Source organism: Schistocerca cancellata, chromosome 1, assembly GCF_023864275.1.
Source record: "Schistocerca cancellata isolate TAMUIC-IGC-003103 chromosome 1, iqSchCanc2.1, whole genome shotgun sequence".
NCBI lineage: Eukaryota > Metazoa > Arthropoda > Insecta > Orthoptera > Acrididae > Schistocerca > Schistocerca cancellata.
The window spans coordinates 350,654,171-350,726,259 of record NC_064626.1 but is presented as its reverse complement, the minus strand read 5'-3'; the positions used below and the strand labels follow the sequence as shown (position 1 = coordinate 350,726,259).

Sequence of the window (72,089 nt, the reverse complement as noted above, 5' to 3'; positions counted from 1 at the left end):
TCAGTGACTATAATATTGCTGTAATCAGCAAGAGAATTTTCCTCTGTGACGAACACTACTGGAAGAGTCACAGATACATATCAGGAACATCTCATATCTAGATAAAATGACGTTGCGGTTGTTAATGGATGCAAGACTGAAGAGAATGGTTCAAATAGCTCTGAGCACTATGAGACTTAACATCTCAGGTCATCAGCCCCCTAGAACGTAGAACTACTTAAACCTAACTAACCTAAGGACATTACACACATCCATGCCCGAGGCAGGATTCGAATCTGCGACCGTAGCGCAAGACTGAAGAGAAATCAAGACACTTTCACAGGAACTGTCGACCTGGAAAATCCGTTCGACAACGTCAAATGATGCAAAATGTACAACATTCTGAGAAAAGTACGGGTAAGCTATAAGGAAAGATGCGTAATGTACAATATGTGGAAGAACCGAGAGGGAACAATTAGAGCGGAAGACCAAGAACGAAGTCCTCGGATTAAAAGGATGTAAGGAAGTGAGTCGTCTTTCGCCCTACTGTTCAATCTATACGTCGAAAAAGCAACGAGGAAAATAAAAGAAAGGTTCAAGAGTGGGATTGATATTCAAGGTGAAACTGTATCTGTGATAAGATTCACTGACGACATTGTTATCCTCAGTGAAACTGAAGAAGAATTACAGGATCTGTCGAATGGAATGAACGGTCTAATGAGTACAGGATATGGGTTGAGAGTAAATCACAGAAGACGAAGGTAATGAGAAGTAACAGAAATAATTATGCTACCTAGGTAGTAAAATAACCCATGACAGACGGACCAAAGAGGGCATAAAAAACAGACTAGCATTGGCAAAAAGGGCATTCCGGTAAATGGAAATCTACTAGTGTCAAACATAGGTCTTAGTTAGAGGAAGAAATTTCTGAGAATCTACTTTTGTAACAGAGCATTGTATGGTAGTGACACATGGACAGTGGGGAAAACAGAAACAGAAAAGAATCGAAGAATCTGAGACTTGGTGTTACAGAAGAATGTTGAAAATTAGGTGGACTGATAAGCTAAGAAACGAAGAGGAAAGGAATATATGGAAAACATTGACAAGAATAAGGGGCAGGAAGATAGGACGTGTGTTAAGATATCAGGGAATAACTGCCATGGTACTAGACGGAGCTGTAGAGGGTAAAACCTGTACGGGAAGGCAGAGACTGGAATATAATGGTTAATAATGGTTAATAATTAATATTTTGTCTTTTGTAGACACCATGTAGGAGAGATGAAATTTTTATTATTTTACCTCTGATTTACCGTCACTGCTCTGCAGCTAGTTGTGTCAATATAAATTTCTAAAGAACTAGTAGTTACTGTAAATGACGAAAGAGGGAAGTTTGTACTTTGTTGTTGAGTGGTAGCTTTTGTTATCGCAACAGCGCATCGAAGTATAGCGTTAAGTACACTGTGTCATTTGTGAGGTGACACAGCTCCTCATAAGAAGCGACTTTCTTTGAATTTTCTATGTTGCTCTTTAGATAAAACTCCTAAATTTCCTGCATGTTTATGTATTTATGAGATTTATTTCCACGTTTTAATAACTGTCTAGAGTATGTTTCGACTGTTTTTAGAATGGTAGAAACTGTCATTGCGGTGTTCGAGTGTGAGCTGAATTGGCAACCCTTCGTTCACAGCTCCGGGCTTGATTGGCTTTGGTCACGCAGCTTGATGCTGTTATCAGTTGGCATCACTGTCGTCCCATGTGACCCCCAATGAGCCGGCCAGTGTGGCCGAACGGTTCTAGGCGTTTCAGTCTGGAACCGCGCGACCGCTATGGTCGCAGGTTCGAATCCTGCCTCGGGCATGGATGTATGTGATGTCCTTAGGTTAGTTAGGTTTAAGTAGTTCTAAGTTCTAGGGGACTGATGACCTCAGATGTTAAGTCACATAGTGCTCAGAACCATTTGATCCATTTTGACCCCCAATTGGTTCACTACCGTGGTCGCACCGGGTATTGCCCTTACCGCACTTGATCCCTCACTTGTGGTCAAGTGAGAGGTCATTCCAAGATGTGGCAGGCAGCGAAAGACTTTCTGGAATGTGAGAGGGCCGACTGGAGAGCCTCCTCAGTTCGGCAAAGGAACAGGTTTGAGTTATTGTCTGTGTCTGATACACATCCTCAGCAAGATCCAGTTGCTTGCCCTGTTTCAGGGCAAGATGGAGGTTGTGCTCATCATCTGTAGCATTGTCGACAGGACTGGCTGCGGATCTTTACAGAGAGGAGTGGAGGGTCTAAATTAAAGGCTCAGACAGTTCTGCGACCGTGCAGGCTGCAGATTCCTCGACTTGCGCCGTAGGGTGATGGGTTTACAGATTCCGCTTAATCAGTCATGGATGCATTACACACATGAAGTGATTGCATGGGTAGTGAGGGCTGTGTGGAGATTTTTAGGTTAGAAGATCTTGGGAAAGTCCAGGAAGGGCTTCAGATTCGAAGGGTGCAGGATGGACACAGGAAGAGGGTAGATTTAGCAACAATCAATGCTGTAAACAGTTGTAGCTGTATTGGGAAAGAACCGGAGCTCCAAGCGCTAATAGAAAGTACTGAAGCTCAAATCGTTAAACGTACAGAAACCTGGGTAAAGCTGGAGATAAGTTCAGCCCAAATTTTTACAAAGGACATAGCCATGTTCAGAAGGGATAGATTGAATACAATGGTGGTGGTGGAGTTTTTTTTTTCGAGGTGGTTTACCTGCAGTGAGACTGATGTAGATAGTTTCTGTGAGTTAGTATGGGTAGAAGTTATACTTGACAGGTAGACTAAATTAATAATATGTTCCTTTTGCCGACCCCCCAACTCAGATGATACAATAGGTGAACATTTCAAAGAAGAGAAATACCAACCGTCAGCAGTATGTGGGCATCGAAATAGTTCAGTGATGATAGATGAGAACCTGCGCCGGCCGGGCCTCGAACCCGAATTTCCCCACTTCGAGCCCCGGTCCAGTACAGGTTTTCATTTGTCACCACTGAATTATTTCAGTGCCCTCATGCCGCTGACGTCAGTATTTCTCTTTCATCATGTGGGCTCTATACATACGGCTGTGGAATCATGAATGTGTGGTGTCTTTTCTATCGGACATGTCCAAAAGACAGACATGACACATATAATAGTACGCTGAGAGAAAACTTGAGTCGCATTTAAAATACGTACCCCACTAGTTATTGGTGACTTCAATCTGCCCTCGATATGTTGGCGAAAATACATGTTCAGAGAAGGTGTAGACATAAAACGTCATCCGAAATCGTACTCAATGCTTTATACCAAAATTATTTTGAACATTTAGTTTAGGAGCCCACTCGAAGTGTAAATAGTTGCGAAAACATACTTGACCTCTTTGTAACAAATAATACTGAGTAAATACGGAACATAATGACGGATACAGGATTAGTGACCGCAAGGTCATTGCAGCAAGACTGAATATCGTAACGTCCAAAACACCAAAAATAAACGCAAAATGTATCCATTAAAAAAAAAAAAGATAAAATTTCGCTTGACCCCTCCTAAGAGACAGTCTCCGCTCCTTCCAATCTCACTATGCAAGTATAGATCAGGCGTAGTTTATTTTCAAAGAAATAGCATAGATGGCAGTAGAAAAATATACACCAAATAAATTACTAAGAGATGGTTCTGATCCCCCATGGTACACAAAACAGGTCGGAACACTGTTGCAGAAGTAATGAAAAAAGCAGGTCAAATTTATAAGTAAAACAGTGAAAAATCCCCAAGATTTGCAGAAGCTCGAAATTCAGTGTGAGATGCTTTTGATAGTTTCTACAATGAAACTCTATCTATAAATCTGGTAGAGCACCCAAACTGTGGTCGTATGATAGTTACACAAGCAGCAAGACACAATCGATAACTTCACTGTGCGGTAGCAACGGCAATGTTACCGATGATAGTGTCACTAAAGCAGGGTTACTAAACACGGTTTTCCGAAATTCCTTCACCAAAGAAGCATAAGTATGCATTCCAGAATTCGAAGCAAGAACAACTGCCAACATGAGCAATTTAGAAGAAATCCTGGGTGTAGCGAGGCAGCGCAAATTACTTAATAAAGGTAAGACCTTCGGTCCAGGTTGTATACCAGTTAGGTTCCTTACAAAGTATGCTGATACAATAATTCCATATTTAGTAATCATATACAACCGCTCGCTAGTCGAAATATCTGTACATAAAGATTGAAATGTTGCACATGTCACATCAATACCGAAGAAAGCAAATAGTAATCCTCTTAATTACAGACGCGTATCGCTAACGTCGATTTACAGTAAGATTTTGGAACTTACACTGTGCTTAAACATTATGAATTACTTCGAAGACAACGATTCATTGAGAAATAGCCAATACAGATTCAAAAAATATCGTTTTTGTAAAACACAGATATCTCTATTCTCGCAAAATAATGATTGCTATCGACAGATAATGTCAAATTGATTGCACATTTTTAATTTTTCAGAAGGTTTTCGACACCGTTCCTCACAAGCGACTTCTAATCAAATTGTGTGGCTAGGGTGTGTCGTTTGTATTGCTACTGGATTAGTGAGTTCCTGTCAGAATGGTAACAGTTCACAGTAATTGACGGAAAGTCGGCGAGTAAAACAGAAGTAATGTCTGGCGTTTCTCAAGTAAGTGTTACAGGCTCTCTGTTGTTCCTGATCCATATAAACGATTAGGAGAAAATCTGAGCAGCCGTCTTAGGCTGTTTGCCGGTGATGTCATCATATGTTCAGAACCAATTGCAAAATGTTTTAGACATGACATTTGTATAATAAAACGTTCTCGGGTTTCAAGCCGCGGCTTGAAACCCGAGAATGTTTACTAACGGATATCGCCGCGAAAGCATTCATTCGTACAAGATATCTGTAGGGTGGGAAAGGTGGCAACTGACTCTAAATAATGGAAAGTGTGAGGTCTTTCACATTAGTACTTAAAGATATCCGTTGAATTTCGGGTACACGATAAATTACACATATCTGAGGGCTGTGAATTCAACTAAGTACTTAGGGACAACAATTACGAATAACTTAGATTAGAACGATCACGTAGACAATGTGGGGGGGGGGGGGGGGGGGTAAAGCGAATCAAAGACTGCAGTTTATTGGCATAACTCTCAGAAAAATTCAACAGGTTTACTAAACAGACTGCCTACACTATGCTTGTCCAGCCTCTTCTGGTGAATTGCTGCGCGGTGTAAGATCCGCATCAGATGGGATCGACCGAGGGCATCGAAAAATCTCAGAGTGGTAATAATTAAAAAAAAAGGCATTTTTCTTTGCGGCAGTATCTCATGAAATTTCAGTCGCCAAATTTCTCCATCGAATGTGAGAATATTTTGGTAGCGCCCACCAACATGGGGGAAATGATCTTCATAATACAGCAGGGTATATCACAGCTCGTATGGAAATATTTAAATGCTCGTTTTTCTCCCGCGCTGTTTGAGAGTGGAACGGTAGAGAAATATCTTGGAGGTCATTCGATGAACCCTCTACGAGTCCACGGGACTGGAAGAAGGCCCAGGTCATAGCAATCTATAAAAAAGGGTAGAAAATCGGATGCACATAATTACCGGCCAATTTCACTGACATCGATTTCTTGTAGAATCATGGAACATATTTTGTGTTCAGACATAGAGACCTTTCTAGACTCTGAGAAGCTCATCTGCAGAAGCCGGCCGCTGTGGCCGAGCGGTTCTACGCGCTTCAGTCCGGAACCAAGCGGCTGCTACCGTCGCAGGTTCGAATCCTGCCTCGGGCATGGATGTGTGTGATGTCCTTAGATTAGTTGGGTTTACGTAGTTATAAGTCTAGTGGACTGATGACCTCAGATGTTAAGTCCCATAGTGCTTGGAGCCATTTGAACCATCTGCAGAAACCAGTACGGTTTTAGGAAACAGCGGTCCTGCGAGACACAGGTGGCCCTCTTTGTGCACGATATACAACAGGCTCTAGATACCGGATCCCAGGTTGATGCCATATTTCGCAACTTTGCAAAGGCCTTCGACTCAGTTCCGCACTGTCGCTTGCACCAAAAAGTGCACGCTTACGGCCTATCCAATGACATATGCGGTTGGATAGAAAGTTTTCTAACAGACAGAGAGCAGTATGTCGTCCTGAATGGGATGACTTCAACAGAAACAAGCGTAACTTCAGGTGTGCCCCAGGGCAACGTAATAGGTCCGCTGCTTTTTACAATTTACATAAACGATCTGCTTGATGGTACTGACAGCGGCATTATACTGTTTGCCGATGGAAAGTAGTATCACACGAAAGTTGTGAACAAATCAATGAGGATTTGCAGAAAATACATGCGTGGTGTAATGACTGGCAGTTGTCTCTCTATATCAGTAAGTGTAACCTACGGCGTATAACAAGGCGAAAATCCCCATTAATGTACGAATACAAAACAAAGCCCAGTTTTTGGAAGCGGTCTCATCCGTCAAATATCTGGGTGTGACTATTCGAAATGATCTCAAATGGAATGATCAGATTACGGGCAAGGTGAACTCTAGATTGCGGTTTATTGGTAGAATTCTGCAGCGATGCAGTCCTTTAGCAAATGAAATTGCTTACAATACATTAGTTCGTCCAGTCTTAGAGTGTTGTTCGCCTGTGTGGGACCCTCACCAGTTGGGTCTGATTCAAGAGATTCATCATCATCAGTTATCTGCTATATTAGCAGGTCCTTTGCCTCTCCATTTTCTGCGATCCATTGCTTCCCTCTTAAGGCTGCTGTATGTTGTACCTTCCATCATGTCATCCAGTATCTTGAATCTCTTCCTTCCTCGCTTCCTTTTCCCTTCTACATAACCTTCTAAAACTGTTTTTATCAGTCCGTCATTCTTTCTTAATATATGCCCAATCCAATTTCTTTTTCTTCTCTTTATTACATCTTTTCTCTTCCACTCTTCTCAGTACCTCTTCATTTTTTGCTCTGTCCATCCAACTTATTCTTTCCATCCTCCGCCATGTCCAGATCTCAAAAGCCTCCAGCCTTTCTCTGTCTTTTTTCCTCATAGTCCGTGTTTCAGCGCCATATAGAAGAGCACTCCATACAAGACATTTTATGACACTCTTCCTGCGTTCTCTGTCCAGACCGCTGCAGAAAATTCTCCTTTTCTTATAAAACGCCTCTTTTGCCATTGCTATCCTTGTTTTAATTTCTGTGGTGCACTTCCAGTCGGTGTCTATCCTGCTTCCAAGATACTTAAAATTTTGCACCTGTTGTAGTATTTCTCCATTCAGCATAATTTTTATTTCCTTATTTCCTCCTAGTGCCAATACTTTTGTTTTATTTGTGTTAATTTTCATTCCATATTTTTTTTCCGTTAGTTGCAATGGTGTCCACCAAATCCTGTAATTCTTTTTCCCCTATGGCTAGAAGGACAATGTCATCAGCAAACTTCGAACACCCTACTCTTCTTCCTCCAATTTGTACTCCTTTGTCATCTAAAGAGCATTGGTCAATCATGTTTTCCAAGTAGAGGTTGAAAAGAGTAGGTGATAGACAGCATCCTTGTCTTACTCCTTTTCCTAGTCTGATCCAGTTTGTACTTTCTCCTCTCACTTTAATTGAAACTTTTTGATTAAGATATAATAAGTTTATAAGTCTTCTGGTTCTCCAGTCCACTCTCTTTTCCCTCATTATAGTCGCCAGCTTGTCTCAAACCACATTGTCAAATGCCTTTTCTAAATCGATGAAGCACATATATAGGTCTCTTCTTTTTTCAGTAAACCTTTCTCCCAAGATTCGTAGGAGCCCTATTTCATCTCCGGTGCCTGTATTCTGTCTAAAGCCAAACTGCACCTCGCCCGATCCACGGGGGAAAGGGGGGGGGAGGGGGAATATGAGTTTCGCGCGAATTGTGCCCACCGTCACACACTGCTTGGTGTCTAGCGGAGTATATATGTAGATGCAGATGTACACTCCTGGAAATGGAAAAAAGAACACATTGACACCGGTGTGTCAGACCCACCATACTTGCTCCGGACACTGCGAGAGGGCTGTACAAGCAATGATCACACGCACGGCACAGCGGACACACCAGGAACCGCGGTGTTGGCCGTCGAATGGCGCTAGCTGCGCAGCATTTGTGCACCGCCGCCGTCAGTGTCAGCCAGTTTGCCGTGGCATACGGAGCTCCATCGCAGTCTTTAACACTGGTAGCATGCCGCGACAGCGTGGACGGGAACCGTATGTGCAGTTGACGGACTTTGAGCGAGGGCGTATAGTGGGCATGCGGGAGGCCGGGTGGACGTACCGCCGAATTGCTCAACACGTGGGGCGTGAGGTCTCCACAGTACATCGATGTTGTCGCCAGTGGTCGGCGGAAGGTGCACGTGCCCGTCGACCTGGGACCGGACCGCAGCGACGCACGGATGCACGCCAAGACCGTAGGATCCTACGCAGTGCCGTAGGGGACCGCACCGCCACTTCCCAGCAAATTAGGGACACTGTTGCTCCTGGGGTATCGGCGAGGACCATTCGCAACCGTCTCCATGAAGCTGGGCTACGGGCCCGCACACCGTTGGGCCGTCTTCCGCTCACGCCCCAACATCGTGCAGCCCGCCTCCAGTGGTGTCGCGACAGGCGTGAATGGAGGGACGAATAGTGCCAATGATGGTCGTATGCGTGTTTGGCGCCGTGCAGTTGAGTGCCACAATCAGGACTGCATACGACCGAGGCACACAGGGCCAACACCCGGCATCATGGTGTGGGGAGCGATCTCCTACACTGGCCGTACACCACTGGTGATCGTCGAGGGGTCAGTGAATAGTGCACGGTACATCCAAACCGTCATCGAACCCATCGTTCTACCATTCCTAGACCGGCAAGGGAACTTGCTGTTCCAACAGGACAATGCACGTCCGCATGTATCCCGTGCCACCCAACGTGCTCTAGAAGGTGTAAGTCAACTACCCTGGCCAGCAAGATCTCCGGATCTGTCCCCCATTGAGCATGTTTGGGACTGGATGAAGCGTCGTCTCACGCGGTCTGCACGTCCAGCACGAACGCTGGTCCAACTGAGGCGCCAGGTGAAAATGGCATGGCAAGCCGTTCCACAGGACTACATCCGGCATCTCTACGATCGTCTCCATGGGAGAATAGCAGCCTGCATTGCTGCGAAAGGTGGATATACACTGTACTAGTGCCGACATTGTGCATGCTCTGTTGCCTGTGTCTATGTGCCTGTGGTTCTGTCAGTGTGATCATGTGATGTATCTGACCCCAGGAATGTGTCAATAAAGTTTCCCCTTCCTGGGACAATGAATTCACGGTGTTCTTATTTCAATTTCCAGGAGTGTAGATGTTGGCGTTATTGTTTAACTATTTTTGAGCACCGCAGATGTTAACTTCCAACAAATACTTCATATGCCGCAATAATCTTTCATTAAACTATGCTTTGACAAAATGGTGGCTAAATGGGGAAACTGGAGATTTCTGAAAAATCTTCTAACTCATTTGACTAATGAACGTGAATGAACCAGAACTACTCTCTAATATTATCTGCAGAGAGGAAGACAATTGAAAATCCAGAGAGTAAAAATGCAAAAGCGCTGCCTTGCTAAAAATCACAGAAGACAATTTACTTAACATTCGTCGTAAGGCAATAATATGTACCCTGATGAACTCGTATGTTAATGCAATTTGGCTCTGATCAGCGTTTTACTTAAAATTGAGACTTATTTGAGATATATATATATATATATATATATATATATATATATATATATATATATATATATATATATCTGGAACTGCTGGTCATTAGCTATGCTTTATTCCTAATGCTTCTAGCTTATTTAGTAGAACCTTATGGTCAACAGTATCTAAAGTCTCGGAAACATCTAAAATTAGGCCTATGACACATCTTTGTCAAATTGTACTAAAAAATTGTACTATAACTGACTCTGTACTTCTAGCACTTCGTAGTTCAGATTTCTGTACATTAAATGTGTATCTGTAAATTCCTGTATGGGTTAAAGTTCATCTTCGACAATGTGTCCTGAACTGTAAACAGTGTTAAACTACACCACTGACACATATCAGTCGGTTGGATATTGTTATTCATAGCAGTGCCACCTACATCGGACAGCACCCGGTGCTGTGTTTTAACTTGTCACCTTCGACCATAGATACCAGTAGACTGGCCTTGCTGTGCAGAAGCTATAGGGCTGGTGTGGCTCCAACATAAACCACGTGACTGTTGGCAAAACGTGGCGGGATTTCAAATCAGCGGTCTGCCATCCTATGTTTGTATCGTATTTTCCCCACATTTCTCAATTGACTGCCAAACGCTTCCGACGAAAATTTCTTTTTAATTTGCGAAAAATTATGCCAGAACTACAGTTGACCTGGATTTGTTCACAGTACCATTTATAAAATCTAACAAATATAGCGAACGCCACTCTGGTGGGCAGCGGGACGAAATTACTGTAAACTATCAATTAAAGTAAAATGTCGTTAACATTTTTTTAAACAGTAAGAGTGGGCTCGTGTCGAAACTTTAAACATTGGATTCGCGGCGTTATGAGCTCTAGTCACTTATAAAAGAAAATGGGATATGGGAATTATGTCTACTATAGGTACCAAAATTGTCGACTTTAGCAGCAGGTCCATTTTAGAGTATCAATTTTAGGTGCACTTCAAAGGTTCAGTTCCCACTATTTTTACAAAAGTTTAAACTATCAGTTTTTAAAAAAATGATATTTTAGATGAAAGGTGAGACTTTGAAGTTTCAGAAAATAATTTTGGATCCTAGGTTCAAAAATGACAAACTGTAAATATGAATTATAAATATACATTGTAAATAATAACTAACCTTTGCTTCGAGCAAAGGGGCGTATGTGAAGATGGCTTAAAGTTTTTCCGTTTCAGGGCCTGTATCCAAAGCTGCCTTCGGTTTTCATCCTTAGGGAACTATGAGTAGGAACGAGAAACAATTATACTTACTTCTGTAACCGAATTATCACAGATACTTTCCAAAATGTAATATGAGTGACTTTACAGGCAACACTTTCTACACTTTAATTTACTGTGATACTCTATTTCAAGCGTAAAAAACATATAAAAGTCACTTCAGCAGATTTCAATAAATGGATCTGCACTATCATAGAAACACTTACACGTGAAATGTAATGCCATTTCCCCCGACAAAACGCTGAATGCAGCCATAAGCGCAACACGAAACAACCATGTTTTGCCAACATTCACGTGACTTCAGCCCAGAGATGTTAGAGCCACGAAAATGACGTCAGGGCCAGTCTATTATATCTATGGTCGAAGCTTGTCACCCACCCCTACCGTCATCATTCCCATAAAAAGAACAAATAAATTTTTTTCTGTGCAGTAATTTTTTTGCTAAAAGTGGTTAAATAAGCAAAGTGGAGTGCTAATTAATGAAGCAGTACAAATAACCAAAGTCGTCTTAGTGATAGATGATTAACAAGGAGGTTAGAATCTCTTTCTTATAACTTTTTCTGCTAGAAATTTTGAAATTCGTCACCAAAATCGATACCTTTGACTTCACCACTTTCAATTTACAAACAGACAAACTAGCGGGTCATGCTTGACTTATAGTGACCTAAGATAACTGTTAAGAGTTTTGGGAAACTCCTCTCGCATGGTGGTACCGAAGCACACAAACTTAGTTTACGAGCATATTCAGCCACGAATTGTAAGAATCTTAAATACGCCAACTAAGAGGATCTTCTCTTGGAACTTTCTAAGCTTGCAGAAATCATCTTAGGCGTGGGCTTTTTGCAAGGACACCGTCTTCAGAAATCTCATAAGTGGCAACTTAACTTTTTACAATCGCGGGAAGTCCAGCTTCTGCGGTTTTAATCAGTTTGCTGTGTCTAAAACAGCAAAACGATCTGATACACAATTAATGGTTTTTCGACATGTACGATTTCTTGGAGAAACCTGTCGATGCTGACATTGACCTTCTCAATTGCCGATGCCTTGTCAGGAATGAAACGAGGAAAAAATGATATCTTTACAAATAGTGTCCCAGAACCTAGCAAGTCTTTGTCACCCCCCACGGAGCTACTTTCCGGTGCGAACCGCAACTTCTAGCACCTCTGCAGAGCGCTTGTTCTTCGTTGTGAAACTTAATATTAAAAACACATACGTGACAGACATTGAGAATATGAGGTATGCGTCGTTCTTGGAAAGACGACGTTTCCTTTCACGAATCTGTAAGGAATATATAACTAAATCGTACGAAAGAGAGATCAGTGTGTGTGAGATACGTGTTTAAAATGTGCTATGTTTCATAACAAACATAATTATTATAATAAATCGAACGAATTACTCTTTAACTGGCTACTGCAGAACTAGTGTTCCTTATATCAAAACATTCAGAAATAAATCCTCATTAGCTTCCAAAGTTTGGCGTCACCTCGAATACCTGTAACAAACGGAACGATCAATAGCAGAAATACGAAGCATATGAGGGAGAATACAATAGCACGAAAGACTTCACACGGAAATTGAATAATGTGTTTACAATATTATATTGCGGTAAGACTGCGTAGATTTGAAATACCAGCACGCAATTTCTTATAGAAGTAAAAGCAAACTGGAAGCGCTTCGAAGGCCCAGCGGCCGCAACACAGCCTATGAAACCCTCAACAGGACCATGAGACTGCATTATCGTACTAAGGGAGACGAATTTAATGTGTTTTAACAATCTGGAAACGTCTACTGTTAGTAAAAAAAAAATGATATACCGGTAGAGCCTAAATAACAAGCGGTAAGCATCGTCGGCTAACATCGCAGGGTCTCTGTTGCGAATCCTGATAACCATTAAAGATTTTCTTCGCAGCACAAAGCCTAGGATTTTTTTTTTTTTTTTTTTTTGATAATTCATGAAGCCAAACGAGATGCTACTAGAACCATTAAGAAAATTAAATTGTTACGCAATCCTCCAGAGTTGGGTGAAACCGCCGTGTAATAGAAAGTGGGTCAAACATTTAATTTAAAACCCTAAAAGACTTTTTCCCAGTCATCAAACGATCAACTGACATGTTCATTGCACCTGCTGAAACTTCTCACTTCAGATGGCAGATACACAAATGCGACGGAGGATGTACATTTGAATAAAGAGCTCCAGTTCAGCTCCTGAAGGCTGGCCGCCGTCTCATTCTCTGTCGTTAGCCGTCGTGCGGATACCGTGTGTTGACGCATGTGGTCAGCTCTCCCGGTCGTTTTGTCTACTTTCCAGACTGCGGAGAACTACATCTCGTTCAAAAAATTCCAAGTACCTCACTAGTTGACACCACGAGTGAACCCCGTACTAGTTCTCACCCCTTCCGCGCCCCCAAAGGAAAGTCCTTGGCAGTAATGGGAATCAAAGTTGGATCCTTTCTGTTTTTCATCATCACGTATGTGCAGCTCTCACATGACCCCTCTTCAAGGTCACCATTGAAAACTTCACTCACGAACAGTTGGTTGACTGTCCGTTTTAACGACGGATTATAAATCTGTGCGCTCAGTCCATGGTCAAATAGATAGAAGAGATTAAAATTTGATTCATACTACGCGAGGAAAATACTAAACGTTTAGAAGTAAAAGCCGCACTACAGAAATGACAATGAAGAGGAAACAAACTCACTGTCAGCCATTAACTATTGTAAAGAACCATCACAGCATTCGCCCGAAGTAACATACAAAATAGATGAATGGCAGTGCATTTGCTACCCACGCTTGAATATAAGTTCGTTGCTTACCACTGCGCCTTGGGTACGAAGGCACAATAGTCTCGACACTCGTTTAGATAACTCGTATTTGTTGGCAGCGTTAAAGACGAATAAATTTATGTAGACGTTTTAAAATGAGTTGGTAACCAGTCTCTACACACTAGGCCTCGAAGGAAGAATTCTACTTCCTGCTAGACAAAAATGTTAATACATTTTAAATTACGCCTATTAATTTTAAACAGCAGTAGACGTAAAGCCATTATTAATAACTATTACGCTGCCTCATACATATGACACCACACATATTATTTATGTAGCGACCGTTTTCATATGACTAGGATGTGTAACACCTAGCGAAAAATGTTCTCGTCTTTGTTATGAAACAAATAAGTAGGGACATCTATTTTTCCCATCTGTTTGTGGCTGTATATCTATTTCTGTCGTACAGATACAATAACAATAACTGTCATTATAACATTCTACATCCTTTTGCTGATCTTATACTACATAGCACTCGTTTCTGAAGGTGTTTTTTACGAGAAATCATTTCTTGGTATATCCTGACTTGGGTTTTGTACTGCAGAGGGGGAAAAGATAAAGTACAACGCTGTTCTGCCGAAAGAAAAGAGGATTAGATTTTGCTATGTAAATTTGTAAGGACTCGTTGTAAACCACAGACAGTACTTGCCTAACCACAACCTCACTTCTACGTTCATTCCTCCGTGTTTCTTGGGCTGTATCCGGAAGTAACGGGACCAACTGTTGAAAACTTAAAAAGACAGTGACAGAACAGGTTTTTACGTTATAAATTTTCCATACGTTACTTATCGATTGTGACTTTCGATTTAAAGAGCATCAGTTACACCAACAATTTAGTTCTGTCAAACAAAAATCTAATTCTGTCTTTATTAAAAATAAAACGCCGTAAATTTTGATTTATAAATCACATATTTCGTTATTAGATCAGCTTTTTATACTGGCAAATTCCTAATATATTACAAGTCATGCAGCAACGTACGAGGACTATCGACTGACGCGATTGCCACGCAGTATTTGTTTACACTCTTTGACACAGTAATGGCAACTTGATTAATTTTATTAGGTATCGTTCCTTTATTTATATTCTGTTTGTTTGTGTCAGTGTTACGTTTTCCGTATTTTTTCAAATAAAATGATGGAACAGGCAGTAGAAAGTATAGAGATCAAAACAGAAGAACCATCTTCGCACGATTTTACAAGGTAACTTATAAAAGACAGCTTGGTTAATTTTATTACGTACAGTCTCCTTATTTTTCTGTATTTGTATGTAACAGGTTAACATATTATGTATTTATTGATTAGCACGATGGATCAGGGCGCGGAGAATGACGAGCCCAGAACAGACGATTCGTCGCCAAAGGAATTTACGAGGTATCCAAAAAAATTCATTCGGTCTAGAAAACAAATACAAATTAATAATGTCATATGACAGTCAATGCGACATCGTGTTTCGCTGGCCTTATCCTCCACTGTGTTCGACAATTTTCAGGCATTGCGAATATTTTCACATGGTTATTAGACCTATGCTAACACCCGGTCATGAGGGTGAACTGTGTGAATGGATGAAGGAAATGGGTTTACTTCGAAGAACCTGGAGATGTACAAATGAAGACTGTAAAGGCGTAAATGGATACATGACGTGGAATAAAGCTCGTGTTGTTGACAAATATAACTGGGCGTGCCCGAACTGTTCTAAGAAGTTATCAATAAGAGAAGGGTCATTTTTTATACACATAAAATGTGAATTGAAACAGATTTTCCAAGCAATTCTATGTTGGTGTGAACAAACTCCTGTAGCCCAAGCTTCAGCTACTTTAGGTAAGTTTGCAGAGAGGTTGTTTTCGTGTAAGCCCACCTCTGTATCAGAAATATAAGTAACTGTCATATTTTGCTTTAAGAATTGTGTTCAATGCATTTCTATTAGCAGTTTATATGTACAAAGTTCATTGTACAATGATATAGCATTTATAAGCCTAATAATAAGGAAAAGCTAATGTCAAATACTTAGACGTATGAATATACACACATATGTTTAATGAAAGTGCAATTGGTTAGCTGTAACATTCTCTAACAAATCATCCCAGCTTTTCCTTGAATTGATTCTCCATCTAACGGAATCTAAGCCCAGTGTCTTCACAAATGCATTACCATATTCGGTTATACCCAACTTATGCCTATGTCCATACATACTTGTAATAAGTTACCTTGATAAAATCTGAGATTATGTGCTTTTTGACTGATCATCAGTAACAAATATACTTCCTAAGCTCCTTAGTGGTATTACAAGAAGTGAATTCATTTTTGGCATTTTTATTATGATTGTTACTTGCTCAAGGGAGTGATAAACGACCCTTTTACATTTCAACTTTGCTGAGTGTGTGTTTTCGAATCAGTGGTTAAAATACTAGATGCAGAAGACAGTTGAAGTATGAAATTTAAGAAATATTGCAATAGAAATTTCTTCCCCTAATTCTGAGTTGAGAGTGGATCCGAAATATTTGATGGTGCATCCTACTCCATTCATTGTTTAACTTCCACATTACATTTAACAAATTTAAAATATGTAATCCTTATTGAGATTCAGTATTCAAAATGTACAGTGGCATTATGATTGCCATAGTTTTGAAGTGTCATACACTTGTCATTGCATTAAGCATTTGTTTGAAATTTATCACTTTCAGCAACATCTTTACTGTTTCGAAAAATTTAGTTCACCATTGTCCATGCTCGGAGGCTTTTATCAGTGAGGTCACATGTTCTATGATATCACTAACATATAAGCCTTCCAAGCAACATAGTGATATTAACAGCACACAAGTGTTGAAAAATGAGAAACTTACACTGTTTTCTTTGAAGAAGTGCGTTCATTCTTATTTATTTCAGAGTATCAATGTTTGTGTGAGAGTGGTGTATTAATAAGATAATTTACACAATTTCTCTTCAACATAAGCACAATACACCCCTTATTTTATAATTGCATTGGTACTCTAACCTGATTAAAATTAACTGTTTGTTGACATTGAACACCTAGGAACCGAGTTCCTCCAGTCTGAGCTTGTAGTGTCATGCACGTACTGCCTGCTGTTGACAGTGGCCTAGAACAAAATGTCAACTCTCTTGGAGTGTTAACAATAGTAAGCAGCATCCAATACATTCAGAATAGGCAGTTGTTAATAGTACAAATATTGAGACCTGGCAACTGACTATTAAGATGTCACTGACCACAGCAGAAGGTGTTGCATTCTGTTTGAGCAGGCATCTGTTTGACCAAGTTTTACACAAAGGGCAGGTGGCAGCTGTTGTGGAAACACTGTAGTGGCACATGATGGCTGTGAGCTAACAATTAATTTCAATTAGACTGTAACATCTGGCTTAGTCTTGGAAATTTGGTTTTGCTAAAACACTTTAGAGAAGTGTTAGAATGTGTCATTAAAAAAGATCACCACTGCTGCTCTTCCTTGTTTCTGGCTAGTCGTGCTTTCGCCCTGCTTTTATGATAATTACATTGACAATGTATTAAACTATGTGCACTTCGTTTTTGGTAAAAAGTAATTTTGTTGAGAAGTTTTGTTAATATCCTAACCATTCTCAGTTATGTATATATATATATTTAAATATGCCTCTGATTCTTATTTCAGGTATTAAAGATCATGTAGTTAAACGAATCTACGACCGTTGCAGTGAAGTGGCAAGCAAGTATGTGGAAGACCACAACCATGCTTGGCTTCTTGGTGGTGACAATGCTGTAGTAGTTATTGATATATTCCCTGATGGTTATATGACGTCTAATCCAGCAGTAATTGATTGCGCTGGCAAAAAAAACACCAAGAAGGTCTTATGTATAGCTGACACAAGCCAAATGCCTGCTCGAATATGGGCAAGGATCTTGGAACAGGTGTGCCATTTAGCTTATGTTTCCAAACAGTATTTTACTGAGGGTTTAGTTGTTTCCAGTTGATTTAAGAGTCTTATTAGTACAGATACTATAAGTAAGTAATACTTATCTATCATGTGCTGAGCCAATTTAATCTCCACGTGGAATATTAAATGTAGTAAAGGTCACCAAACACACAGTTCATGCAAAATTCTGTCCGAATGTGGCATGTTTTACACCAAGACTGTTGAGGGAAGGTGTAAGGAATGTGATCGGCACAGCTCACTGAAACAACCAATCAGATGTTTGTGTATACTGCACATAGTATAACCATGTAAAGAGGTATGATAAGAGCAGTGACTTAGTTGAGTCCAGATTTTTGTGATCATATAAATAAGTCTTTGGGCGAGACGTTTGCATGTCACTTAACCACTTCTGCATTGTAACTGAAGTGATTGTGCCCTAATGACTAGCATAAACACTGAAAACCATACAGATTTTTCTGGTGTTGTGAACAGTGTTAATGTGATTAAATTAAAGAGGTAAGAAGTGTTGTGGATTGGCAAGAGTGCCAACCCACTATGAGAGGAAGCCGAAAAGGCACGCGCTTTAGCTCACACAGGCTGGCGTGAGGTCTGGAACAGGTCAAGGAAATGAGACTAGCAAAAAACGTACGTAGCTGCAGGAATACTTAACTTTAATCCACAATTGGTGAACATCGCTCTTGACGGTACATGTTTTACAGCATCAGTAGTAACTGGTAATGGCGCCTTGCTAGGATGTAGCAAATGACGTAGCTGAAGGCTATGCTAACTATCGTCTCGGCAAATGAGAGCATATTTTGTCAGTGAACCATCGCTAGCAAAGTCGGCTGTACAACTGGGGCGAGTGCTAGGAAGTCTCTCTAGACCTGCCATGTGGCGGCGCTCGGTCTGCAATCACTGATAGTGGCTACACGCAGGTCCGACGTATACTAACGGACCGCGGCCGATTTAAAGGCTACCACCTAGCAAGTGTGGTGTCTGGCGGTGACACCACAAGAAGTTTCTTTATTCCAGGCTACAAATCTAAAGGTCCACATTGAGTCATTAGTCAGTCCCAGCTATTTTTTGTCATTTATTGTGGATTGCTTTGCTTATATAGAACTGATACTAATGTAAGTCAAGTTTTGCATCTGTGTAATGTTTGTAGTCTTTTCTTTTGTAGCATATAATGTGCCCTCAGACCCACTTTTCTGTTTTGATGCAGTTTACACTACCTCAAGAACAATTGGTGACCACTTTCCAAGACATGATTTTTAAATTTATTTTCCAGTATTTAATTATTTTCTACCAACCTTCCATGGTAAATTTTCAGGTTAACTCCACCATTTTGTTATCAAAAGGAGTTCAGTCAATTACTAGTGCTTACATGGAAATTCAATGTTTCATGCTATCTGCTGTTAGGCACAATGTAAATGTTTTTAGAAAAGAGTTATCACCTCGTTCTTCTTAATCATATGAAGATGTATGTTTCAGAATAGCTTTGCCAATTGGAGCAAAAACTCAGCAACTCCAGGTTCAGTTCCTGTCAGTAGTTTGTCATAGTCAGTTAACATGCCTATTTACTTCATCTGTAAAAAATCCAGTGTGTACACTTATGCAGAGATGCTCAGTAAATGTAAAAAATTAAAAGTTTGCAGGACGTAGCTAAGACGAAGTACCACATGGCCATCTAGTTACTACCACATGAACTATGTTAGCAGGCACACATAACATATTTGAAAGGCATTAATGACACTTGCTGCCTTGGCAGTTATCAAGGTTTCAATTTATGCAAAAATTGAGATTCAATACTTGGTTTATTAAGATCTTGCAAACCATCCAGTCATCATTTGAAAATGCGTACAGGTGTACATTTCATTGAATGTTGACTGAATGATCTCCAGGTGTTGAAATCGGATATAAATGGATCACTAACAGTACCTCACAATCTGGCTGAAGCCTTCAGAAACACATTTACTCACAGCAAGTGATAAAAATGACCAGCTCTTTTGCAGAAATATCAAACTTAATTATGGCATCATCAACCCAGGTGGACAGGCTCACTTATTTAGGTTTTTTAGGGTTCTTCTGAATTGCTTTATACAAATATCAAATTATTCCATATATACCAAAAGCAGTTTTCTCCCCAGTTCTTCCCCCATTTGAACTGATATTTCAGTAACTTAACCTATTCGAAGGTATGTTGACTGCTACAAACCTCTGCACACTTTGAAAATATAGAAAAGGATCTTTTTCTCAAGCTATGTATTTCAAAATATTGTCATTCTCACATTAAAAAAAGAGTTGACATTGTCTTGTTGTATTCATGTAATGACCACTTTCTAGGCCAGGCAATAGTGACTTCTCCATTGGCATGATTTTCATTTGCTTTTTATGTTGTAACTGGTTATGATTCTGCAAATGAAGTTCTGGATGAGTTTTGAGCTTTTCTGTCAAAGCATGTTGTGCCTCCACTCACTGTTCTTGCTGTTGAGTCCAAACCGAATGTAGATATTTGGCAGCAGTCCTGTGTATACTATCATATCAACTGTATTTGTTGATGTAAGTGATTAAACATGAGGGAGAGACTTCATTGTGGTGTCATATACAAACAATACAACACAATTGTAGATAGGTGTTTCTGGTGTGCTGACTTTGCAGTTAGGTCCTTACATGATAACTGCAGTCTTGATGACGAATCTGTGATTTATAAATGTATATTGGCATAGTAAAAATACTGATGAAAAACAACAGATGAATTTCATTATCAAGTTTTACACAAAATTTAATTGCCTTGTTGCATTTCGCATTTTCTTTTTGAGAGAATAAAACTTGTTATGAGGGACTCCCTTACCGTTACTAAATAGCTCATAATTCTTTAAATTTTAAGAAGTCTTTCCTTTGCATGACAGGAACATCAAGGAGCAGTTGAAGAAGCTCTAATGTATGTTACACAGCAAATACGACCAGGATCAACTCTAGTGGCAAATGAAAGAGCACATGCCTGTCCATACAGTGCTATTTGCCAGTTAAAAGGCTATCCCAGTATTATAAGTGTTGAGACACTTATGGAACTAGATCTTCCAGGTACTCGGAGAGTGCAGGAGAATTTAGGTAAGTCTTAATGAACATATTTGGACTTATTTTTTCATTACTATCTTTGTTAACAAATGTGGGTTGTGCAGTCTCTAGCTAAGTAATTAAATAGTTGGATTATTAACACTAGAGGGTGAACATTAATGAAACTGACAAACTGCAGGGGCAGATTCTTGACTGGAAATGGAGGAAGAGAGGTCCTAATGAAACTGACAAACTGCAGGGGCAGATTCTTGACTGGAAATGGAGGAAGAAAGGTCCTGTGAACATGTACCTGGAAATGCATCATTGCCATGGCAGATGGTGCTGATGACCATATAACATGTGTTCCTTGTGTATTACAGGCTGTGTGATGGATACAGCATACTGTAAGCAGCAGAATGGTCTGATATTCATGTCAGGATGGCGTTTGTGTATAGCCAAGCAGAGAGGAACAGTCAAGAGGCAGCATGGCTATTCCAAAACAAATACCATCACAGACACCAACCACATCACATGATGTCTTAAGCCCTTTTTGGGCATTTTTGTGATCATGGGTTCTTTCAGACACAGGAATGTACAGGGAGGCAGTGGACTATGCATACACCAGATTTGGAGCACCAGGCTCTACAGGATATTGAGACAGGTAGAAGCTTCAGGCAAGTGGTCTGCCATATTGTGTCAGCCAAAGTACGATTAAGTGTTTGTCTGTCTGAAAGAACTTGTGATCACACATACATACAAAAAGAGCTTGAATTGTTGTTTGATGTGATTGGTGTCTGCGAGCGTATTTGTTTTGGTGTAGTTTAGTTGGCTCTCAACCGTGTCCTTCTGCTTGGTGGCACACAAATACCATCTTATACTAAAATGTAGACTTTCAAGGCCGGAAATATCATGTCCATTATAATTATTCGGGCTGTTATGCCGTGGTCGGTTGATGAATTTTGTCTCAATTCCCAACGTTTCGTCTCCGATTGCGGGAGACATCTTCAAGGGGCTCCGTAGGTCGATGAAAGGTCCAACACACCTACTGGCTCGCTACTGACTGTCGCTAAAAACCGTGTCCGCGTGCTCCCGCGCTGCGGTGTGACGTCATGTGTTTTGAAAACGACAGTGCAATTGGCTACTGTCCGTCGCTGTCGATCACCGTTGCCATCACGCAGTAGTGGACGGGTGGTACACATCTTCTTTAACACCGGCATCCATATACCGTTTAATTTCGTGCCCTCCTCCTTTCGGTTGAAATTATTTGGGTGTTTAGCGATTTTGATTGCCTCCCTGTAGAGCCTTTCGTAGTATCTGCTTGTGGCCGCTGGTACTTGCTTCTCCTCGAAACGAATATTGTGGTTCCATGGCTGGAAAGCATGCTCTGCGACAGCTGATCGTTCCGTTTCTCCTCTTCTACAGTTTCCTTTGTGCTCCTCCAAACGTTTAGAAACAGTTCTTTTAGTGGTACCCACATAAACATCACCACAGCTGCATGGGATCCTATACACTACAGCTTTTTCCAAAGGTTTGCGAGCGTCTTTGGCAGGCTTAAGGTATTCCTGTATCTTCATGGTGGGCTTGTAAATTACGGTAATATTCTGCTTCGTCAAGATCCTCCCTATTCTTTCCGTTACATTTTTAACAAACGGAAGGAAAACCTTAGATTTTGCAGTAGCCTGTACGTCAGTATGATTTCTGCGTGGCTGCCTCAACGCACGTTTTATTTTGGCGGACGAATCCGTTCTTCATTAGTGCATTGTGGAGATGTTCCATCTCAGCGTTGAGCAACTCAGGTTCACAAATATTTCTAGCTCTGTCCACTAACGTCTTGATAACACCCCGCTTCTGTTGTGGGTGGTGGTTCGAATCCCGGTGCAAATAATGGCTCGTGTGCGTGGGTTTGCGGTATACTGAGTGGCCAAACTATCATTTTCGTTTCTAAAAACAAGCACATCGAGGAAATGTATTTTTGCCGTCTACCTCCTCCTCCATTGTATACTGAATTCTCGAGCTTATACTGTTCAGATGTTCGTGGAACCGGCTTAGTTCCTCCCTACCATGTCTCCACAGCACAAACGTGTCATCCACGATCGGAACCATACATTTGGTTTTTTGCTGGCAGTACCTAAGGCCTGTTCTTCGAATTTCTCCATAAAGAAGTTTGCAATTACGGGACTTAGGGGGCTTCCCATCGCCACACCATCCGTTTGCTCATAAAACTGTTCATTCCACTTGAAGTATGTGGTCATCAAACTACACTTAAACAGTTCTGAAATATCGGTAGGAAAAATTCGATCCAGCTGTTCCAATACATCATTAAGTGGAACCATGGTAAACAGCGATACCACATCGAAGCTGACCAATATGTCCCACTCAATCTGCTGATGAAATGTGTCGAATTCTTTATATAAGAGTCCAAACGGCCCACATGTGGTTTCAACAGCGTAGTCAAAAATTTGGCTAACGAGTAGGTGGGCGAACCAATGGCACTTAGTACCGGTCTTAACGGCACATTTTCTTTATGAATTTTGGGCAATCCATAAAGCCTCTGTGGTAGTGCAACCGAATTGCAGAGACCTTTCTGTACACTTTCTTCAATGGAGGACTTTTTTATTAACCGCGACACAGTTCTGAGAACGTTGTTAGTGGGGTCCTTATTCAGCTTCCTATATGCTTGGGGATCCAGTAGATCAGTAATTTTACTCTGATATTCGGCCACATCCATAACCACCGTTGCGCTTCCTTTGTCATCTGGGAGAACCAAAATACTATCGTCGTCATTCAGGAGTTTTAAAGCTCTTCTCTCACCCACAGTTATATTACTTTTTGGTGGTTTTGCATTGGCTAACATTCTCACTGTTTCTATACAGATTTCTTCAGCTGTTACAGAATCCACACTGCGAATTCCTGCTTCTACACTGGCTATAATTTCTTCTGTGGGCACAAGATGTGGACTAACAGCAAAATTTCCTCCCTTGGCAAGCACAGATGTCTCATCGTCAGATAACGAACGTTTGGACAAATTGATAATGGTCCGGGAAACGTCCAAATGCCGATCAGTCTGATTAGGTAGCAAATTATCAAACTACTTCTTCTGTCTACTAGACGTTGTCATCATACGCTTCCCCATGGTATCATGCAGTAGTCTATTTAATTTTATCCCAGTCACTGCTGCACAGTTTATTACTGATCGTAATTTGGAGAGACATTAACTTACAGTTTGTGCTTGCCAAGTCCCGTTGGGTCTGCTGAATGCACTCTCGTAGTAAGGCCTCCTCAGTCCATTTGAAAATGCGTTGTGCCTTTCCCGAATAGAACAGTCGCTTTATCTTCAGAAACTTCGGTATAACGCCGATGGCTCTGCAACAAGACAGGAATGTGAGGGAACACAAAATCTGCACTCTCTTCTTCTGGAGTCCTTCCAGGTGTCACACTTCTCTTGACATCTCCTCTCCGTAGAGGCGTCTGATACTAAAATGTAGACTTTCACGGTCGGAATTGAGACAAAATTCATCAACCGACCACGACATAACAGCCCGGATAATTATAATGGACAAATACCATCTTGACGCGTTCTTGACATGAATACCAGACCATTCTGCTGGTTACAGTACACTGCGCCAATTTCACAGTCTGCAACACGCGTGGCATGTGGTCAGAGGAAGTTTCATTTGTCAGCACCGCCTACAGCAACAACAGTACGTTTGCAGATACATGTTCATGGGATCTATTTTTCTCCATTCCCAGTCAGGAATTCATCCCTGCAGTTTGTCAGTTTTACTGATGTTCAGCATGTATAACCACTTCTCAGTATATAATAGTTCTTTAGAACACAATCTTTTACCAGCCATGATAGACTATTAAAGTGGCTACACTCACCTAAATTGGGATAGTTTTGTTTTTGCTAACTGCAGAGTGCTAGATAACTGCACTAAATTTAGTTATTGTAGGACTGGAGGTTTGTACAAGGAAACAAACAAACAAAGAAAATACTTTAGAAGTATAGAAAGATGAAGACAAGCTATAAAGGAAAGGTTTCTTCATATTGTGCCTAAAGTTAGAAGAGAGACTATATTTTGAAATAAGACATATCAAACCACACAAGATATTTTTCAGAAGCCAATATTTTTCAGAAGCCAAACTAGTTGTGGAAAGAAGGGCAATTCGTTTCAGGGGGAGTTGGTTCCAACTATATAATTGGGAATGGACGCGGGTCATGCCATGTCAAAACACGCAATAATTCAAGGATTTGTAACCTTCTGTCTCAGAATTTCACAAAACTTTGCACATTTGCTTATAAGTATATAAGCATAAGCAAATATAGTTAACAGATATCGGTTTTGAAGCAGTAAAGTTACATAGAAAATTTTTTAAAAATATTAATGTATATTCAATTTTCGATTTTGGAAAAATACTAGGATGTGGAAAAATGTTTATATCATATTTCTCCAACCTGCTGGGAACCTGATTTTGGTCTTAAATAATACCTTAGATTGTAAGCTTTCTAATAAAATAAAAATTTTAGGGGGTGTTCCACCAGTTGACACACACATCAGAAATCAAACTGTTTTTTGCTGTGAAGGAGAAGGTCATTTTAAATAAGTTCATCCACTCACTGTCTCAGATGCAAGGGTATCAAATTAGCATATTTAAGTATAGCTCATTCCTGGCTGGCAAGTTAACTTTAAGGGTGTAAATTTATTTTCTTTCATTTGACTAATTCAGTACTTATATAAGTTATGTGTTCAGCCAGTCACCTGCTCACAGCGATAAAAAGTGTTCTTAGGCAGCAGTAGCTTGTTTGAAACCTTTATAGGCATTGAAACAATGCAACAGTTGCAGAAATTCATTGTTGAGAATAACTGGCATGCAACAGTTAGTCTGTTTGGGCTCAGTTGCTTTTTTTCTTTCTGTGAGACAGGCCATATCTGTTTGTGGTGCAGCCCTATCATTCCATTTGTATAAAATATGTTTTAAGTGAATTAGTGCTCACTTAATTGTAAAGGAAAATGTGAATTCTTGCACTGTTGGAATATTACTAAAAACACCATATCATTTAGCAACCTATGCCTTAGTAAAAACTCTACTAAAAATAGAAGAGCTAAGTGAATACCAACGAGATTTGATATTGCTGCGATCCAATATAAGTTTTCCCTCAAGATCAAGAAAGTACTACTATATGTGGACATCACAGATACTATTACTTAAAAGTTTTTGGAAGTCATCAAAGAACTTGTTGTGATCCTTTCAAAAAACACAAACAGTTAAGACATCTTTGAGACCAGGTTACTTGTCTTTGTCTACAAAATTAACTGCTAAAAGAATTTATGTAAAACCAGGCCAAAAACTGTACACAACATGTCATAAGATTTGTGAACAGAAAACTGACATCAGTGATAGAAATGAAATTTATGCAGATGACCCGGAGGTGATATATCATGAATCAGTACTAAAAAATAAAAGTATTGAGGATGCAAGTAAATCTTTACATGATTTGGGGTACTCTCCTTAAAACTTCACTCCATTCCAAATCATAGGAAGGCTTCAGTGGCAAAAAGTGGGTAGAAAAAGTGAAGCATGTTTTTGAAAGAAAATTGTGCCAGGCATTAGACTGCAGTATTGAAGTTTCTGACCATAGAGAAGAAAAAGTTGATGATGAAATTATTAAGAAAGCCAAAGATTTTGAGGGCTAGCTCCACCCTCTTGATCAAAAGAAAGCAAGGAAACTGAAAACATAAATTGGCGTTTCATCAATTCCTAAATCAAACAGGGGGAAAGTTATTGCTGATAAAGTGGTAAAGATTGTCACTAATGTCTACCATTATGCTGAATATACTTGAATGTTACGAGGAGCAAAAGACAAAGTTAGCATTCATGTGTATATGCAAAAAAGACTCACCCTTTGCCACTTAAGGGAACTATACTCTTGTTTTAAATGGAAGAATCCAAACATTAACATTGGTCTTTTGAAATTTTGTTCACTGAGATGGAAGTGATTTATTTTAGCTGAAGTGCCTGCACTCATTCAGAGAGAGAGAGAGAAAAAGAGAGAGAGAGAGAGAGAGAGAGAGTGTGTGTGTGTGTGTGTGTGTGTGTGTGTGTGTGTGTGTGGTGGTGTCCATCGAAATTAAAAACTGATTTCAGATGCAGAACACATTGAAGAAACATACAAAGAACTTATAAAATTTATTGTACGTGACTCTGAAAACTACAACTGCATGCCTAATCACTATGGTAATTGTCCCAGTGATGACTGTCAGAATTATTAAAAAAGAAATTAGCTTACAAAGATGTTGATGTTGAAATAGAGTTCAGCCAGTGGGTAAACACAGATCATTGGGCAGAATTGGTAAAGCAGTCTGCAACTGTTGGTGAATATGTGGACTTGGTGGTAACAAAATTACAGGCACTTTAAAAACACTCATTTAGATGTAAGTGTCAGTCAAAATCATTGAAAAAATTGAAAGAAAATCTAACCTCAGCAAAAGCAGTTCTGTTAATGGACTTTGCTGAAAACTTTAGTTTTGTGATTCAGAATGCAATTCAGAGTTACAACTGGACAAGAAGCAAGTGTACAATCCATCCCATGTGTGTTTATGTGGTAAATGAAGCAACTAAATTGGTAATAGTGAACCACTGCTTTATAAGTTATTATATGGAACATGATGCTGTCCAGGAAGAAATGGATAAGTGGCTGGTAGAGAATTACCCTCAAGTGAAGAAAATGCATTATTTCACTGACAGATGTGCTGCTCAGTGTAAGAATAGAAAAAGATTTAAAAATTTGTGTGAGCACAAAAATGATTTTTCTATTGACACTGAGCATTCCCTTTTTGCTGCTAGCCATGGTAAATCTGTGTGCAATGGGTTGGGAGGAACTATCAAACATATATTGAGAAGAGTTAGTGTTCAACTAATGAATGATGCACAAATAACAACTGCATCTGGTGTTTACGATTTCTGCAAAGCTAATACTGATAAATGTTTTTTTTCCCCCCTCGCTTCTTAGAGAAAGTCAGTGTAGATTTCCTATGCAAGAACCTTGAGAAGAGATTTTCGACAACCCACACAGTACCTGGTACCAGTAATTTTTACCATTACAAACCACTTTCTTGTGTTTCCTTATAGATTAGAAGAGAACTTCTTCTGAAAAGCTGTCCTTGATTATTTTTCATTCAATGAAAATGCCCCACAGTGGACACACACTTGTCCTCGACAAAATTCTTCTGTAGTAGGTGTATATGATGACAGGTGGTACTTTGCCTTTGTCGGAACTACTTTTTCTCCATGCTACTGGACAAGCAGTGTCATTCTTTTGGCCTGAGAAGGAAGACTCTTGTTTTGTGCCTTTGGAAAACATTTTATGTGCTGTTGGTGTTCCTAAATCAACATTAGGCAGACTGTATTACTTTAATGAAAAAGATATGAAATTAACAGAATATAATTGGTCACAGTGGATTAAAAACAGAGATGCTCTTAAGGAGTTTCATTGATAGTTTCAGGGATAATCACTACTGAACATGTACATTTTAAATTAACATTATTGTGTCTATAATAATTGTTGTTTAAAGATGCTAATTTGACACCCTAAATAAAGTTAACCTGTGTAATGAAAAATGTTTCAATTAAATTTATAACTTTAGGCTCTGTACTTTCATGAGGCAGCCTTATTATAGGTTGTCAGTTTACATAATCTGATTTGAATGACCTGAACAGTGATGTGACATGTTAAATGAATATCCAGTGTCTATCAAAAGTGGAGAAATATGACAGTGATGTGTTGAAAATCAGATACGTTCTGTTATTATTATTATTATTATTATTATTATTACTGTCTGAAGTAATGCAGTCAAAATAACAAACTTAAGTTGCAGCATTTACATTTGCAAAAAATTTCCATTTTTTCCCCTCTAACTATATAAAATATGTGGAGAAATTTCACATTGACTATTGCCATGCAGAAAGTAACTAGTAGAAAAAGTTTTGTGAAGCTCTGAAGCAGTGTGTGTCAGGTATGGATGATCTTACTTAGAATTGTTATTATTTTTTCATCACAACATAAAGTATTATGATTTCAGATTTATTTGTGAGTCCATTTGTAGAAAACCCATTAATAATTTTATTTTATTACAATGTGTGCTGTTTTGGGAATTATTTAAGACCGATTATGAGTTCCCACCAGGTAGCAGAAATGTGATATAAGCATTTTTCAATGTGGCTGCAGTTTTTCCAGAAATTGGAAAGTAACACATATTAAGTTTTTTTCATTGTTCCTTGTAACTTTACTGCTTAAATAATTCCATATCTGTTAAGTAAGTGCTTCTCCTAACTTATGAAAAAAATTCCAAATTAAAAGCTTCATGAACACCTGAGTTGTGGGCATTTGTGTATACAAGTACATTTTGCATTGACATTCCTGCAGAGCTCAGTTATCAGAATATCACTACATTCAAAATTCAATATAGAAAAAAGTTTGAGTGAGAGTAAAAAGATAAGCAAATGTGCAAAGTTTCATGAAAATCTGAGGTGATGGGTGACATGATCTGCGTGATTTGACGTGGAATGACCCACATTGTCACAGTTTGATAGATTCGTCTGTGCAATGATACCAGAACTATGTATGTGGATTTTTTGAACTCACATCTACATATTGTGATTGTCAGTATTGTCAAATGTTGTCTGTAATTGGGAATTTGATAAACATAATAGTGTGAACACTGGTTTCAGTTGGGCCTAAATCTAGCACAGATCCTTTTGGTGGGGTTGAGCAAAAAAGAAGTAGGTCTGCTTGCATGGGGATTGGGTCAGTAGTTTTGTATGTACATCGGGCTTTCAAGCCTAAGTAAAATGCTGTAAGTTAATGCTTGGAAAAGTCAGTAACATCAGGTCAGAATGACTTGTGATGTGGAAGAGTTGTCAGAGTGATGGCATATGACAAGAGTGTTCGATATACTGTATCATAAATTGAATAGATGATTGGAAGTAGAGTGGAATGCCCATACAAAACTGTAAATGTAACAGAGTATGTAATTTGTGACACCTCCTTAGACACGTATATGGGCATGGGGAATCTTCTGATTTTTTAATAAGTTATTGGTTTTATTAGATAATCCACTCTGAAACAAGGTTATTGATTGTATACAGAAAATTTTCAGTGTTGCATGGGAGATGGAGTGGCGGGAAGCATCCAAAGAATTATTGCATGAACAATTCTATTGGCTACCATAAGTTAGAGTATGAGGGATGTAACATTCTGCAGAAATAAATGATAGCTGTATAATTACAAACATTGCTGTTAGTTTTTGGACACAATGTGTAAACATTTTGGAGATGACTTGAATATATCACATAAAGGTTTCTAGGGAAATCAACAAAATGTAAATAAAAGTTAAATTCGGTGTATCAGTAGATAAAGCAACCACTCGCTACGTAGCAGAGGCAATGAGCAATTGATAAGCACATAAACAGGGTTGGAAACCTTAGTGAACTTCTGGAGAATGTCAGTCTGTGGAGCTAATTAGAAAACTCTCTCTCTCTCTCTCTCTCTCTCTCTCTCTCTCTCTCTCTCTGTGTGTGTGTGTGTGTGTGTGTGTGTGTGTGTGTGTGTGTGTGTGTGTGTGTGTGTGTGTGTGTGTGTTTTTAGAGGAGAGCCATCAGAGGAAGCATGTTGTTTTGTACTTAATTGTGTGAATAAATCTTATTTCTCTGCATTTATGTTGAAATCTCAGAAGTTTCATAACTTTAATAAAAATAAAAAATACAGAGCAATAGTGTTCATGGTTAATAGTAGCACTAAAGTATTATTTAATCACATATGTAGGTAGCTGCTAATGCAGCTACATTGTTTATCAGTACTCTTTCAACTAGAAGCACATTCAGTTGAAGAATAAGAATACATATTGCTGACATCTGATAGGCTATGTAATTTTGTCACTGTATTTATCTGTATTAGCTCTTTCTAAAAATAGCTGGAAAAATATGAACCAGGCTGTTAAATGATTGATTCACTCATTCTTAGTATTTTAATTATTGCTTGCAAATTATCAAGAACTGGGCATGGAATTTGTCTCCATACAACTAAAATTAACTAGATTGTTGACAGTGGTCATAGAAATTATTCATACTTGTACTTTAATGATGTCATTCACATGACACTGTTAAACTGAATTTGGTGTTGCTGTATAAATAATGTTCATTTAGTTTTTTAACTTCTTTTGTATGCTTTCTTCAGACTTTGGGAATGGATGAAAAACTGAGGGGTAAGTTATTCTTTGCATTTTCTGTTTGAAAATGCAACTGAACCATTATGTCTCTGATTTTTAAAATGCTTTTAATTTTCTGTTCAGTCTGCATGTAATTGCAGGTGTTTGCACTTTGCACACTAGCTATATAGATCTTTGACAGAGGGGCCGTTCTCTTCATGATGATAAAGACTGGGAGATAATATTTCTTCAGTTTTTGCAAATCAGTCTTTTTATTTATTTATTTATTTTTTTTTAAAAAAGGAGAGTAGTCAGTGAACAAGGACAACGACACTTTCCTGATGGAACTTTCCATTCAGAATATGCTTTTATGGTGTGTACAAAAGGAGTATCAGCAGACTGGACATAGTTAGTTTACATCCACATATACATACATACTCCGCAAAACACTGTGAGGTGCGTGGTGGAGGTACACTGTAACAGTACTAGTTCTTTCCTCTCCTACATAGGGAATAAAGACTGGCTTTATACCTCTTTATGAGCCCTGATTTCTCATATCTTTTCTTCATGATCCTTACATGAAATGTATGTTGGCAACAGTAAAATCATTCTGCATTCAGCTTCAAATGACAGTTCTCTAAATTTTCTCTGTAGTGTTCATCAAAAAGAATTATGCCTTCCGTCCATGGATTCCCATTTGAGTTCCTGAAGCATCTCCGTAATACTTGCATGTTGTTCAGACTTACTGGTGGGGGAAAAAAAAAGTACAGGCCACATGTGAATTTCTTCAGTGTCTTCCTTTAATCTGACATCGTGCAGATCCAAAACACTCTTAGTAGTACTCAAGAATAGGGTGCACTACTGTCTTATATGCAGTCTCCTTCACAGATGAACCACACTTTCTGAAATTCTCCTCATAAATTGAAGTCAGCCATTTGCCATCTCTGCCACACTACTCACATGCTCGTTCTGTTTTGTATCACTCTGAAAAGTCACGCCCAGGTATTTAGATAACATGACTGTGTCAAGCAGCACAATACTAATGCTGTGTTTGAACATTGTGAGTTTGTTTTTCTTACTCATCTGCATTAATTTTGCATTTTCCTACTTTCAGAGCTAGCTGCCATTATCACACCAACTAGAAATTTTGTCTAAGTCATCTTTTATCCTCCTACAGTCATTAAAGTGTGAAGCAATTGTAAGAAAATAAGAGATAAGAAAGTAAGAGCCCATAAAATGTGTATTAATTATAATTTGAAATCTGCAATTTAGGTTGGAATGCTTATATAACTTTTATAACTATAAGAGAAAATGGTGGTTTATTGACATTAGAATATCCTAGGCTTTGTGGCATGAATTCTACTGTTTCCCCATTGCTACACAATCATGATCTATCTCGAGTGAAACTGATTTCCTATCCCTTATCTGCCGCAAGTCACACTCAAATGTAAGGAGTGTGAGGCAGCTGTGCTTGATTAAAAATCGTAACCTTCCTGTGATGGCAAAATTAGTAGAGACAGTACTAAAGGAGTGGACACTTTACAGATAGTCATATCAAAGGAAAAATTTACTTGAGTAAATTATAAAATTACAGAGAGACAGAATGGTTGGTCAGTAGTTATCTTCAGGAGATACATTATTCAGTTGTGTCAGTGGGTATACACAGTAGCAGCTGAAACTATTCTAGTTTTCAAAACTTACAAATTTTTTCATCAGGAAGGAAGTAGGGGTAAATTGGAGAAGAGTGGTCTCATCGTCACAACAGGTGGACCCTTCTCAACAAGGGGTGAGATGACCTTCCCATCCTTTCTAATATTTCACAACCAACCCCCTTTCTTGCCTGAAGAAGAAACTATTGGCCGTACTGGAAGTTTTTTTCTCCTGAATGTAAGTACTGCCCAGCCATCCTGATGCACTATAGATACACTATGTGATCAAAAGTATCTGGACACTTAGCTGAAAATGACTTACAAGTTTGTGGTGCCCTCCATCGGTAATGCTGGAATTCAGTATTGTGTTGGCCCACCCGTAGCCTTAATGACAGCTTCCACTCTCACAGGCATACATTCAGTCAGGTGCTGGAAGGTTTCTTGGGGAATGGCAGCCCATTCTTCACAGAGCGCTGCACTGAGGAGAGGTATCAATGTTGGTCAGTGAGGCCTGGCATGAAGTCAGCATTCCAAAATATCCCAAATGTGTTCTATAGGATTCAGGTCAGGACTCTGTGCAGGCCAGTCCATTACGGGGATGTTATTGTTGTGTAACCACTCCACCAGAGGCCATGCATTATGAACAGGTGCTCGATCATGTTGAAAGATGCAATCGCCATCCACAAATCGCTCTTCGACATTGGGAAGCAAGAAGGTGCTTAAAACATCACTGGAGGCCTCTGCTGTGATAGTGCCATGCAAAACCACAAGGAGTGCAAGTCTCCTCCATGAAAAACACGACCACACCATATCGCCACCACCTCCAAATTTTACTTTTGGAACTACACGCGCTGGCAGATGAAGTTCAATGGGCATTCACCATTCTCACACCCTGCCATCCGTTCGCCACCTTGTGTACCGTGATTCGTCACTCCACACAGTGTTTTTCCACTGTTCAATCATCCAATGTTTACGCTCCTTATACCAAGCGAGGTGTGGTTGGGCATTTACCAGCATGAAGTGTGGTTTATGAGCAGCCACTTGACCATGAAATCAAAGTTTTCTCACCTCCCGTCTAACTGTCATAGTATGTGGTTGGCCTGTACGCTTTTGTGCAGTATGTGTCCTGTCACGTTTCCACTTCACTATCACATCAGAAACAGTTTACCTAGGGATGTTTAGGAGTGTGGAAATCTCGTGTACAGACTTACGACACAAGTGACACCCTATCACCTGAGCACGTTCCAAGTCCGTGAGTTCCACGGAGCACCCCATTTTGCTCTCATGATGTGTAATCACTATCGAGGTCACTGATATGGAGTACCTGGCAGCAGGTGACAGCACAATGCACCTAATATGAAAAACATATGTTTCTGGGGGTGTCCAGATACATCTGATCACATAGTTTATTTTATTTCTACTTTTTATAAACATATCTTTTTAAATGTAGAAAGGCGTGCCATAAGTTAGATGTTGAATTGTGTTTATTGCTTTGGTTTTCTCGTAACCTGTGCTGTCAGATATGTACTTAAATGTCATACCCTGTAAATACAGCATTTGATTCTTGATGAAATATCTTCATTTCACGGAGATTGATAATGTGGTGAAATGCTGTTAAATTTACTTAGGGTGTCTCATTATTCTTGTTCTGCCTCCTATTTTTAACTTATAGTCTTGTCTTGGGTGATATCACTACCCCTCCCCCCCCCCCTGCCCCTCCTCCTCCTTTCCCTGCCTTTCACTTTTTACTTGTATGTCCTCTGTGCTCAGTTCATTTAGTGTTGTGTGTCTGTATGTCAGCTGATAACTCTAGAAGGTTGCTGGTATTTGTATATTTGTGGGCAGTATCATATACAATATTACTAACAGATTTCTTCTTGGTACTTAAAAGTACTGAACAGAATGTGGAGCTGGAATTTTGTTGCCTTGCTTAGCTGTCATCATAACAGCAGCAGACACAATTCACACACAGCAATTATCTTTCTCACTTGATATACACCATGTAGTTGAAAATGCAGCCTGTTCTTATTGATGTCCTATACACTATACACTTTTGTGCTCTGAAATGGGTATTACTTAGGTGTGTAAACCATATTTGTAAAATACAAGTGCAACTCGTAATCTTCTAACTCCATACAGACTCGTCTGTATAAAATTTCATTGCACAGCAGATAGTATGATTTCATCTTCTCTTCACCTGCACTTCTATATTTTCACTTTACTAACAATATTCATTCATTTTCTCTTTACTGGCAGTGAAGATTCTTCTTCATTTTGCTCACAACAAATGTTCCTTTTGTTTCATCCCATCTTCCTTTCTTGTGGTTTTCTTTGCACATTCATTGCCTTCCCCTAACGTCAGTTTAGATAGAATATCTGGTATTGTTTCCACTTCCTCCTATGTACTCAATTTCGAAGTTTCATTCTTGGATTGCTGGCATCCATTTGTCCAGCCTGCTGTGTTGTAACTTCATACTCATTATAAATTACCATATTATTTTAAGAAGAAAACGATTTACACCTTTTAAATATTTTTGAAAAATTCTGATTTGGCGCAATAGTTGTCACCTCATTCTTAAAATTACCATTTTCAATCAAATGACAGACTGTCTTCAGACATGAAGAATGACATTAATGTCGCCAAATAAGATCATTTGTATCTAGATTAATGTTATTCATTAACTGCATCAAAATTATCTTATGCAGGAAGTAACTGATTTATTAGGCATTATGTTATCAGGATGAAGCACAAGGCCAGATTGAAGTGGCATTATCTACAGAAAATTAACTGAACAGCTTGTTGACTCATTCACAACCAGGATGAAAAACCAAAATCAGCAATAACAGTACAGTAGTGAACACAGCAATTCAAAGTGTAATAGTGGGCCAGTCATCAGTTGAATTTGGATAGTGTGTTAAGAGTCTCTGTGCAAACAAACTGTTCATCACACTGACTACTGACATAAGGTATAGCGACTGGATGCCTCTATGTGCTGTTGTTTCCTGTGGACTCCTTATGTGTAATTGTTCTATAGGAATTCAGACTTGTCCATTTCTATGCTGCTGCTTGGTAGACTGATAGAAAAAAAAGCTTTAAGCACATTTATTTTTGTTTATGTAGTCTGTTTTAATACTTGCAGAAAGTTGTTCTTCGTTATTGTGGAATTATTTTCTTAATAGTAACAACTTCAACTATGGTTAATAGAAACATTAAAGTAGATTGGAACATCTTCCCACTATTGTTGTACAGTCACGGCATGGTTGTACATTTTTGTATCCTTCCTGTCTTCACATTATATATATACTAATGATGCTAAACGTACTTCATTCTACTACTGCAGATGAGTATGTATTAGAGAAAAATTTTTCTTTGGTTTCTTTGTGGATGGGTTAATACTATTCCTGAATTGTTTTAGCTACTATTATATCTGGTTATATTCTAGAGATCAGTATTGCTGCAAATAAGGAATACGCCATGGAGATATAAAAAGAATTTGTAGATGATTGGAAACTGGTGTCACACTCCTCACTGTTTTACATGCTAACAAAAATGAAGCTGTTTACTGACTGTGATGCTAATAAAATGAGACCATTTGTTGTTAGCAGTTTTAAAGTGGAGTAAATCAAGGGTATGGTATGTGTTGCCCACAGACAAGTTCAGTGTGTCCTCTGTCTTCAAGGTATCGTTTCATTCACACATTTTATCACTTGTAGGAATTGACACCATACACCTTTGTGCTACATCTTGATGGTCATGTTGGTTAAGTGTAAGGACAGTCAGCCAAAGGTCCTCCTTCAAATTCTTGTCGGTCATACGAGCATTCACGTTGCATTGTAGTTCTAAAATGTTCTAAGTTGTTTTGTTATTCAAATTGATCTTAAATTGTGGAATCACACCATAGTTCATTAGGAAACAGGCTCATATATTGGAAAAATGCTGGGTTGTATCACACTTTGGTAATGTGTCAATATTTTATTCCTATTCCAAATTTCATTGCACAGTTTTTCTCACAAGTTAAGTGCTGCTAATAATTGGTAGAATTAGTTGTACAGAAATCATTGTTGAGCTGGCAGCTCATCATGCTAGTGCTGTGATTACTTGTGAACGAAACCACTTTTTTCCCCCTACAGTCACTGCTATGTACAACACATTGTGGTATATATTTGAAATCCTATTTCAGCCTCTAAATTAAGTAAGTCTGTCATTAATTTGTTGGTATGACACTATTTCATGATTATAAAGTTGCACTTTTGTCTTCTCTCCATGACTGTAAGAACTAGCCACAATTTTTAAAAGTTAAATTGTGCATAATTTTGTACCCTGTACAAAACCTGTTTCTGTCTAAGAAATAAAATCAGAAAAAGTTTGTTCATTATTTACTTTACAATCAGTGTTGTTCTTATTTATATTTCACATATTTCAGGTTAGAAAATTTAAAGTATGGAATTTTAAAGCAAAAATAACAAATGTACCAGGCATTGCAGTCAAAGGTTATATGGAATCTCCCCATTCCTCTAAAAAGCTATTGGATACCCACCAGTTTGACACATAAGCTTGAGTATTTACTTGTTCAGTATTGTTTGGAAATGGATAAATGTTTTTGTGGTCTAGGAAGTAGAAACTTGTCCCAAATAGCTTTCCAGTTACCTTAAAGAATGATGTACATTCTCCTTTCAGTATATTGATTCAAAAATTTAGCCAAAAATGAAAAAACTCATTTCTGAAAAGGCTTCCCAATCTTAGTATTAGCAAAACACTGAACTAGAAATCACTTATTTTCTCTCTTCGTTGAGACAGTATGTTTGTTACTCCTTCATGCTGAAGCTGCTGGGCGGATTTGGATGAACTTTGGACTGGAGCTGGTGTATACTCTGAATTAACATCTACACTGCATTTTTATTCTAAAAATATCACTGTTTCTGGGGGATGGTCATCGTATTACAGTAGATTTCTGGCTCTCCATGCATACCAAGGCAACTGTGATTTTTTGTGTGTTAGGCATGTTGCATCTATTTAGTCTCTTTTTTGGCACATTTTGTAATACACTACTCAGTCACATAAAAATGTTTTCTTTAAGTAAATGAATGAGTTGCGGGTGATTCATATTCTGTCAGCTTCTCCCATCATCGCAAAATTTGCTTGTCCCCCCCATCCTCCTCCCTCCTCCTCCCCCATCCTCCTGCCCCACTCCCACTCTCTCTCCCCCTCCCCCCCTTCCCCTCTGATGTCACTGGTTTGCTGGGCTGTTAGTGACTCGCATCTCAATACCTTCAAGAGAGAACTTCTGAGGTAGTGCATAAGCATGAATCGTGTCTCGGCGTTAACATTTCTTTAGAAATAGCTATTTAATCCCGAGTAACACTGGCATGCTGCTAGTGTTAAATAAGACCAAAATATAATGTTGAGCAAAATAAAATGAAACATAATAGGCGTCTCATTGTGTTTAATGAGTTGCAGTACTGTTCAAATATATAGAAAAAGCAGAAAAATCACAGGATTTTGTTGTCATGTTTAGTGGGACAGATATGTGAAAATTTGCCTGAAAGTACAGGCTAGGATCACAGGCATATTCTTTTCAAATTTTGTTTTATGAAAATCATTGGGATAGAAATTGTCTGGTAATTAAGAGCAATTTTAGTGATGCATTATGTTTGTAAGCAGCTTTGTGTTAAGTCTGCACCTAACATCAAATTTTTATTTATTGTTGCAGAATGGGGTAATAGTTTTGTATGTCGTTACAGCACTCTGCATTTTTGTCCGTAGGTAAATTTTTTTTACAGCAGTATTTTTCCCCCCTCTAATTATGTTACCAGGCACTACTGACAAAAAGACAGATGCTACTATGTATATTTCTTTGTGTTTGTTGTATTAGCATTTGCAGTCAAATTGTAGGATTATATTAATATTGAATTTTTAAAGCCTATTAGTGTACATAAGTTCATATGTTTGTAAGTGTAAACGTATGGCAGTGTCATAATATATTACTTCTTTTCCTGATAGAGACAATCTGGCAGGCCTTAGTAGCTGTCTGTGAAGAAGTAAGAGATTTGCCAAAGAAAGCTGGAGCAATACTTCTAAATGAATTTATGTGGCGTCAAGTGTTTGGCAGCTCCTCGTCGACAGCACTTGAGTCAATACTGCATCACATAGCAGATCAGTACTTAGAAGATGATAACTGAAACTTTACAACAGGATTGTATATGCATGTCTGCATTTCATCATCTGTAAGTGTGTGTTTACTGTTTCTACATGTTTCATTGCCTTAGGAAAAAAGCACATAACTCACACATTCATTATATTCTGCTTTCATACTGTTACTCATGCTTGTGCAGTTGTGAGATGACAGCACAAAGTAAAAATATCTAATATTGTTATGCTTTTGATAGTAAATGGATTTCCAAAAGGCACATGATTCCAAATACTCACTATTAGACTCTCCACAATGGCTTGTATTTGGCAAAGTGAAATCTTTTAATTTCTTTTTAATTATTTGTGAGGATATGACATGTATGGAGCAACATATTTTTTGTTTTATATACAGGTTTGATTTTTTGTATTCTGTGGAGTAGTGCTCTGTCGTCATTGTCTTTTTGTCTTAACTAACATTTGTTGTGTATACGAATTGAAACATTTTAAATATGTCAGACTATGCAGCTCTTGTTGTGTGTTACAAGGGAAGGAATGTTAACTTTACTATCCTATTTTTATTGTGGAGTTGTTCTTACAAAAGAATTATTTCATATCGGCATAAAAATGTTGACAAAATTTTCTGGAGAAATGATTTTTAAATTAGTATCTGTATTTTTCTAACAAACTTGTCTTGCAGAATTATGAAACTAAATCCAGATAGCTATTAAGAAAGAAGACGGCATTTAAAAACATTCAAATACTTGTTAATAGTGTGTTTTACATGATAATGTTTATAATGATGATATTTTATTTTTTATTCCCAGAACAGCTGTTGATAATGATACTGCTGGTAAATGACATATAATGCTAATGGAATTTGGCAGCTGACAGTTGTTGTCATTTCTATTTACTACACATGCTTTATTGTATATTGCGTTGTATTTAAGGGTGCTCATAGGTTTCAGAAAGTCATTTGCCATTAGTTTTTATTGGTGTTAGCAAATTAATGTTTCCTTGGGCAAAACTTTTAAACATGTTGTTTGTTAGTCTACTATAATCTAGTTTGTTAATATTGACAGTAAACTCTTTTGCTATAAATGCTTTCTTCCATCACTTTCATTATGACAAGATACCTTGTATTAATAAATTGATACACATAATTATTTATCCATTGACTGCCATATCACTCATTGGGTGTAGGGTACCACAGCATTTGTATGTGATTAACACCAGTAGTTTCCTACTATGCTATATCAGACAGATGTGGGCAACATTTTGTTTTTAGAGGATATCATTCACATCGGGGCCAATGCCAAGTATAGTTTTACATTTTGGAATGAGCCTTTGGGACTTTCCTCTGAGCCATTTCAGCCTCCAATCCACAACAGAAAGTGAAATTGCCGTAATTACCAAATGCATACTTCACAAATAAGACATTTATTACTATATTACTTACATCTGAAAGACTGAGATTCCTGGGACAAAAAAATTGCTGATGATGTTTTCCAAGTAAACACCACTCAAGATGAGACCTTCGGCCTTTTCTGAATGGCCAACTGCTAACTTCAAGGCAGTATGCATCATGATCTATCATGGGACATGTGATCAGCATGTTGCCAATCCCTTCAGCTGTTATTGCCAGTAGATAAATATGATGCCACTTTGTTCTAGCAGCTCCTCATTTTGCCTCACAAGGGCTGAGTGAACTCCCTTTCCATATCTCCCTACCTCATAAAAAATCTGAGTAGGTATTGGGAATTGAATCCTGGTCTTCCCGCACCAAAAGCAAAGACATTAACCATTTGGCTATGGAGGTGGTCATGTTTTCCAAAGCAGTGTTCTGTAGATGCCATCAAGAAGTGGAACTTTCAGGGATGTGGAATGAGTCAAGATATATATATTAACATGAGACAAAGACTTCATATAAACTTAACATGTTCACATGTACGCTGTATTGATAATGAGCTGTCATTGTACTGCGTAATGCTATTCACTCTTGTAGCATTTAAATTTAATTGAGTAAATTAGTAAGAAAACAGCTACATGGAAACAGCTGCTCTTTCTTGGGAGCATGATTTTTTGCATGCTTGCTTTGGCGACCTTGTACACTATGAGAGTATTTACAATACACATTCCAAGTAGGCATTCTGTCCCTGACTGTGAGAACTATATCATAGGAGTCTCTCGGAGTGCTTGATTGGAGGTTTCAGTTATATTTTACTGTTGTAGTCACATATGGCAGGTGGCTTTAAGATCCTCTTGTAAGTTTCTTACTCACAGATGGTTGGTTTTTGACATCTGCATTGCCTGTTGTCAGTGGGGCAGGTTTTGCTGAAAGGAGCATGTCTCGCATAAAAAGTACTCGATTCCATTACCATGATACCATTTTTATCATCTTATGCAGTCACACCTCCTTATCTAATTTCTTTAGCTTTTAATAATGTGGAATGATCGAATGGTATGGTCATACTGCAGCACCAACCTGTGTTTTTCATTGTAAGCAGGACAGTGCCAGTTTGTAACTTCAGTAGAAGTTTTCCAAGAAGAATGTATGCCCCTCATTTACAAATATTTGTGGCTGATATTCAGGTAACGTCCTTGCAAAATCTTGTGTCTTGTTGTTCATCTCAGAGTAGCTGCAGCAAACTTTACTATTTTTGAAGAATTAAGTTTGCAAAGTTTTATTCCATTTTAGCTTTATTGGGAATTTATTGACGAACTACTAGTCTGTCTCTCCAAAGTTTTCTCCTTGTGTTAAAATACTTCCTGAAACTTCTCATGCAGTACATCTCTAAGTTGATGTACTTTCCCCAAACTGTCATCAGGCATTTGTTTTTATCATCTACCAAGTGAATCAGGTGCAACAGAATGTCAGACAGTGTATTGTGGTTAATTGATTTGGTTAACCAATGGAACCCCAATATTGCAACATTTCAAAAAATGTTCAAATGTGTGTGAATTCCTAAGGGACCAAACTGCTGAAGTCATTGGCCCCTAGACTTATACACTACTTAAACTAACTTACACTAAGAACAACCCACACACCCATGCCCGAGGGAGGACTCGATCTGCTGGCGGTAGAGGCCGCGCAATGTGTGACATGATGCCTCTAACTGCAAGGCCACTCTACATGGCTTAAACATTTGTTAAAGCCCATCTACATAAGTAATCTGAAAACCTCCTTCTCTCATCTCTACATGTTATGATCCATTCACTGACTGGTGTGACAGTCTGCTGCTAAGTGTAACTAGATCCTCCATATATCTGATAGTTTTAAGCATGGATAGGTCTAAAACTTCATTGCCCACAAACAGGGAAAGGGCATCAAATGATGAACTGGTTTTTGAAACAACTTTTTGCAAACCAGATTTGTCTGTGAAAGCAAATGATTTCTGATGTCTTCAGCATTTGATCCATTTCACATTTCCAGTTGCATGGGTATCTTCTTTCTTCTTCTACTGTATGTTTTACCAGTTCATTGTTTTCCTCTGCTTCTGTTTGCTGAATTACTGCAACTGTGTTGTCCATCTCATTATTTCCTTGCTCTCCTGAATTGCAGGGACTCATCAGAAACAATATATTGCTCATAATTACTAACTTTTAAAATCCTTTGCATGCCCTCTTCAGTCAACCTTTCACCAGGCAGTATTGGCTATGCCTGGTGACAAACCAGATTCAGATTTTCAAAAGTATTAGACAGTATGTGCCTGTCATGATGATGGTCACACACAGGTGGCCATGCAATGACAATGCATTTGTTGCATGTGACTGAAATTTTATGTTACTTATACCTAATGTTCTGAGGTTAAAAAGGTGTGAAATATATAAATACATGCTTCTTTCACACTACCAGCAAGTTCGGAAGTAAAAACTAAGTGGCCCCAGGAGGATTAATTTCCAAATCTACCATGACTGCCAGAGGCTGAAGAATGTCTCCTGCATCTGTTTGATGTGGCCTAGTTGAAATGGCAGACAAAGGGTTAAGAACCTTTTTCATCTTGTCACAGGAAATACTTTGAACTTTAACTTAAATACTATGTGTGAAAGTTTGTTAATTACAGAGTCTAACTTTTGTTAACTTTGATTTCATCCAGTGTTTTTAACAAAACAGTTCTGCTCTGCTGATTTTACTTATTAACAATGTTTGAAATATAGTTAATTCATTTAGATTCTTGCTTGTGAGTTTCACAGACATCTCAAAATAAAGTTTATCATTTGGTCAGCTATGTATTGGCAGATGTAGTACCTGACAGCGGCATTGTTTGTGAGAGATACACTTGTAGAAACCCTACAGACAGCCTTAACTGTTGGTCTGGGGTTGTAGTATTTTCATTGTTCCTATGTATCTTGAAAGACTTGTCTGCTGTAAATTTGTTTGATAAGTCATTTTATGAAGTGGACTTGTTCCTGAACAGGCCAATGTTTGCCATAGTTTTGGAAAACACTAATAATGTGTAGCTGTCTCACCAAGAAATTGTAAGAAAGTAGTCTCTTTGATTAGCATATGATATACTTTGATTGCTTGACTGCAGGCTGTGTATGAACAAGTGGACTAGAACTGTGTCAAATTACCTGTTTATTTCTGAAAAATCATAATAAGCACTCCACTGTTGGCTAAATGTGAGGGGAAAAGTAGAAGATATTAATGAGCCAGTGTGAGATGCAGCAATAGTCTCCAGCTTATCTGCTGTTCCCAAACATGTTGCACAAAGCTCCTTATCACTGAACATTAATAAATTCTATTTTCTGATCATTTACATATGTACTTATGAAAGTTCATTTTTTCTGCATTAGATGTTGATGCACAATATTGGTGTATTTTATTGATTTTTTGGTGAATGGTTCACAGCTAAGTTTGTTTATAGTACAAATACAGCACCATGGTTAGGGCTTTATTTATCCTTGTTTCATTATTGTACATATTTTTTTCAGTTACAGCAGTAAGTTTTAAATATTATTTTTATACTATTTGGTTGTTTATGTGTGTGTTTGTGGCCTTTTATTTCCTAAATTCAATGCTCTATATGGTGACAAAAACATAATCATTGTATCTGAATGTGGATTTGTTATTGTAAATAGTGTAGCCAAATACTAAATCTTACTGTGAAGCTACAAGGGTATTTCCATTTTTACTGTTGTGCCAGTTCATAGACTTGTTTAGTATATCGTTTCTTTTGTAGTTGTGAATTATGTAATATATTTTAATGAATAGTTACATTTAACCAAATGCAGTTAGGTCAATAAGATACACTGTAAAGGTGCATTCTCTGGAAGTACATAGACTGCACAACATGAAAAGCAGGTTAAACACCTTAATATTGTGAAGCATTGTATTGGCATTCATTGTTGAAATCCAGAGTTATCTGTAGCATGTATATAATTGTGTGTACTCAGTTTCCATTTACATTATGAGACTACACTCTCCAGACACAAGCAGTATATAATTTGTAGTATGTTATTATTTAACTGTCTTGTTGCCGTTACCTTTCTAACAGCTCAGTATATCATTTCATATCAGTATAATTTTATTTTGAAGTTTGAAGAATGTACCCAAAAGATAAGAAAATATCTAAAGCAACTTTCTACCAAAATACCCAGCCATTAACAGCTTCTTGATTATTCTTGTTTAAAAATATTTGTGTTGCTTGAACATTGTAAGTCAGATGTGTGATAGAAAGCAATAGTTATGAAGAGCTTCTTGACTCTGTCTCTAAAGTTTTTGGTTAAGATATGACTGCCTTGTGTCTAACAACACTCTTATTATAACTTGTCATTATTTTGAGCTATTCATACGTTTGTGATTATAAGATTTGTAGCTTATAATTTGCTGTGACTACTACTTATTTGTTGTCTACTACACTGCTCACTTTTTGGAATTAATTTGGATTATGTAATACTGTATGAGCACTTCAGAACATACCCCTTGATGTGAAAAGCACATCATGAATACAAAATATGACATAAGTGGAAAAAAAACTACATTTGTATGAAGTACTTGTTATTTTTAACTACAACTTTTTCTTACAGATGCTACTCAATGGTAATCAATTTACAGCAATGTATTTTGATGCTGAGCAATCATGTTGTTGTGTATTTGACCTTACTTTCACTTCCTTTTTCAAAAAGAATTACATACTTGAGAAGCCAATTCAACACTGAAATCTCAAGATTTTCCAAGGGACTCTCATATTTTTGTAACCATAAAAAACCCTCTCGGTATGATTATTAAGAATCGTGACATAATTCTTTGGGCTTTTCTGATGATCTAGTGACTTGTTGAATAATCGGGATTTCTGCCAGATGTTCGCGCTGTTCTCATACGATATTTCAACGGCATAAATTGCTCTGATATTACATAAATCTTTTGTTCATTATAATCATACTATGTTGGGCACTTGTGAACTGGAGGGTGCCATCTGCTTTTATATTGCTATCAGATTCAAGACAAAACAGTCTTCGGAAAACTGCCTGCTGCTGTTACCATTGCAGATAATATTGACTATGCTACAACATTTAACCTATATCAGTCAATGATCTAAAGTTTCTCATAGATTTCCTGTGACTAAGTCAACCAGATAATTTTTGGCATCTAGTGGAGTTTATGGTATCAAGTGTTATATAAAAAAAAACTTGTATGTACTATACCTTAGAATTATCTGACTACTTAGTTTGTGTGCATGCTTTTACTTTGACCTGTTTGCGACATGTTTGCTCACACCTTTGAGCATCTTGTAAGTCACAGATAGTGAAATTCAATTGCGAGCTTGTGTACATTTTAGTAATGTTGGACATCTGAGATTATGTGGAACATGAGTTATATAATTGTTAAAATTAAAATACTGATCACCTATTATTTTACACAAAATGACATTTTGCAATGCACTGCTTGGATTATTGCCCTATATCAAAGTGACACTATCAGCTGGTCGCTAATAACTAAAGAGCGATGTATGGTCCAGTGGGCCAACAACAAAAATGCTGTTTGTGAAAATAAAGTCACTGTACACATGTAAATTGGTTACACAATTACTATATGAAGGGGTCGGCAGAAGAAAGTGCTAACCTCAATGTGGTTAGAATTAAGTGTGACACATCATCTATCATATTTTTGAATGCACCAAACTTCCATGTGTACCACTACTGTATAATATTGAGTATATAAATTGATCTGTCTTTCTCCAAACATATAACATGCAGTAACACTAAATATGCTTTTGTTAGGTAAGAGTTTCTTGTGTCATCCTCTTCATATGTTACTTACAGAGTAAAGATTGAGGCACAACATTTTTTTTTTTATTTGTAGCACTTTTCTTTTCACCACAATATGTGCCATGAACAGATTATTTGTAGAACCAGCAGTCAATAAATAGTCGTTTCTCTGCTACTGCCTGAAGCAGAAAACCTGTGGATAGCATGTAACTATAACTGGATATCATTAGTGGTTTGCTTGTTATCTTTTCTAAGGGTGAGGTAACCATCACTGTACATAATATCTGGCCACATTCCATGTGACACTGACTTTGTGAAAAGGCTGTTGCAGTACAACTGATCTGTCAGGATTTTCCTACTACATATTGAAAAATGTCAGTATTATTAAATATATTTTATTTAAAATATTTATTTTTAACATTTTACAGTATTTGTTTATAATGTCAAAATATGTAAAAACCAAATCAGGGCCATTTTCTTTCCTTTTACTTGACATTTCTCATAAATAAGCAGCATTTATTGAAATAATTTAATGCATACTTTCTATATTGTGAAATATATTGTATATAGTTTCTCTGTGGATAAAAGGAAAGCCATATATTGTAATGTAGAGCCTCCAGAATAAAATAATACAATCAAGAGGTTTAAACTGTGCTGTTTCTCTGCTAGTTTCAGACACAGATATTTTATATCAGTAGCTGGAAGTAAATTGTCATATTCTTGCCCCATATCTTTAGATTTAACATCAGAGTACATTAATTGAATTGTGAGATATTCCTGTAACATTTACAGTTTTTAATTTTTACACGCTGCACAAATGTCAATATATCTTAAGGGATGCAGGTGTGTCTCAGGAATATCTCTTGGATGTTTTAGATTGTGTAATGATTTAAGGTTGATATGACACCATATAAAATAATTGTGCCTTCCACATGTGCAAATAGTTACCAACATAATCATCACATTTCAGAGGCTCAGAATATATTTTTCATATATTTTTGTTACGTGCCTTTTTAAGTTTCTTAATTATAAAGATTCTAATAATGATAATAAGTCTGTTATATGCAGTTGAAGATGCTGTATTTGTTAATACTCGTAGTAATTGAAAACCATACGACTGACATAATGGTGATTGGTTGATGTATATTTTCAGCAGTTCTAATGGATGTGGCCTACATGAAATGTCCTTAATGGTTGAGAAATTTGTAATACTGTATGGTGCAAATGTTTTTTTGCATAATCAGAGTAATTTTTAATCTTGACTTGCTTTATTGGAATAATATCACATTAAATGTTAAAATCTGTGGTTTCTATATTTGTATATTTGAGAGAAGAGTATATCAATAAATATATACAGTTTTCTATACATTGTCCATTATGTTTGATATTGAATAATCATATATGATAATAAATCATAATATTTCTATTGTCAAATTTGTTTAATCACACTTTGCTACAAGAGAAGACAAGTCTAAACAAAACAGATTTCTTTTATGAGCTGTACTAAATTATGAGGTGCCTAGAAATCAAGGGAGGTAAGTGTACATAACCATGCTGTGAGAAAATGGTTAACTTTAATCTGTTGTGTAAGTAGTTTTGTACTTTACTGATACACTGATTATGTATACCAGAGACTGGAAACTGCTACCGTATTTACTCGAATCTAAGCCGCACTTTTTTTCCGGTTTTTGTAATCCAAAAAACCGCCTGCGGCTTAGAATCGAGTGCAAAGTAAGCGGAAGTTCTGAAAAATGCTGGTAGGTGCTGCCACAACTAACTTCTGCCGTCAAATATATGTAGCGCTACACAGGCATGCTTTGCAGACACAAAGATAATATACTGGCACCAAAACCTCTGCGTCAGTAAATAAATTAAAGAAAAAGGTGGAAGATGAGCTTTTTTTCGAGCGCTGCATTTTCATACATTATCCAACGAAGTAAATACAAATTCCGTATTGTTAATCTTCGAATGTAGACGCATTTCAATGTACTACAAAAATCCGACTGGCAAGACTTGTTTGGGATGTTTGTCAATATGGCCAAATCTACGTTCTGAATTTTTTTCCTGCCTATGAGAAGAGATGGTTGCTAATATGAACTTTTATGAATTGTGAATCACATACAATATTCTCTTCACTGTAATAGGAATATAAACATTTTGCCATGTATTCTTTCGTGTTCGCTGCTACCTCATTTAAATCCTGTCTGCCTAATAAACTACGAAAACTAGAGTGAGACAACAGCAAATTCAGAAGAATATACATATCATGTCATGTTTATATTCATATTATTCTTATACCTAATAGTGATACAGTCAGAAATGAAGCACGGCAATTGAATAGACTTTTAAATCTAGGATGACTCTTATTTCTGTGCAGAATGTAATGTACTAAACAGGCGTCTGAAAAGATTTTCAAACGGAGAAAAATTTTTGCTAAACTCTCGTTCAGATCATCATCTATCATACGCATTCTATTATTTGGTTCTTGTTGATCATTATCAAAGAAAGCAGCAGTGTAAGTAACAACAAATAGCAGTCTCTTGTGATTGTTTCGCTAATGAGATGATTACTCTCTTTTTTTTTTTAAATTGTAAGCGGCGGTAGCGTGCACAAAAGCAAGCCATGCCACGAGCGGCGACAGGCTATAAACACTCATTATCAGAATGCGACAAACAATGCATGACACAGTATGGTAATGCATTTTCAGCTTAGAGTGACGTCAACACCTATAACAAAGAGAACGGCACTTATCAGATCAAAGAAAAATTAGCAATCAATTCAAACCAGACGAAGCACGTGGAAAAGGAAGGGTACCCATATACATACGGACAGAGCGTATAAATACGGACGGAGCGCCTGACGCATAGCAATGGCTACCTGGTAAAGCTTAATTGCTAAGCTTACGACTCTAACCAAACTACTGTAGCTGTATAGTCATGCATTCGACCTAAATTGTGTCTCATATTACAATGGACCTACTTTGTTTCGATTTGGAGGTGCGGCCTAAAACTTTTCTCTCCCCTTGAATTTCGAGTCTCAAATTTCAGGTGCGGCTTAGATTCAGGTAAATTTGTTTTCCTTGATTTCGAGTCTCATTTTTCAGGTGCGGCTTAGATTTGAGTAAATACGGTACTTGTTCCATGTTCTGCCACTCAAGTGCAGCACCCTATTAGCTCCGTATGCTTAACACTTTCAACACTGCCCTCTTTACACCCGGCACTTGGCTGTGAACTGGCATATTTAATGGATGTTTGAAATTAGATTGCAGATAACAGAAAAATGATAGGAATATGGTTCTTGCATTATGTAAAAGGAAAAAGTAAGCACTTTACATGAATGTGAGTTTATTTTACAATATAAAATACAAATGGGTGTTATAATTAAAAAAAGAAAACACAAAAATGTCGTGGACAAAAAAGTTTTACGTGATCTCTCTCTCTTGAGTATTGCCATTATAATGTATTTAAATTTAAAAAAAATATCACAGGAATGTCTAACTTCAGGTACCTGTAAACTAGAGTATTTTAATAGTTCAGATGTAGTTAGCCTTTGTGTGAAAATCCTGGAAACACTGTGGGACACAAAGGCCAACGCCAGAGTCCTTGCACCACCATCTACTTTCCTTCCTGATGCGCTTACCCGTCTCTTTCTTCCCCCTGTCTGAACATACTTTGCAATACCTTGTAGTATTCACCTTGTTTGCAGTGGGTGGGACTTTCTCTGGAAAGTGCCTTGCAAATGTCCCCTCAATTTGTGAGGATGAAGCAGCTTGTTGCTGAAAAATATTTCCGCCCTTCTCAGCTAAATTCTTCCCCACTTTGTGAATAAATTCTACTAGGGATACATTCTTCCTAGTCTTCTCTTTATATAAAATAAAACTGTTGACAGTTGACATGGACAAACAAATGGAAAAACAGCTTTTTCCACCACTTCAAAGTTTTTCGGGCAAATGGATAATAGCTGGAGAACTGATCTGCTCTGTCAACCCCAGCTTTATTTTTATTGTAATAAATAATAACGTCTGGTTTTACAATTTCTGCTATTCCACCTTTGGCCCTCACTTGAATACTAGTTTTGGTAGTCTTATCCTTTGTGGAAAGACAAAAAACATCTCGTTTTGACTTCCACTCCACTGCCAAGAGATGGTGTATCCTTTGAAAAACTATCTGACCTTTTTTTTTTAGTTTTAGTGTTTTGAATATTCGTGGCAAACCTTCCTGTTTTTCATTACAGTTCCCACTCCAAGAGTTTTATTTTCCCACAACATGTCCAAAAGAGATGGACTGGTGTAGTACCTATCCATATAAATGCAATGTCTTTTGCCAAAGTACTGTGAACACAAACTTTTTAGAAGGCCCTGGATACTATTGTCAACGTTCCCTGCAGAACCTGTATATATGTCACAGTTTAGCATATAACCAGTTGATGAATCGCAGAGAGCATACAATATTATTCCATATTTATTGAGTTTGTTTTTCATGTGTACTCTGAAGCCTATTCTACCACGAAAGGGACACATTGCCTCATCTATTGTCAGATTCATGCCTGGATGAAAACTACTTCTGCTTTTATTCACAAAGAAATCGAAAAAAGGCCTCAGTTTGTGAAGTGGGTCATACTTTTCTTCGCCTCTGCTAATGAACATAGCATTGTCATTCAAGTGTAACATCGACAATATAGCGCAAAATCGATCACGACTCAACAATTTACTCGCAAATCATGACGACGCACATATGCAAAATAATACTGAAAAACCAGTAAATCTCTTGCAGTTTTACTACAGACCACTTATGCCGAATAGAGTTTATTTTCAGGCTACTGTTGCGTTTCATTGCCGTAATAACATTGCCAGCGTTCCGATTCGTTTCACTTTTGATGAGCCGAATAATGTCATCATCAAAGAAATAACTCTAATATTGAAGCTCTTCAGTGGCATCTGAAACATGCGATGCTACGCCGACTACTTCCTGGAAATCCGGCAGTGCTGGCTGATAGTCTAGTTCCGACCAATCTTGCTCTTTGTGCTCAGTGAGGCACACACGGCCAGGTACCACAGATGGTGACTGATGGTCTGTACCACTGTCTGCATAGAAAAAAATAATGCTAAGATTGGTACTAAGACATACTAAATTCAAGTGAAGTAATGAACACTACTCACAATACACAATGCGGTAATGAACTCTTCACTTTATAAACAATTGAGACACATACATACCTGAACCATCACTTGTACTTTCGTCTGGAGAGGACGAATCCTCTTTGTGAGAATCATCAATTTCAGATCCTGCATCTCCATAAAGAATATCTAAGATCTCGGCCTCCGTCAACTCGCTGCACGCCATTTTCATGATCATAAACACCTGTGAATGAACTGCAGATAACTTCGTCTTTGCAGTGCTCGCAACAACTCCCAGGATGAGATAGCCGATAAATGCTGGCCTCTTGCGGAAGAAGAATGAACTACCTCCACTTTAGTTGACAAATCTGCTTCAGAGACCCACTAAACGCGCTTACGGAGCCAAATAAAGGCTCGCCCGTACGGTATACGGGCGCCGTCGCCAACTTCAGGACGGACGCGCCCGTATGGCGTACGGGCACAGTGCTGTAAGTGTTAAACTATGTGACACTACTAACCACATGAAGATGCTGCTTTAATGCTGTGAAATCTGTTTTGAATAATTCATCACATCTGTTTTTGCGGTCTTATTCAAGTTCAATTTATCATTAATTTCCATGGCTGTGGCTACCCATATCATAAAGCTGTACATCTGTTTTCTTATTACATTTTCCTACAAGTGCACAAGAAAGTTTTGACTTGTCTATAAAATATTTTTTTGCTAAGGCTGAAGTGGCCCATTTTTTCAGCTTAAAGGCCCTTTTCCATATTTTGCCTATTTGCTCATTTAAACTCTTTTTAAATATACATGTGGCATTTCTTGCAAACGAAATAAAAATCTTTAATCAGAACCACATCAACTGTCACAAGTTGAAGGTAAGTACCTCTTTCATATAAATCATCTTCATAGTTTGTAGTTTCATGAAAGTACTGTTATAATTTCACATTTGTCTGATAATGTTATAGAAATGTAGCATCAAGTTTTAATACTTGGGGCCGGCCGGGGTGGCCGAGCGGTTCTAGGCGCTACATTCTGGAACCACCCAACCGCTACGGTCACAGGTTCGAATCCTGGCTTGGGCATGGATCTGTGTGATGTCCTTAGGTTAATTAGGTTTAAGTTGTTCTGTTCTAGGGGACTGATGACCTCAGAAGTTAAGTCCCGTAATGCTCAGAGCCATTTGAACCGATTTTAATACTTGGTATTCACCATTTTCCAATAAAATATAACAACTTCCAGAAGTACAAAAGAAAATTCTTTCCTGTCCACAAATCATTCAAGGTTACCAAAATTATCATATAAATAAATTTACTTCAAAGAGTTTAGGTTATGTGCAACCTAATCAAAGAATAAATATTTTGTATATAGGTATATAGAATTAACATCAATAAAATACATTATAAATGTGTGTTATTCTATCTCAAGTCACCGAATTTTATAGTACATGATTTACTTAAAATTAAAAGGTGATCTAATGGCTGTCCTTACCTCCATGAAGGGAGTTTGTATGTAGTGTAGATACACACAATGAAGAAAAAAAAGAAGCTATCCTAACTTTCAGAACTGTTAAACTGTTACCTTCCACTCAGAAAGAAACTAAAGTTCTGAAAGCTGAGTTAGGTTTTTTTATTTTTGTGTGTATCTCAACTTAACAGAAAAATTTTCCTCCAGAATTAAAGTTCTTGTCAGCCATTTAGTCTCCTTGTAATCTTGTAGTTTTTCAAGTGAATTTACATATTGATACATTGTTTGCTTACAGTGTTATGGATTTTATATCAACAATAAAAAATCGAAGAGGCCTATTTATTTCTAAAGTTATCTACTATTTTGGGATGTATCATAGGCAGTGTACTCCACAATGTTAACAGATATTAAACTGGCTGTGCTGTGTATGTTTACACTGTGTCTTTTGTAATACCTTATTCTGAATTTCTTAATTTTTGTTTCAGTTGAGTTTTGAAAAAATATATAATTATTTATTTATTTACTGGATTTAGTCCAGTAAATCATTTTTGTATGCTGTTTGTACATACGATACAGGACAGTTTAAGGTAACTCAATTAATTTATAGTTATTACCCAGCAGAACAAACTGGTCATTTGACATGATGGCAGCACTGTCATATTTATGCCCAAGAAGCAAGAAGGGGAGGTAGCAATAATGTAAACTCCATTCACAAAGAGCAGAGCAGAATCACATTTTAAGCATTATTAAAATGGTTGAATGGTGTGCCCATTTAGAACAGAATAGACAAAAAATATACAATATTTCTCACAGTATCTGGTCAAAATGCTTCACAGTCAGTTTCTGTAAGTCTACCTCCGCTATAGTCCAATTCACGAGCTATAGCGGTTGGCTCATGTTGTGGCACAGGCGGGAATGGCATTGTTGAAGGTTGCAAGCGACAGTTGCAATATGCATATATGCATTTTTTCCTGTTGAAGGAATCGTATATCCTGCAAATTATGTCTCTTGCTTGCTTATGCAGTATTTATCACTTACCACCACCATCAGCAATGATAACTCGCAACAAATGAAATATAAATTCACTAAACATCTCACTATGATCGCATTAGCTATGGCATTCAGAGCAGAGAGCTCGGAACACTACTGAATACATATTGGCTGTTGGAGTATGCATGACATAGTTACACAGAACAGGCCTAAACTTGACTGCCATTGTTCGTGCCTCCAACTACGTTGACATAACTATTTTCTACAGTGGTGCCTGCTGATTCATTGTCTATGGTTTCAGTCACAGATGATAATGCCAAATCTTTGTTAGTATCTATGCCAACCAATATTATTTTGTTCTCTGTTTCCCTGTCCATCAAAGTGTCTCTCCTCCAGTAGTCATTACACACTTTTTAACTTGGCACACAGTGTTTGAAGTCTTCTTATGTCATAACTGTAGAAGTTAATAAATAGGGCAGAATGCCAATTGAATGCATTATCTAGGGAGTAGCAGTTCTGCTTTATAATACCATGGTCCTGGGTTTGAATCCTCCTGTGTACTTCAGATTTTTCTTTGGCACAAAGATTTGTGCAGGGGTCCACTCAGTCTTCTGAGAGCAATTGAAAAGCTTCTTGAATATAAAAGTAGCTAAATTGACACACAAGGCACTGAGGTAGTGTTACGTCAAAATTCTTGCAGTAAGCAAAGTATCAAACTATGTTTGTTTTTTAGCAGCAAAAGCTGTTATTTGTTTGGGTTAGGGTGCAATATGCCAGACGTATTACTGCCACAGATCCCATTCTGTGCAAGATTCCAGACCAGTTGTTAGGATTTAATTCAAGATTTTGTGGCAGCAGTAGGTAGGGAACCATTTTCTTGCAAGATTTTGTCAGTGGAATAAGAAGAAGAAGGTTAGTGCTCCTTAATTATGTCAAATTTTTTTTTGCCCTTTTCTACATTATAGTCAGGCGTTTTCCTGGTATAGTCATAGTAGAGAAATGACTGCAAAATTAAACTCTGCATTCACCACAATGACATTCTGTCTGACATCGTTGTTTGACAGTGCTTGTCAGACACTGTTGCTTTTCAGAATTTATTTACAATGCAGTGAATATAAAAAAAATTAATCATTTGTTTATTCAGGCATCTTTTAAACTAAAATCCCACAGATGGAACAGTTTTTTCTCAAAGTTTCTTTGTTAGGTGCTAAGCCCATTTCTGTGTGACATAAATTTTGAAGATTTTACAAAGGTGGTTTTCATTTTATTGTTCATAATATTGCAAAAATCAATGTCAAATGATATATTATCTATAATGTTAATGAAATATTTATTCTGTTCAGTTTACTTGTTCTGCTTTGGGGTAGATACTTGAATGCAGCTCTGCTCTGTTGATTCTTTTCTGCTAATAAATAATCACCTTTGGTCATCTTGTCTTGTGTAACTCTACTTTGGTGATTTGTGCCTCAAATTCATTGGTTTTCCATTCAAGTGGCTTTTCAGTTATCCTCGCAAGGCTGAATGGCTGAATTGACCTCCTTTCAGATCTTCCCAACAGAAAAAAACCTGAAGTGGTTGCTGGGAACTGAACTCTGGATGCCAGTATACGAGCCAAAAACATTGCTACTATATTATATGTTACCCTGCCTCTGTTGTGGTGGTATTATACTATTATGACACTGGAATATTTCAAAGACCATGTATTGTGACAAAAATGTGTGTGATGAGTATTGGAAGAGAGATATTTTGATGGACAAAGGAAACTGAAAATGTAACAATATCAGTCAGCATCATGTCCCTCCTACTGTAATCTGCAAAGCACTGACTTAACGTTGTTTGCTTCACACTTTTCTTGTTATCACTGTCAGTAAAATTAATGACAGTCTGTCAAGACTTACTGTGAAGGCATCTTACGTAATTGTTTTTCGCAACCACTTATGTTCACTGCAAGTTAATAGTGTGTGCATCCTAGGATTGGAATGTGACTGTGTTAGTTCCTGCTACAGCCAATTATCACTGCAGTTTGCTGAGTAATACAGCTAGCAGGAGGTCGTGGTGTGTGTCCAGCATGGTCAGTATGAATAATAATATAAGGTGATGTAATACACAGTGATACTGCCTGTGAGCTGTGGTAAATGTAGTGCACCTTAGTGGTTATTGTCACTGGCTGGCATGATGTGGGTCATCATTTCAAATCCAATCATCAGCAATTTTTTGTTATTTGGTGTTTATCATGTCTGGAATGTTCTTGAAATACCCTGTGTTTATAATGTCTGTATATTCTGAAATATTTGATGTTTGTGTAAATATCAGCATTCTGGAATAATTGAAGTTTGTATAAATAACTGCACTGTACGTCCCGGAGGTCAGTTCTGTTCTGGCTGTGTGTTGGTGTTCATAATAAACATGTTTTCAGTTCTAAGTGCTGTATTTCATTGATAAACCTACTTTCAGGTTTGGACTTGAGTGTGGTTAGGATGTGCCGTTGTTTGATTGTGACACCATGTACCTCAGAACACTACATCGTTATTGCTCCAAATAGGCAGAGTAAATGTCGTAGCCTACATGGACAGGACTGAGAATACAGGCAGTAAGTCACTCCCATGGTCGGTATATTAAGCAGACCAATTGATTCTAAGCCAACTCAAGCATCCAGCACTATTTTATGGAGATGCTCTTTGAGACCGTATGAAATGATACAAGATTCAGTGAAATTGCCAAATACAACAGGTGGGATGATAATGTGTTTGACAAATGCATACTTAGATGGCACAGCCCAGCAGTGTTTTGAGAACAACAAGGAGAAGTTTATTAGCAGGAATAGATTCCATGCCGACCTGAGGAATACATTTGGCGACAATCAGCAGTAAGTCTGCTTAGCAGAAGAACAACTGTAGAATAGGACTCAAGGGTATGCAGAAATGACACAGTCCTACATACAGAATGTTTAGGGGCTATGCCACATTGTGAAGTCAAATATTACAGAAACTGACAAAATTTCACACTTCATGAAAGCAGCTGCGGAAGACATGTACCAAGCTCTTCTGGCAAAGGGTGTCACAATAACATGAGTAATTTATCAAATGGTGCCACTCCATCAAGGAAATGCAACAGAAAAAAATTGAAGAAAATGACACTAGCTGCAGTTGTGAAAGACCACCACAACCTCATCTCTTCCATATACCTGGTCATGAGAGACGAAATACAGCATTTATGGCAACCAGAACTGTTGAACTGTGTAATCAAGAGACAGCAGCCATGAATGTTGACCTAATAAATATCAGCCTTTAGCAAAAGCCTGTCATTTCTCCAATGCACCCCAAAAAATGCCATCAAATGACAACCCAGCATCCGTCCAGTACGGATGCAATCAACTCCTATGATAAGTATAACAGCCCATAAAAGAACAGACATTTTCAGGATAGACAACAACACGCCAGTCTGTTCTACTGTGTATGCCATGGACACAATGAACCTTCCGCAAGAAAAAGAATCTGAGTTTTTGAGTGATAATATACTGCCAGAAGTCAACCAACACAATGGCTCTACTCTCACCAGTCAACTGAAGATGATTATTGTTGATCTGCAGGACGCCATCATCATACCCTCGACAATGTCCCTACCCAACACACTCTGTCACCATACTGAGGTACTATCTGGTCGCCTAGCTGATGACTAAAGGAAAACTAAGCAAGGTGACAATCTATGGAGGTGAGGCTACTACAGATGTAAATACTCCATGGGCGACAATCCACAAAGTGTTAGGAAACCTCATTGATAGCCAACCAGTATGGAGGCTTGTCAACTCAGGACATCCGTTACTGTAATGTCAGATGGGTGTCATCGTCAGCTAAAATACACTATGTTCTGTGATATCAAAACAATAGAGCTGAAAGTTGCAAATGGAAAATATGCTATCTGACAAACATGTACTGCAAGATTGACTTTCAATGACAGAACATTGCCCTTCAAATTTGTGGTTTTAACAGAATGTTATTCTCAGATGGGACTTCTTGCAGCCATCAGTGTTGAAAATCAGGACTCCAGACTGACAAAGGTGTTCCAACAAGCACACATAACAATGACTGCTCTGGGCAAGTGTTTGCCATTTAAGACATTGCTATTGTGCCATCATAAATAAGCTGAGTTCCAATGGGAAATTGAGATACCCAGTTGAACTGTGAAGCTATTGTCGACTGCACAACACTACCTCACAAAAGAAATTTACTTACCAGTGACAATCATAAGCATTGTAGGTGGGCAAGGAGAACTTTGTATCACAAAATGCTATGAGCAGTCACAACTCATCCCTAAAGGTATTATACAGGGACAACAAAACCAGTCTAGATCAGGTAGTTTAGTGTCATTGATAAGGAATAGTACTTCGCTACCATTACAGACAATGCAGGGGAAGTAGTTACTGTAAACTGCCAGTAGGACCAGGCATTACTGAGGAACAATGGACTGAGTGATTACCATTCTTTTCCAAATGTCAAAGCTTCCAAATCCGGCGTGGAGAATAGACAGACAAAATGGCCCATGGTAAAACATCATATCAGGACAGAATCATCCACTAATTAACCAGCACTCACAGAATGTATTGCTGGCCGAACAATGGATTATTGTTGACCCTCTAAAGCGGTCCTCGTGAAGGAGGGGGGGGGGGGGGGGCTCACATGACATTTCTACATCGACCACCATGGACTGAACAAAATTGCCTTCAAACTTGTGATGGACAGCAGCTTTGATGCCTTAAATGGACAATGTGGCTTTGCTATCTGACGACAGTTGAAGAATGTTTAAGCCACTTGAGAGTCACATTGAAGTATGATCAGATTACAGGCCTCCACTTGAATCTAAAACAGTGACTCTTTGCTGTCCAAGAGATAAAAATCTCGGAGAATGTAGTGAATGGCGATGGAGTCTGTGACGACCCAGAGAAAAATAAGTGCAGTTAGATTTTCTGTGTCCTTGAAGCATTCATGATGCGAGAAATTTTCTCGGAATGTGCTTATACTACCAGTGATTCTTGAAGGACTTCTGTACCAAGGCATATGCCTTGCAAGAATTGCAGTAGAGATACATCAAATTTTCCTGTAATGAGGCACAAGAAAGATCCTTCCTTGTCCTCAATGAGGCACTCCAGTGCTAGCATTGTACAGGACCTTTCCCAAAAGATCTGGGAATTTTTTAAAAATCATTTATTTAATTTCAGTATACAATATTTTCAGAATTTTTCTAAGTATTTTCTCCTTTCTTCACTGTACCATTGCCAACCCTTTACCCAATCACTGAAGGCGGCCCAGAAGTCATCAAGGGAATCTCCTTCATTACAGTCATCAAAGCTGCCTTTACCACTTTCAGCATTCCGTGCATAGTTCCTTTCAGTGTTCTCTTAATCCTTGGCAACAAAAAGAAGTCCGCTGGTGCCAAAATAGGGCTGTACAGTGGCCGGTGTAGCATTGCCACACACATTTTGGCCAGCAACTTGGAGACGATGAGCACAGTGTAGCTTGACACATTGTTATGATGTGTGATCCAACTGTCACGAATTTTTTATTGGTCATGTTGAACCCTGTTGCACCACTATTTGAGCACTTCACAATAAAACTCCTTGTTGACTGTTTGTCCTTATGGCATGAATTCACTGTGAACCACATCTTTTGTGTCAAAAAACGATGAGCATTCATTCCCTTGATTCACAATTTGCTCATCCTTGCTGCGCTCTCATATGTGAAACCTGATCAATCTTTGCATTTACATACCAAAACTCCAGGTGGTTGGTACACCACAAATAAATAACAAAGTAGTCTTTTAAAATCTTTCTTCTGAAACTCCAGAAATTGCAAAGTTTCTTGTGGATGACATTTTGAAGTACAAAGTACCCTGTGTGATGGTCTCTTGTCACTATTATTATGGAAAAGTTTTCCAGACAAGACTAGTGTATGAAACAGACTACTTTCTTACACTGTGAAGGTGAAATCCAGCTGCACATATTCAGCCTGTTAGCCCTACTGTCCTTAGCTTTTATGTGTTTGTTTGTACACTGCACTCTCATTTGTGAAACCCGATCAAACTTTGCATTTACACAGCAACACACTAGGAGTGTTGGGTGCACCACAAAATAAATAACAAGCTAGTCTATTATAATTTTAATATATTGTTGAGAGCTACATCCTACAATTTGGTTGGTGTACGTAGTAACAATAGTTATTCATAGCTACAAGTGACATTCATCAGAGTTCACAGAGCTTCTTGGACCAACAACTAATTCTGGTTACCAAGACACTTCTCCCTTTACCAAAATAACTACTCGCATATAAAATTACAATTACACTGCCAATCTTTCATGCGGGATTTAGAAACTAAACACCAAGATTTTTTTTTTTTTTTTTTTTTTTTTTTTTTCCTACTGCAATGAGTCACCTTAAATTGTGTAACCCTGCTGTTGCAATCCAAGATCAGCAGTGATATGTTAAGAACATTGAGATAGTATACAGCTAGCTAATTCACACTGTTCAATGATGGTGTATTATGTGACAAGTTTTGTTCATTACACTACTATCTGAGGCAGTAAATATCATGACTGACAAAATATACTTTAACAACACCAATGAAAAGCACTGCCTGGACAACTGTATGTTGTCAGACTTTCTCAACATAACACTAACAAAGACAATGTTTATTGCACAACTGAGATGGAACTGCCGTTTGACACAGATACTGCCTCAGCTGACAACTGTCAAGTTATTTCTTATAAAATGGTCTGTAATGCCTATTTATAACTTTTTGGACTCCTGTGATGCAGAACAAGCCACTTGATTAATATTTTCCCATTTAATAATATAGTATCCTACATTGTTTCCTGTAGTGGAGACCCTTTCTGAGTACTACTTGAATTAATTTTCCATTCATGGTTGATTCTCAGTGGACTATTTTTCTTTTTCTGGGTTTCATGGCTTTGGATAGATCCACTTGCTTGTTGCTAAGGGGTGTCCGCACTGCAAACTTGAGTTCTTGCCCTTCATTTTCTTACACGAGCTCTCCAAAAAGTTTCCAACACTGCGATCTAAACCCCCATTGCGATGACTCGCCATTCTTGGTTGGTCAGCTGATACACCAAAAGACAAAGGATGCATTTGGTTGTTGTGTGCTACAGCAAACTATGATTCCAGCAATTAATCAAAATTGAAGTATCTCACAATACATAGCTCAGATCACTAGGCAGCCAGCACCAATTGATCTTAAATAAAAGAGTGCACCCACACGTTATGCTCTAACCTTCTTTCTTATCTTAATCAACTATTGTGGTTCCAGAACACTGCCACATCTCAAGAGAACCATTAACAAGATCTAGAGCCAGGGTGCTGTAGTCAGCTCCAATGAGAACTACTGAAACATTGACCAGAGGGAACAATGCCATGCACTTTTGTCTATTCTGAAACATTCAGTGTTTGTGTAAATACCAGTTATCTGGACATTCGGAATTTGTATAAACAGTGTCACTCTCCATCCAGTTAGTCACTTCTGTTCTGGCTGTACACTGGTGCTTGTGATAAACATGCTTTTAGTGATGTGCCACTGGTTGGTAGTGGGAGCAAGAACTGGGCTCATGAAGTGCAGAATTATTGCTTAACATTTGTTAATTAAAAATCTTACAATGGCAAAAAATCAAAATGTAAACAATTATCTGCCAAAGCAATTAAACATTAGTTTACAATGAATGGCTTGTTTCGTACCTTTGAAAGAAAATCCCTTCACTGGTTACAGTCAAACAATAATTAATCATTCATAACCACTCACAAAATTTTATATGCAGCAGATACTCTAATGATCTGCAAAATAAATGACATTAAGATCTAGCCAAAATAAATGGTTATATAACATGTAACCCAACTAAGCATTCCATATAGCCAGATAATTGAAATAATTCATATCTCAAAAACATTATCCAGGCACAGAATTTTAAGGAGAGACAGTCAATTAATCCTTCATAAAATGGTTAACATTGGAAGAACAACATGGCTGTAAACAACGCACTCCTAACTCAGAATTTAATGATTAATTAGCAAAGAGAAGGAAATGAAAATAATGCTACGTAAAATAACTAGCATGTGAGCTGCACTTGACTTTGAAATCCCCAAAACATCATCATACCGGGTGATCAAAAAGTCAGTATAAATTTGAAAACTTAATAAACTGCAGAATAATGTAGATAGAGTGGTAAAATTTGACAGATGGCGCTGGACAGCAAAACTGCTACCGTGACGGGTGAGAGGTACACCAATATGTTACAGAATCGCATCATCCCCAGCCTGGCTGATAAACACCTGCTGGAATGTACGATGTTTATGCAGGATGTCGCTCCACCCCATGTTGCTAGATGCGTGAAAGATCTCTTGCGTGCATCGTTTGGTGGTGATTGTGTGCTCAGCCGCCACTTTCGTCATGCTTGACCTCCCAGGTCCCCAGACCTCAATCCGTGCGACTGTTGACTTTGGGGTTACCTGAAGGCGCAAGTGTATCGTGATCGACTGACATCTCTAGGGATGCTGAAAGACAACATCCGACGCCAATGCCTCACCATAACTTCGGACATGCTTTACAGTGCTGTTCACAACATTATTCCTCGACTACAGCTATTCTTGAGGAATGATGGTGGACATAATGAGCATTTCCTGTAAAGAACATCATCTTTGCTTTGTCTTACTTTGTCATGCTAATTATTGCCATTCTGATCAGATGAGCCGCCATCTGTCGGACATTTTTTGAACTTTTGTATTTTTTTGGTTCTAATAAAACCCCATGTCATTCCAAGCATGTGTGTCAGTTTGTACCTCTCTATCTACATTATTCTGTGATTTATTCAGTTTTCAAATTTATACTGACTTTTTGATCACCCGGTATATTGTATAACCTGTCACATAAATTTAATAGTAACAACAAGCACTGTTTTAAATTAGATTAAAGACTAATATAAGACTTCCTGGCCATCCTGTGGTTCTGAATTTTTGGATAAATTTAATACAGGAGGCACCAGGTTAAATGTACAAAAAGTAAGTAGTTTCTGATAAATGGGCCATTTACCTTTCATACACCATACGTACAACAGTAACAAGTTCCATCATCACTGATGCAACTACCTATTTAGTTCTATCCATGATGGATATAACCAAGTGAGAATGACACCAGCCATGATCTGATTTAGTTCACTTGCCCAGGCCAAAACACTAGGAGCCTAGAAATGAACCCTTGGAACACACTGGCAATTACAAATCCACGAGTCATGATAGGTTGACCCTCTTGAAATGTAGCTTACATTTACTGAGTCTACAGTAGATAACAGTGAGAATATATCACTTGCATTCTAAGTTTTTTTCAAATTGAGTGGACCTATCAAAAATACATTCCCCCCACACTTCCCTGGAAATTCAAGCTTTTATTGAGAAGTTTGGTTTGGAACATACAAAGTACCAGCTACTAATTTGAATTCCAGGGTAGATGAAAACCAACTCCTCACTGCAAGTACCGTTGTAAACAGTCAAGATGACTGCAGCCCCCCCCCCCCTTTCATATACAGTACATCAGCTGTCATACTGCCACCTCTGCCCAATCAGTTTGTTATCACATCAAGTTTTTTCTGTTCATAGGCTCGCAACTGATGCTACATGCAGCCACTATAGCCTCACTCTTCAGCTTTGACATGCAGCACTGTATGGAGCAAAAGATAACACAGCTTGAGTGAATGACAATGTGTCATAAAGTGGCACACAATCTCCTCCCCTCACCACCTCCACATACTCCCCACCCCCACCCACCGCCTACCAATACTTGAGCCACCACTATAGCTGTTAACCAATGTAAATCAGAGAACAAAATATTTCTGAAGTCTATTACCACTTTCTGGCTTTATCTGATAAACATGATCTCTAAAACTATGACTTTGCTCCAGATCAAAGAGTAACAATGTGGCTGTGGTTAAGAGAACTAGTATTTCCCATGGGCCACAAAAATAAGGTAAAAGTTTTGTAGTAATCCTGTTAACACATTTACATGTAGCTCCAAAATTTTTCACCACAAGTTTATTCCCCACATTGTAAGAGTTTGGCTGTCATCCTTTGTTGTATTGCTGCATCTCACAAATATGAGCTGCTTTAATGCTATTCTCTGGCAACAGGTCATGAATTGACCACAGGTTACTCAATGGTGTCACACTTCTAAATTTAAACAGGACTACACAGTTGTCACCTGGTGACTTTCAAGCCTGGTCATGTTAAAGGCCAAAATTAACCATGGGAGCAAGTGGTTCCAAGAATGTTGATGTTTATTATGACGTGCCATTAAAGCAGTGTGTAGATTATTTTATCTCTCAGCATAGAATGGGTTAGGATAATATGGGGGTTTAGTACTATGATGTATACCCATCTCAAGACAAAAGATCTCAAACTCATGAGAGGTAAAGAGTGTAGCATTATCTGTGATCAACACTGTCACAAATGTAGTTTGTAACATTTGAGTTACAGACATAGAGGTTGGGGCATTTGTAGGATAAAATGAAGTGAAACATGAAAATTCATCAGTATAAACTAAAAATAAGTTATCATTTTGGATCTTGGAAGCAGTCCTATCAAAGACATTTTTTAGTGGATTAAATGTCTGCAACACCATTTTCTAATTCTGTGCAAGTTTCCTCTAAGCACAATATTTACAAGTTGCAATCTGTAATTATCATTATGAAAGTAGGTGAAAATATATAATACTAACTCTTGAGGAACCACAATTTTAGTTTTTTTTTATCTTATTGAACATTACAGTGTAAAATGCCATGTTTGAGAAAGTAGGGCTTCACTACTTCATCTTTCCTTAATGGCACAAATATCTTGGTATTCTATAATTCCTTTAAATAACTGGCATGAAACAGTAAGTATCAGATTGATAGCTTGTGGGTACTACTTTATGCTACTATTTCTTGCTCTGACAGCCAACTAAGGGTATCTATCATGATATTCTCATTCCCTTGACTCTTAACTGCCCTTTCAATAATGCATCCTGTCTGTTGGAGTTGAACCAACACCCAACTCAGAGCTTGATTATCAATTTCTAGATGGAAATTAGTATGCTTTTTCCAGACCACGTAGCACCACCAAAACTTCAAGTTTATGAACCAAATAGTTTTTTTCTAGTTCATTCAGGTCTCTTGTAAGCTATAGTGTGTCTCCCCTCCTCATTTTGTTGTAGTGAAACTGCTCTGATTTACAACAATAAAGCATAAGTTTGAAGTTTAAATTGCTTATTAAACTCTGGCAAAGCTAGGACTGGAGCTGAATGTAATGCTTGCTTCAAAACTGTGGAAGTTGTACTCTGTGATTCAGCCAACTCAAACTTTTGAACTTTCTTGTGCAATTCATTTAATGGTGTCACCTTTAGGGCATATCCAGGAATAAATTTTCTAAAGAAGTTTGCTGTTCCGATAATCCAGGCAATTTCTGTACTACTTTTGGGAGGTGGAAAGTCCAGGACAGATTGTACCTGTTCCAGATCTATAGTCACTATAGATGACTAAATCATCTAAATAATTTTAGATGTAAGAAACATTAATATCAGAAAATATTTGGTTCATCAATTGAGAGAGTTCTGTAGCTCTGGTCGATAACCAGAATGGGACTCTTATTAAACTCATAAATATGCCAATCAGTGATAGGGCTGTAAGGGACTTAGATTGCTCTGCTAATGGTATTTGATTATATGCTTGGTTAAGAATCATGGTAAAAAAACTTGAGCTCTCTTAAATCATCCAAAACTGCAATGTAAACCAAGTAAGGGAACCGATTTTATTGGAACTTTTTTATTTAACTGTCTGTAATTGACCATAGGTCTACTCTCACCATTAGGCTTGGGCACTAAAAATATGGAAGAATGATTTATCTCTTTATCCAACATTAAACATTTAGCTGTTTTAATATTTTCATTTGTGGTATCAACAGTCTATTTGGAGGTTTATGTACAAAAATATTATCAGTAACCTCAATGCGATATTCTACTAAAGAGTTTGCCACTAACTTGGTAGTTAAAACATCTTGAAATTCCTGGCAGATAGCTTTAATTTACTCCTTAACCTTACTATCAAGATGGCCAAAAGGATTGATTTGCATTGATATAGACTATTTACCTAGCCAGGTGGCTGCTTGTGTTGGCTGTCCATAATTTTGCCCTGTCCTTCATTATGCTGGCAAATGAAGATATTAGTATCCAGTTTAAATTTGAAATAGTAGTTATTACCTGCTGAATCAGCATGTTATCTTGAACGGAGAGTCATCATCAGCTGTAGAAGTAACTTCAGGTGTGCACCAGGGAAGTCTGTTGGAACCTTTGCTGTACATGTTGTATATTAATGACTTTGCAAACAATATTGATAGTAAAATCAGGCTTTTTGCAGATGATGCAGTTATCTGTGATGAAGTACTGTCTGAAAGGAACTGCATAAATATTCAGTCAGATCTCAATAAAATTTGAAAGTTGTATGAAGATTGGTAACTTGCTTCGACTATTCAGAAATGTAAAAGTGTTCACATCACAAAATGAAAAAAAAAAGTAGTATCCTATGACTATAATATCAATGAGTCACTTTTGGAATTGGCCAATTTATACAAATATCTAGGTGTAGCACTTTGTATGGACATGAAATCGAATGATTCATAGGGTCAGTCATGGGTAAAGCAGGTGATAGACTTCAGTTTATTTGTAGAATACTGGGGAAGTGCAATCATACCACAAAGGAAATTGCTTACAAATCACTCATGTGACCAATTCTAGAATATTGCACAAATGTGTGGGATCTGTACCAGATAGGACTAATAGGGGATATTGAATGTTTACAGGGAAGGGCAGCTTGAATAGCCACAAGTTCGTCTATTTCTTGGGAGAGTGTCACAGAGACACTGAAAGAACTGAACTTGAAGACTCTTGAAGATAAACTATCCTGAGAAAGTCTATTAGCAAAGTTACAGGAACTGGATTTAAATGATGACTGTATGAATGTACTACAATCCTTTATATATTGCTCACATAGGGATCATGAGGATAAGATTAGAATAATTACTGCATGCACAGAGGCATTCAGTCAGTCATTCTTCCTGCATTCTACTTTTCGGTTCAGTCACTTTATATTTTCAACTTTCACAGACAACAACTTGTAACGCTACCGCCCGTTCGGACGTACGTTAACTCTATAAAGCCTGTACTGTAATAAGTTCATGGGCTTCACCTTGTAAACAAGGATTTTAGTACATAAATTGACCGCGTGTACCTAATGGAAGCAAGATCGGATCTATACTCAGTCAGTAACTACAGTGATGCAGTCAAGCAAATGTAAAGTATAATTACGCGTTCGCATGGACAAAAAGTACACACAGTAGATATTACCAATGATTAATAATTCGGTCGCCAGCCTAATTAGGCATTGAGTGAGTTTTTCCTTGTACAAGTGGGTGCATGTACAAGCATAATGACACGTAGTAATGTTGCGTTTTATGGCAAAATTTGGAACCAGAAAGAATCTACTGAACTAAGGTTTTCTTCTTTTGTACTAATTTGGACGAGCTGACATTACACAACACCACACAGCAATGATTACTACGAACTGCATTTTGTATATTGAACAGACTGAAATTGGGCATAGATTACCCTAGAATTAGCAATTATGAAAGTACACATACAATGTCACTATAAAAATTGGAAAAAACACTAATACACTTAGGTTTGATATAGAAATTAACTTTACTGTTCAAATCTGATCAGTGCACTTCAAGATGTGAAAGAAGGGACAAGAGAAGGGGGGGGGGGGGGGCCTGAAACTGTTATGGTCGTTATACTGAGACTATTAAGTCCTGAAGGTAAATTAACACTCGAAATTATCAATCTATGGATAACTACTCTTTTCTCTTATTTCTGAATTATTTGACTGTCATTATTTCTGTCTCAAATTAATTAAATAACATCGCTAACTCAATTCAAAAAACTCTCTTTCAATATAGTCGTACTTTTGTTCTTTATCAACATTTACAATAACACACATAAATTTTAACTTCTTTATAGCATAGCTTTGTCTACTGATAATTCTCGTTAATACTATCTTTAAACTTTCAGTTCGGGATACTCGGGTTGCACAATATGTGGTAAGGACCCTGTCTAGGTCAATGATAAGGATAAGTAATGGCTAAGGCAATTCTGGTAAAAGTCACGTTATTATTGAACAGTTAGAAACGGTTTCGACACTGGTCCACACAGATACACTTCTAAAGATGAAATAACTGTTTGACCTGTGCAAGTCGGTGCGGCGGTTGGCGGGCAGCGAGATAGCGGGCAGCACAGCACACATACAAGCACGGCTAAGGCTCTCACTGCATCGGCACTTTCCTTCTTCTTAGCGTCGTAATCTTTCCAATTTTGTGCCTAAGAATATAGCCATGCCAAATAGTCGTCGGAATCGGCCCATCCGAGGCTCAATGGAATCCACTTTTCCTAGATAGCCTCCTCGGTACGGTACATGTTCATCTGACCGATGCCCAACTCCGACTGTTCTACTGAGCCCGTTGTACCGAACCGCGCCAGTGTGCGTTTTCCCGCGCTCGCCTATCTCCACCTTTTCCCGCTCCCCTACAGGTAGGGTATTCACCACAGGTTTTCTACTACACATATCCTAATGCATTACCTACGTATGGACCAAGTGTATAAATTACAATTTTCACATCTTACAATAGTTTTAACATTAAATACACTTCCCTTTGATTATCAAATTGCTTGAAATCTAACATAAATAATAACATTCATTTCAAAAGTTGCTTACAGTTTCTTTAACATGACACGAAAAGAAAAGAAATTCAAAACATTGCTTACATTAATTTACCTAAATTCAGAAAGAAAAAAATTATTATATGGACAGTTGTCGTTACACATGCCCCTGTTTCCAGAAAATTTTCTTAAGTCCAAATTTTATGGGAACACTAAATTTTACAATTATACAGTGGTTCTGAATCTTTACGTATATGTCCAAAAAGATTTACACTACATATTTCCTTTCACTCACTGTATATAGGTTTATACTTTCTCAACACACCAAGATCAATTTCTCGTTATTTACTTAAGTGCCTTTTGCACAGTCCAACTTCCCATCATAACATTATTAAAATAGCAATGTAATCGTTTTTTCTAACTTCTTCAATAAATTATTTCAGATTATGGAATACAAACATTCAACTACAAAAACAAATGCATATTTTGTATACACTATAAGATAATTTGTTGCTGCTTGCTTTGAATAGCAGTCCATTTCCTTACTTACTAAACAAAACACACACACAAAAAAAATAATTTTCAGAAAATTTACTACACATATTTGCTGCCTATTATGCGGATTTGGGCAGTCCTTTTCACTTCATATTGTCACATCTCCTGGATCACGTTTACAATTTTCCATCGACTATTTATCTGCCCTCATTGGTATTTGGCAGTCCTTCGTTTTATGGTTCATACACTGCCCATTTTCATTTTGACAGTCCCATCTTTTATCTGGCTGATAGCATTTATCCTTTCTTTTCAGTCCTTTTCTCCATACATTTTTACAGTTACAGTACAATGGGTAATCTGAAACTCACATAACTACATTAGCACACTTTCAAGGGTATACAGACATTTACAAAGATTAGTTACATTTGAAATAACTTGGGTTCAGCATAAGATACAGCATAATTACTCGTTCCTAGGAACATACAGTTTCAGGTCCACAATATTTCTTACACCTAAAGGTCTTTTGGATTTTGGGTAGATCAGGTAGTAAGCATTATCGTGTGGAATGTTCTGTATTATATATGGTCCATTATAAATATATTTAAATTTGGAAATTTCATGGTTTAGTTCACTAGACTTTTCGTGGGTTTTTAAAAGAACATAATCCCCAATTTTAAATTTTGAAACTTTTAGATTTTTATCGTGTCTTCTAGACCTAGATTCAACTTTTTGCTTTGCCCTTTTTATTACCAATTCTTTCTTTTGATCCAATCCCAAACTTGTACAAGCTGGAAACTCTAGTTTTTCTTCAATTAAACTTTTACTACTTCTGCCTAACAAAATTTCTTCCGGTGGGAATCCTGTAGTTTCATGATGTAATGTGTTGATGACATTCTCAAAATCCGATATGAATCTGCCCCAGGCTCTAATTCAACAAAACAATAATTCACTTTCAGATAACACTGAGTTACAGTAACAATAAAGTCATGCATAATATTAATAATATATACAAATACAGCATCCTGCCCCCAGTCTCTTTATTAACAAGGCAGTCTTTTATGGTTCATGAAACAGTCACATAGGTCTGGTGGCTTTTTAGGCCTCTGGAGTTCAAAGTCTTTGCTTACTTGAACTCTTCGCAAAATAAACACTGAGTCGTCAGGTGGCTCTTTCTTTCTCTGTTCGGTCTCAACGTCTGGATTTTGTTTTGATACTTCGTCATCGTTAGATACAATATCGTACTTAACTGCATCCCCTTTAATTTCACTGATTTTCTCATACCCTCTTTCAGTAAAAGTATATTCACTTTCTTTTACACCTGAAAATTCATCTTCGCTAGAGTCATCACTACTCTCTTCCTCAACACCAGGTTCACTTACGTACGCTACTTTTGCACAATAGGGAAAGTTAGTATATTCAATTTTGTCTGGATTTGCGTACCATTCATCATCTGAACTCTCGTCGGAATCCGACCATTCGGGATCGCTTTCAGGTTCTAACATAAAAGCTTTTCTGAGACAGGCACTAAGTTCTTCCTCTGTATTGTCGTCAGGCTTGGATTTTAATTCAATCTCCTCTTTTGGCAAAACGGCCTCATCCTCAGCTTTATTCACATCCACTGTGACTTCATATTCGGTGTAATCCTCGTGGGCTTTAATTACTTTCAGGTAATCATCTGCCCCTTCTCCCTGGTGCCTCTCGGTAGCAGCTTGTACTATTGGCGGATTGTTAGCAGAAGTTATTTCTTCCTCAATGCTGAGGATTTCATCCTCCAAATCCTTCCTATCATTAACCTTCCTCCTATCGGCAGCACGCGTACTTTGCGCGGCGCTATTTATTCTCCCCTCTTCAAATTTGGGCCACGTCACTTTATGGACGTCCCTACTATTTCTCTTACCACCATCTAATTTCTTCGCCTCATACTCCGTCTTACAATCCTCCCACTCACATTGCTTTAGGCCCTTGTACAGATCATCGATCTGCACATGCCAATCAGTTACTTCTGCTAATTCATTATCGCCCTTTACCTCATTGCAAACACTGCTAACTGCACCTCTCTGTGTACTCACAGTCTCATTTATTGTTTCCTTTGCCACGGAATTATCACTCGTAAAATTTTCACTATCTCTTACGGCTACGTTCGTACCTACTGCTGCTGTATTGCTAGCGGCTTCTCTCTGAACAGATGTTCCGCTAGGCTGGGCCGTTGCCCTCTGATGCTCCACTCGCCTGTTAACCTGTAGCGCTCTGTGCGGCCGAGATGACTCATGCTGGCTCGCACCTGACGCTTGTCTCACCACAACACGTTGCGTCGTTTCACGCCTGTCTCTAGCCTGTCTCATTATATTACTGTTGGTCCGGTATCTTTTCTTAATTCGGGGCCGGTATGTATTGTCCGCTTCCGTTTGGCCCGCAACGTTCACGGAAATTAGTTTCCCGCGTCGTTATTATTTTGCACGGCATACCCTCTACCGCGACCTGGATAACTTCCTCTGCCTCTTCCTCTTCGTATTATATTGACTCAATATCCATCGCCGTCATTTCGTTCGTCATTGTGTCGGTTATTATGGTTACCAAAGTTTTGATAATTGGCACGACTTGCGCGCCAATGGTCTTCGTCTTCGACCCTTTCTAGAAAAGCTTGGAAGCTACGATGGTTGCTTCCTACATACCTCTTAGAATCTTCTGGAAGCTTTTTATATAGCTCCCAGATAATTTCTGAATCTGATCTTCTACCTCTTAAGTGTGTCAATTTTCGGTACCAATATTCGCAGAAATCTTTCAAAGAATTCCTGCCCCTATTATCATGCTGTTTGGCCATGATAAACTCGCGCCATAAATGGTCCTGCTTTTGTTCAGACCAATATTCTTCTGTAAATCTTTGCCTAAATTCTTTGAACGTCATTCGTTCGGTATTTAAATTTATTCCCCAGCGCTTAGCGTCACCTGCTAAGGCGCTAATTACAATGTTTATCTTTTCCTGATCAGATAAATGCTCAGGAAATACTCTCTCGCAATTTTTGATGAAATCTAACAGATGCCACCCGTTATGTTTCTTGGCTGGATCGAAGCGTTCCTCACCTTCTAATAGCTTCGTAATTGGTGTGCCATTACAGACAACACCAGGCCTATCTTTAATTTTGCTCTCCAGATCGAAAATTCTGCCTTGAATTTCCGTAGTATTTTGTTCACAATTTTGAACACATCCAGTTACTTTTTTATCTAAATCCCTTTCAGTGTCTAAAACTACCTTTTTCAACTGTGATATTCCATGTTGACATTCGTTTACGATCTCAGTTTTAAGACCG

General features: G+C 38.1%; 1 protein-coding gene across 1 annotated transcript; it reads left to right on the top strand.

The window, feature by feature from the left end:
• Nucleotides 1–14,821: 14,821 nt before the first annotated feature.
• LOC126173945 (uncharacterized) lies at nt 14,822–45,417 on the top strand. The gene is made up of 6 exons (XM_049920995.1): nt 14,822–14,975; nt 15,078–15,146; nt 15,265–15,593; nt 17,414–17,670; nt 20,585–20,786; nt 38,588–45,417. Exons 1-6 carry the CDS (start codon nt 14,908–14,910, stop codon nt 38,764–38,766), a joined length of 1,104 nt encoding a protein of 367 aa, XP_049776952.1. The 5' UTR covers nt 14,822–14,907; the 3' UTR covers nt 38,767–45,417.
• The last annotated feature ends 26,672 nt before the right edge of the window (nt 45,418–72,089 follow it).

Excerpts from the sequence above, each read along its gene's own strand:
- LOC126173945 (XM_049920995.1), top strand. The coding sequence starts at position 14,908 with ATGATGGAACAGGCAGTAGAAAGTATAGAGATCAAAACAGAAGAACCA. Across the intron at positions 15,147-15,264 it reads TCGCCAAAGGAATTTACGAG|GCATTGCGAATATTTTCACA; the intron begins GTATCCAAAAAA and ends GACAATTTTCAG. Across the intron at positions 15,594-17,413 it reads CCAAGCTTCAGCTACTTTAG|GTATTAAAGATCATGTAGTT; the intron begins GTAAGTTTGCAG and ends TTCTTATTTCAG.